Raw genomic sequence first — 71,295 nt, forward strand, 5'->3', positions numbered from 1 at the left:
GTACCCTCAACGTGCGTGAATATGTGAGGGCCCGATCAATGCTGCTTGCAGCTTTAATATAAAATTATATTCACACAAAAGTTTTGCATGTAACAATTCAACATTCAAATAACGAATCTCATATGAGAATATCAATAATATTACATTATAGCATGCACTTTTCTTAACAGAATCAAAGTGTTACAAGAGCAAATAAAAAATAATTGGTGAAAGGAAAAAATACATATATACATATATACATAAAACATAACAATATTATGTATTAATTCAGAATTAAACCAACCACCATGTAGACAAACGTGCCATTATACAAATACGTTCCTAATTAGCACTTAGCGTATGAAAAACAACAAAAAAATGGCTCGAGTGCTGTGTGGGCAAGGCCAGGGGCCGACTGTAAATGGGCTTAAAAGGTGAAAATGAAGGTGTGCATCAGCAGAGAGCGCCGTCATCTGTATGCGTGCACCTCACGGCAATGTCAGAGAAATATCAACTGTAGTGTAAATGCAGTGATTTATAATCGAAAAAAGGCCCACTTTGATTTTTGATTGGCTGTTAATATAATAGGGGTCTAAAAGGTGAACCAGACAAACTCCACTTTTAAAATGTCATGTGAACCAAGAAAATGGCCATAATAACAGACCATCAAGGAAGCACCTATTAAAAAAAAAAAACTTTCCTCAAGGTGACACACCGCTCCCTTAACAACACGACCACCTGCCACCCACACAGTGAGTCAACCTGCTCTGATTCAAAGCTTCAAGGAGCACTGCTTTAATGATGATTGAGGCCATTTACTCGTACTAATGCAGCCCATCACCATTTGTTCCTTCAGAGTAATTTGGAACAGAGCGAACACAAAGCTGAAGCCTGACAGAAAAAGCCCAGAAGCTCCTGGAACATCTGCTGTTAAGACCTAAATCCTGAAAAGTTTGACATTTAATGAAGACGATGGTGACGGGTTGGAAGAGGTTGTTATAAAGTTACACAGCGATTAGCTGTCATCTCCACAGGCTTGAACAGACAGAGATTGTACTCTTCATACAAGCTTTTGAGTTCACCCATCTTAACATATATAACATGTGTTTTCCACAATGCAGAGAGATTCACTGTCTGTCTAATAAGGGCAATTAAGATACATGATCAAGTGTTGTCTGGTGTTTTTTTATTTGTTCATTTTAAATGTATTTCACCGTTACACAAAAAAAGGAGACTAAAAAAACAAACATGGAAATGCATTTAAATTTTTTGGGATTACATTTTTTCATTAAAATAAGATTTTCTCATTTTTATAAGAAGTTATCACATTTTTTATGAGAAAAGACTCACAAGGCCATGACTGTTTTCAGATGTAGTCCAGCTTTAGCCTTTTACGCTGGAATGCTTTAGCTGAACAAGAGACAAGTGTATGCAGGCTGATATACCTACAACAGAGTCCTCTGAGGTTTTAAAGGAAAAACAAAATCAAATGAATTAGAAATAGTGATCCACTGAACATCATTGTGTGATTGAACCACAGCCTTACCAAACAAGGCTGATTGAAATGATGAGATCCCTGCAGATACACAGTAGCAGCTCTGGGTCATATGTTGTGGTCTGTGTAACTAAAAATGGATTTTCATTTCAAGTTATTGCTCGGTTTGTGTTTGGACAGTTTTGGTCCCGTTCCACCCATCTGCTTTCCTGTTCAGTAGATATAGGGGAAGATCCTGTAGGGCACACGTCGACAGTAAGTGTCCCAAGCTAGCCCGTATTTGGCCCGACACAGTCTCTCATCACGGGCCTCTCGGTGAATCAGCAAGACAGCGAAATATACGACGTAGAAGTAAGGCAGGAGATGTGAGAATCCTGCAGAAAAGACACAAATGCATAGACTATAAGCAGGAGGAAACACGACATAATGACAAAGAAAACTATAACATATGTATGAATCACACACGAAATTATCATCATAGCAGAGAAACTATATTGACCTCATTGTGAATAATGTAAATGACATCAAACAAAGCTGTAATCAAGTGTACACCCTCCTCTGCATATAGCTGAACATTATCTTTTCAATCTGCATTATACAAGAGCCCTGCATTGAATACCAGTTTGATTAAATGCTTCAGTTGTTGATTCACCTCGATGGTATTTTTTTCGAATATTGCGTGCATAATTTAGCCGTTTCCGACGCTATGAAGACAAAATGTCTTCATAGCACAGAGTATCTGAAAGCGAAAGATTGGCAGCTTTGTAACTTTGTTCGCCTTGCTGTGGTCACGTACTTCCTGATTTAAATGAATATTTTCATAGCAACAATGGATCACATTATTACTTGTGTATGGAGGGGGACAAACTCAAAGATCATTATGACGTGACAGTCCCCCTCAGCTCTACTGAGCTTTTAAGCGTCTTTCAGTTCATTGTTTTCATTTTCCAGCCTGCAGCTTCATTGTTTTGGTTCAATCTCACGGCTCTGATCATGTTTTCAGCCGCATAATGCATCCGTTTTCAGTGAAAAGCTCTAGAAATCCACGGCATACTATTTGCTCAACACCGAACAACAGACAGAGACAGTAAGCGTAAGCTAAGAGTGGAGCATTTAGTATCTGGTTATTAAGACATTCAGCCCTAAAACAAAATGAAATAACTTGTGCTGAACAAAGACACACACTTAACATTTGAACTCGACATGTCGATTAATCAACACGTCTGACAATCGCTTCACCGAGCTTTTCTGGATTGTATTGTAAGGTGTTTCTGTTATTTTGTCCACCTTCTGTACAGATCGTATGATCCACCCAGAGGTGCATGTACAATTTTAAAAAAAACAGTTTTTTGATTGCGTCATTGAAACACCAACTCATCGATTTTTGTTTCTAATGATAAATATCGCTGCACACGATAACCACTCTCACATTGAATCTCCTATCTATGACATCATCCACATTTTCCAATGATGACTTTCGGTGGATTGTGTTACGTCAGAGTGGCCTGCGTGCAATACGAGCCTTGCAGAGGCTTGTAAGCTGTCTTACCACACGGCAGGGACCACGCCAGGGCCATGAGGAGGTCACCGAGGTAATTGGGATGACGGACGAGCCCCCACCAGCCAGACACCAGCAGACGTTTCCCTGTTGCTGTGGCGATGGTCTCCAGACCTGCAAGAGGAGAACGTAGATATTTCTGAGTGCAAGAAGTGCAAGTCACTGACGAGATCAACACCTACTTCACTCTGTTATACACAGCATGGGCTGAGACACATAATTATAAATAATATGTGAAAGACCACAAGTGGGAGTGTTTGTCTTGATTTCAGAGAACACAAAAAAATGACTGACTTGCAACACTTGGATGTGTCGGGTCTCGTCTGAACTGGTTCTTCTGTGAGTTGGATTTTCTGAAAACATAATATCCAATACCTGATGGCAAAGAGACAAATGTTAACGTGGCCCATCTTTAACCATGACACACGACATATCACAGCCTGATGCACATGATTACCGTTCAGGGCTATTATAGTCGCTGCTCCGAATGAACTTAGGGTTTGTGGGTGCACAACCAGGAAGGACGCCTGCAGGCCGTATGTGAAGGGGACCCAGGCCAGGTCCCCAAAGACCAACATGAAGCCAAAACCATCATGCACAATGTCCATGGTTGTCAGAACAGCCTCCTGTTTTAACACAAAAGTGCAGGGGATCAAATAACAACAGTTACAAAGATCTCTCTGAAGTCATCTTTTGCTGTGCCCCTTATTAAAGGTCTGCAAGGACTGAAGTGGTAATTCATGTATGACATAAGGATCTACAGTACTTAGTCTAATCTTTATGGTTGACTTTGTTGACCCCTCACCTCATTCCACAGAGCATCTGCCACATACAGCAGCTGGAAACTGTTGACCAGTATCATGGCGAGTGAGGGGGAACCGCGAAGCTCCACCTCCTTCATCAACATGCCAAGGTTTATGACCACCTGAGAGAGCAACAGGTGACGTGAATACTGATTAACAGCACTAGTTTGGCAACATTTTTCAGCTGCACTCGCCAAGTATTGGATGACAAATTCATTATGTGATTAATTGGATCAGAACAACAAAATGTTGGAATTATCAATCAACGCACTGCTCGTCACGATTAGCTCACAAATAATATCAGTTGAGTTGGATCATCTCTACTTCACTGTAATGTGAAATATAGTTTCACATTTCCTTTGACGAAAGACAAGTTGTTTTCTCTCGCTGCATTTATTGACTTATCTTTCCGTATCGGTGCTACTGGAAGGGTCTAATATCACACAAGCGTGGATAATAAATGTAATGTGACTGAACATTTCATACTCTATTTATAAAGAGGCATGCCACTCTTAATGGGCTCAACAAGACTATGAACTTGATTGATATAACAAAATAAATCCCTTAGCCCTTAAAATGTCATTTGTTTAGCAATTGTAAAATGTTCAAAGTTAAAAGTACACAGTTTAAACATTCAACAGGAAACAAACATCTCCCACACACTGTCTGCAAGCCAGCATCTTGTGGAAGATCAGGGGAGAGCAACATCTCCACCTGTTGGTCTTGTTGGGCTCTCTAACAGAGATCGCCATCAGCATTTGAAAATATTCATACCAACAAATAAAGGGAAATATTACAACAAAAGTGTTAAGTTTTAAACAGTTGGTCAAAAAGGTCAGATTTGTGTTTTAGTAAACATTTAATTATGTCACATTTGCTTTAATCTTTGTACTTTTAAGGTCTTCTGCTTTTAAATTGAATTATATTGTTTTAACTCCGTTACTTTCTCTTTGTATGAGAGCAAGGGCTCATTATAATTTCTAAAATTTTAAAATTCTATGAAGTGAAATTTAATATTAAACACTTCTTCAGACTTGGTTAGGGGCAGCGTCCCAATTTGTTTTACCTCAAAATAGCATAAGTATGTATAATAATTTGTATACAACAACCTTTGTAACAGAAATGTTCATCAGTGTCTGGATTAAAAAGAAAATGGGTATTTTTGAGAGTGGATTTATCGTCCCCCCCTGCAGGTTAACTCACCCAGCCAATCAGACCCGGTCTGAGCTCACAGAAATATTTAAGGTCAAAGTTTCCAATCCGGGGGTTTAGCTCCCGTCCAATGAAGAAGTCGTACAGGGGATTTCCTAGACGGGGCAGAGGGATGGATGCGACAATTAATCCACAGGAGAACTGGACACATCAAGTAATGATGTGCTTTTAGTGTGTACAGCTGCTGTATATACAGTACATAAGAAAAGTGAATTAAAATCAGACTGTCTTTTCATTAATCTATTAGAAGTCAATCAATTAGCAAGTAGCTGGAACCTGTTTGCAGGGTGGATGTGTGAGAAAAACTCTCAGATGACACCATTCTTGGCTTATTGCCCAGAGATCAAGACACATCACTTTATCACCTTATTGAGAATGTGAAGACAAACTCAGGAGATGATTCATTTACATATAAATATCTTGGTGTCCACACTGACACACTGTAGTTATCATCCGGTGTGATTAAACCTGTCTATACCATTTGAAACTACTGTCAGTTTTGACCTTTTATTACTTTAAAGAACTGCTGCCTCACGTGAGTGTATGTATGTATGACTTATGTTATGTGCGTGTATGTGCATGCAGGACAATTAGAGTATATCTTCAGTCAAAAGCTCTTTAGGTCTATTAGCTTGATAAATCCGCTATCATGTTAATGTGCATTTTTCATCACACTACCATATCACAGTAGGAAAAGCACAGCTGTAATCAACAACGTTAATTGATGGCTGCATTCCATTTAGATGCAAGAGTTCAAAGGTCCAGGTAAATGTTCAGTAACGAGGTGATGTGAAGTGTTCTACCTGCCCGTCTCTGCTTTTTTTCAGTTACTTTCAGCAATCTTCTACAATTGACCTGAACTTGTTGCTTTAGGCTGTTTGTAAGCACACAGAGGAACAGTAATGGTGGACTGAGAGCATCTGTGGTTGGTTCTACAGGTCAACTGAAGCTACTGTGTTTTCCATTTTGTTTCATCTTACAAAAACAAGACGAGTGCACAGCCATGCTAGCAGCTCCGTGAGGCTGTACTTAGGTACAGCGGCGCTTTGAGCTAAATGCTAACGTCGTCGTTATATTAGTATGCTCACAATGACAATGCAAAAATGCTGATGTTTAACCACCATTTGTTTAGGGCGTTATCATGCTGACTTATTTAGCTAATGATCACTAAATACTGTGTACACTGGAGGGAGTTAAGGACGCAGGGATTCGTTCTGCAGGGATTTTTGCAGATACAAATCAACATAGCATATTGTTGCCATTCATCGATTTAGCCAATGACTGATTACATTTTTTCTCCCACCAACATTCTGTTAAAATCATACATTCACGTGCCTATTTAACATGTAAACTTAATTAATTTCATGTGAACTGAATCACCACGAGGTTATAGCGTGGCACTGGAACCAACATGTTGTTGTAGCCTTGCTCTTTTTGTCTTTTCAAAAACTGGGATGAACATAACCATCTGACTCGCAACACCGGCTGGTCTCAGGTTTCTGCCTCCGGATGCAGCAGAGCACACAGCGTAGCTGGTGTAGCAGGGTCAGCTCACTCAAAAGTGTTCACTTGATGCCTGCAGGCTCCTGAAGAGCTTTGCACACTATATATCAGCAGTAACTATTTAAAAATAGTGTTTTAAGGTGGACGCTTCCGTTAGCGGTGAACCTCCACTCTCACCTGTGTTGCCCCCCAAAGCGAGAGCATGAGACGGAACCCAAAAGGAGCGGATGTAGAGGTAGACGGAGAACAGGAATGACACCGCTATTGCACACACTGCTAGAGGCAACAGCAGCTCAAACAGATACCCCAGAGGAGCCCCGAGCCCCAGTAATAACATCAGCAACACGCTGCTGACGCACAGGCCATGAAAACCTGAGGGAGAGAAACAAACAAAGCTGTAGCCAGGGGGAAAGAGACAAACAGACTGACACAGGCTGGTTCAATCAAAACAAGTTCGAAGAGATGGAACTTTAGATTGCGTAAGTTAAGTAAACTTCAGCTCAACGTCAAGAGGTTAAAATAATACATAAAGAAACAAGACTTTTGGATCCTCCTTGAAATGAAATGCCACAGCAGGTGAATTGTACTAAAATACTAAATATTATATTAATAGCTATAAATATGAATCGCTATCTTAATATAAATGTATAGTACTTTAGTACAATGTATGTATGATAGACAATAATGTTCAAAAGCATAATTATCCTCCATTACTCACGGTACAAAGCTAGTTGTTGCTCAACAACATTGCAGAAAATCACACGATATGACAAATACAAACTGTGCCTTTAACGCATATTACATCCTAAAAATAAATAATCCTAAAAACAACACATATGATGTGTTTTTTTTAATGATCAGTAATATAGATACCATTTATGGGATACTTGAGGCGCGCTCCATCCCTCAGCACTAATCCTTCAGACACCTGCCGGTAAAAACACTCATTTTGAATTTGAACACATACATATTCTGTGTATTCATTCATTGTTGGAACAGCGCCACAGGCTCAGTCAGAGCATGAGATTGTTCTCTATGGGGATCAATAAAGTCTGAGAACACAATATTTGGCTTGAAAGTCAACTCATCACAATATTGCAATTCATGTAGCCGATATATTGTGCATATAATATATGGTCACGCTAAGGTTGGGTGACATGGCTGAAATGAATCACAATATTAGTTTGAACAGTCATCCCCTATCAGTATATGTCATAGTATGGAAAATAAATAAATATATATATATATATATATATATATATATATATATATATACACGCAAGTGTCCCACTTTTAAGCATTACACATAAAAACCTCTTCAAGTGTGTAGAGACAAAAACTTTAAAGTGGGCCTATGTAACCATTGAAGGAAGAATCAACATATCCCTCCGCTAACAAATGAAAAGTTAAAATCATAAACAAATAAATGGACCATTGCTCAATGAATGCTGCTCAGCTACAGTCTCTCTGGATCTAGTATTACCTATGGGGGCTAATGTGAGCAAAATTGAAATCGACGTTGTCTTTATGATAATCTCTTTTTTTTCCAGCTTGTGCTCACACTATATTTTAACATGGCACAGATAACCATGAATATGTCTTTAAAGTCATAGTTTTACATTTTGATGCTTATTCGCTTTCTTGCAGAGTCATGACGATCTATATCACATGCTCGTTAAATATGAGGCCCAGTGATTGCCCTATATGATCATATTCACAATTTCATTGAAGGTTGATTATTGTTATTAATTATCACCTAGCCCTACATCCTTCCTTCATAAATCAATGTTTATCATTGCGTATAAATAGATTTACTTTAACACAAAACAGGAGCTTCTCTCGTTGGTTGTTTCATCAAAGCCACCAGATGCCCTAAAACATTTTTTTGAGCATCTTATGGTTGTGTTCATCCCCACAGCCTGTTTCAATGTAAGTTTAACCTCCAGCAGGCCGATGAACGAGTCATACCTTTCCTAAAGGCATCACGTAGAGGAGGGCATGCAGAGCGATCCAGCCCAGCATAAGTACGAGGGCCAGAGGGTCCCATAGCTGGTCAGTGGAGGGAAGGGGAGGGGGCCACTGGAGCACACTGGCATCAGGGGATCGACTCACACCGACCAGGAACAGCACCGTCAACGGGAGAAAGACGGGTATGCATAAAGCACCTGAGAGAGATTACAGATAAAAGTGAGATGACAACCTGACTGACATCACTGAGCTGAACTAGTCAGACGCAATGCAGCGACATCACTGGGCAAACTCAATAATGGAGCAGAGTGAGACTATGTAATGTACCAGATTGATACAGCAAATGTGTGATTTCTTTAAATAATCAATCATGTTGAATAACTGCATAGTAGCAAAACAATTAGTTCAGCTGTCCAACACGCGTGGTTCACTTCCTTATTGTCACATCTGTAGTCTGCATGGAGCTCAACTATCACGTTCAAAGCTTGACTTCACTTTAAAAACAAGTGGAGAGCAAATTGGATGTGATGCTCAATATAAGAAACGCAGCGGGAGAAGCACCACTAATGTGCTAACACACACACACACACACACACACACACACACACACACAAAGTAGATGTGATGTGTTTGTTCTCTCCTTTCATATCATGTCTACAATGACTAATCTGACTTGGGTGGTTGTGTTGATTCTTAATTAGAGCTGTATTGAACAGTCGAAGTTCATGCTGTGATCTTTACTGCAGGGAGTTTCGTAATATTTCTATTATGGCAGAAGTTTTATGATTTTATAAAACAACAAATATCATGACAGTGTATATATACCAAACACAGTAAATTAATATCAACACTCTTTTGTAGACCTAACTTTCTAAAATCTGCTTTTGTTCACTCAGAAATACGTGCAGCATTTAACATGTTTCACTTGAGGTTCACCATCGATGTAAAATAGTACAGAAAAGCAGCTTTTATGTGTGAGCAACACAGTGTCATGAAAAATTTGTAATTCCACATTCACGAGAGAAGGAGTGTGAACAAGTGACACACCAGCGACCGGAGTACATGAATAAAATGAAAGAATTATTTTAGGCTTAGCTGCAGCAGTTGTAACGATAAGAGTGGAGGTCATGGTTATGTAGGGGGCGAGATGTCTTCAATAAAATGATGGTGGATGTGTTGTGATGGTGCCTGGAAGAGAAGGTCAGGTCTGCTGTGACTCACCCAGGGTTCCTCCGAATTCCCTCTCCGTGTCATGTGAGGATCTGTGTTTGAGCGCTTGACTGTTTGGCCTCATTATTGGTCTCCTGTGAAAATAATTAAGTAGTTCAGTCAAGATAAAGACATTTGGGGGACAAGTAAATGGTAATTAGATGGCAATGGCAATTAGTACAAATGACAAGAGCAGCAGAGACTTCTGATGAAGGTGAACTTTGACTAAAAGCTAAACATCCTTGTTCATAGCAGTATTTACTGAAGTTCTGTACATGTATGTAACTATGTACTACTTAACTCCACTACATGTATTAACAGATGTATTAACCAGTGACTATGCTAGGATGTACATGAAGTTGCCAAACTGTACAAGAAAGTTTTATCAGGACAGTGTGACCGATGTCAACTAGCCAACAGGTTATAAATTGGTTCAAAGCATTATCACTCAACCTGCTACATTAAAATGCCACCTACCTTATAACGCATCAATAATGATAGTAATAATAATAGACTAATATATATTAAATGTAACACTATGAAAGGAGCATTTCTGCCACTTTCAGGGGCTTGTACCTTTGATACTTTAAGTGCATTTGCTTGTTATACTTCAACACTTAAATTTGAATAGAGGACTTAAACTTTATAGATATATAAGAATAGAGTACTTTTACACAAGTGTATTTGTACTTTAAGTTTTATAACCACTGGTCAGAGTGAGACAATTACTGCCATAGACTTTTCACACAGAGGACATCTGTGGACGCCTATAAGAGCCACAATAATAAATAATAAATAAATAAGGACAAGACAATCAACGATCGCGTCAGAAAAAAGTATATAAAAACACTCTAATTTAAGCAACTTTTCAAATTCTGTTACATAATTTAGATGAGCTGTTATTTTGTATTCTAGTGTTGTAATATTGCACCTGGAGTCGTAAACCACCGAGACAAAGTTCAGCTCGTTTCTTGTGTGTCCACTCAGCTACACTTCTATTATGAAACATGACACGAGGCCGTTTTTACCTCAGTTGCTGTCCCACTACCTGCGGATGCTAGAATGATCTGAGCGCGAGAGAAACAATGGCTTTGCAGTAAAATAGAGCGTAACACAAAGAACAAATAGCCGTGTGTCTTGTAACACATGGAATACAGTGTCTTACCGGTGTAATGCATGGAGGTGTAGATGGAACTGACAAGATATTCCAATCAATGCGCCCTATCCACCAGCCTGCAGATGGAAACGCCCCCGACACACGTTGAAGATCACGAAACGGCCTCTAAGCCAATCAGATCCTTCCGCGGCCATCAGAAGAGGGTGGGTAGGAGTGGGTTAGACCAATCAAATGAGCGCCTCAGGTGGCGACAGTGCGTCCTAGAGAGAGAGGAATGGCTACAGACGTTGTGAAATCTTTGTTTTTTTTCACATTGTATAAGAAAGACTTATTTGTCTGGCAGGAAAACACATTCCTTACTTACTTATTGTATTCGTATTAGTTTGTTGCACTTATTGTATTCGTATTGGTTTGTTTCTGTACTTATGCTCTTAGATGCTTGTTTAAAAAAGGAGATGCACTTATGACTTCTGGTGACTAGTAGTTCTGTTGAATGCCTATGTTGAATACACTTATTGTAAGTCACTTTGGATAAAAGCGTCTGCTAAATGACTGTGATGTAATGTAATGGACTGGTTAATATTATTCTACAGACCTAACAGGGTGGAAAACTTTGAACAAAGTCAGCCATAGCTCTTCTAACCTTCTACACAGACAGAACTTTTATAACTAATAATTCTAAAATGTAATTACAATATGATTTCTACTATAGAACAGCGGTGGCACCGTGTGGCTGGTATATAGTAGGAATTATATTGTAATTCAGTTTCGTCAATGTTCCGCAGAAGCGGTTTTCAGCACTTAACCAGGTGTCGATATGACTGGGCAGATTTTTCAACGCAACAGCATTCACCACCGTGCAAGATCCACGAAAGTCACTCAACTCTATCGATGTGTAGTTGACATCAAAATGAAGGTTGAACTCAAAGATCGGTGTGTTCTGAGCAGGAGCACTGGGGGTAGGGAGTAGGGAGTAAGGAGCCACTGGCCCCCCAAACGGCTGGTGTGATCCCACCACAAGATAGTCTCTAGGTTTAAATGTGCCTGCTTCAATTCGTTTCGACAAGGAAGAACAGCTTTTTTGAATCTCACATTCATACACTTTTATTGTAGACATACACATTTAAACCATTCCTAACGTACTGTTTATCTGTGAAAGACATGCACAGAAAAAAGAGAATCAACTAACCTCAAGGCAAGAGCTACAGTACATCTGCTGTAGTTACTTTAATGCTAGACATGCATTAAATAATCAGATGGCAAATTATTCAGCAAAAAAAACCCGAACTGAATTTAATAATACAGGAGAACATTTCTCTTTAGTCATTCATATTATTCACATTAAACACATTTCCTTCAAGGAGAACATGTGCTGCAAGGTTCTGCTTTTATCATGGATAATTCATTTATTTCCATTTTTGTAGATAAGTCAGATGAGAAGAGTTTATTTTCTCATATTCTATAGTTTGTAAATTACTATTGTAATATTAAACCCAAGTACTCGAGGCTCATGTGCACGTTGTACAGCAAGTGCCTGGAATGTAATGTTGATCTATCTCAAATTCACTGAATCAGTTTGACAACTCAACAGCCCAATGTTTGCTTTCTTTAGTGTTGGAAGATTCCTTGGTATTCTTACAGTAGTTAAAGTGCTATCCCTACACCATTTATACAGTATCGTATGAATCTGGATCAATAAATTGAACATTTAACAGTAATGATATAAGAGAGAGTCTTTAAATTCGGATGCACGATTCCAGTGTATATTGTAGTTCTGTCTGTAGTAGTGATCTGGTGTTTGGAGAAGACTAGCTGGCTGTGGTGCACTTTGAGCTTCAGCCCCGTTCGCAGATCACTTCGATCACACTCTGCTCCATCGGGGCAGGATCCAGGCAGCGGTGGGCGGAGCTCCCCACTATCTCATCCAGCAGGAAGTGTACAAGGTTCTCGTCGGAGACGAACCGCCACAGGTACATCTGCAGGTAGTGGCAGTCGACCTGGATCTGCTGCAGCCCGAAACGGCCAAAGGTGCGCAGGCGAACACACTCCAGGAATGTCTTTAAACTGATTTTGATGATTCCTGTGATCACGGAGACCTGCGACAGTGAAGGGCTGTGTGAGTGTGTGTGTGTGTGGGTGAGAGATGTTTTGCTCTGAAGAGTACACTACCGTGTAACGAAGACCTGCACTCACCTTGTTGAACTCCACCGAGCTGAAGATGTCAATCCTCTCAGAAAACAGCTTGTGTATGTTGCTCAGTAGATTGGTATCCATGGGAGCACTGCAGGCAGACACAGAACAATGACCTTATTCTCCTGATTAACAACTACTCAGTAACAATTGTCCCCCCCTGCAGTAAAAGTGAAGGACGTAATACAGATTGGCTGTCTGTGTCTGCTTGTCTGCCTTCACACATATACACAGTATCTTACCAAGCATATAGGGACAGAAAAATGCACAATAATTAATGTACATATGTAACTGGTGACGGTGACAAAACTGAGTAGGGATGTATCTTGGCTTTAGAATTATTCTTACACATAGGAGAAATGGAAAAAAGACTCCTAAGTCCGAGAGTTCATTCTTACAGAGTCTGATAACGTTGTGAATGTATTAGAATGCCGCCATTAAGCTCAACAAACCCCAAACCGCTAGAGGACTGCACTTCTTTGCAGCCCGTTTACCTCGGAGTGTAGCTGGAAGCGTAGCGGGTTTGCTGCCTCGAGCTGCTGTAGACAGAGAAAGTCCTTTTGCTGGAGTCACTGCTGTGTGCCTTCCTCACACCTTCCTCATACAAAAGACCGACCTGTGGTAGAGCAGAGACGGTTCATAAGACGGCCTAAGCGTACGCGATGATGAAAGCATAATGAGTGGACTTTAAGCACATGATGCAGATGGCGAGATTGTGTGCTGTGTGCTGTGACCTGCACGTCAATGGAGGTGGTGTCCTCTACTACTCTCTTCATCACAGCACGGACATTTCGTGGCTCGATGGTGTTCACCCAGTCTCGTGTTTCGACGCTCTTCCGTAACATTTGGGAGATAATCAGGCCCTGAACCTGCAAAAACACACAAAACATGCAACATTGTAAGAAAGAGAACATTTGTAGCACTATTTTCTTGCATGGATGCGTCTCTTTTCCCTCAGTAAGAAAGGTAACCCAGTGAATGTTGAAGATGAAAACCTTTACCTACCTTTACATAATGGTTCAACAGTTTCTGTGCTGCCTCCCTGGCTTCTGCACATAAAGCTGTGACGGGTGTGACGGGACTGTGGTGCTGAGGAAGTACAAGAAGAAGACGACCCGGGTTTAGTAAAATAAGCTACCCGTTGGGAGTGAAATAGGTCACGGAATTTCCTACGTTACGGAAAAACAAAAATGACATTTTAGTCACATTCATCAGTGCTGATGCACTAAAATACAACTTCCAAGAAAAGAATGCTGTTAAATAATGTATTTCTACAGTGTAATACGGCCTGAGGCTGCATTCATAGAGGTGACAGGCCATTTACCTGCACAAGGAACTGTTCATCTGTGAGAGTGAGGATGTAGGAGATAGTAGAGGTCTCGTAGTCCAAGCAGAGGCGAGACAGCAGCAACAGAAGGGCCGGAGGAGTCGAACCTCCCTTGTCTCCCGCACTGTCGCAAAACTGCAGAGAAGACTGGCACACAAACTTTATGAAGCTCACCACCAGGCTCTCACGTACACCCTGGCTGCAGAACTCACCCTATGAGGAGAAGACAGACAGGAACAGCTGTGACTCTCTGTTCGGGGTAGAGTGGAAAACGATTTTCTGGGACAAGCTGTTAACCGGCAAATAAACAAGACAAACTATTCACCTTAAAGTACGGCTTGTTGGAGAATGCAATGTCCTTGGCTGTGAAGAGATGCACCGACGCCAACACTGACTTAATCTGATTGAGGATCGAGGCTGACAGGGAGGAGAGCAGCTCCGGCAGGCTGGTCGGAGCATCTCTGCCGGAGGCCGGTCCCCCGAGAAGAGCTCCGCCTCCGGCCAATGAGGCGCCGGCCATAGAGAGCCGCGGTGTCGCCAGGGCCTGCCGCACGTCCGTCAAGCTGTCCATGTAGAAGCTCTGCAGGGCGGACAGGTACTGCTTGACTCGCTCTGTTGCGGCCCGTATCACAATCTCAGTCCCCTGGTTAGGCACGGCAGAGCCCGGCAGCAGTTTGGTTACAGCCTGAAGTCTGCGGTGGAAGCGGTCGAGTGCGCGGACCAGGAGGGAGTTATCTCCGACCCCTTTCTCCTCCTGAATCCTCCGCTCCACGAGTGAGAAATAGCGAGCAGCCAGATCATCCACAAAGGCATTCAACTTACCATTCGCCATCTGGGGAATGTTTTTGGATGCAAGCTCGCCTGTCTGAGCGCGGTTGATGAACAGTTCTTGATAGGACGTTATTACTAAACACAAGCTGCTGACAAATTCATTGCAGCCCCTGTCAATGAATTCCAGGATGTCAGTGTTTGAGGTGGGAGAAGGGAATGCTCTCGTTTTAGGGGTGTTATCAGCAGAGGACGACGCCAACCTGCGTGCAGAAGCATCTTTCACTGCTGAGGCGGACGGGTACGGTCTTATCTCTGCCTCCAGACCCTGGAGGTCCGACTCTAGCCGAGACCGCGCATGGCTCAGGAATTTATCACAGAGCTCCTCGGCCGGCTCGTCCAACTGTAGCAGCAGCTCCACACACTCGGATAAATCTTTAGCGCTTGACCCTCCATCCCTGTGAGACAACAACAAAGCGGTGGAAATGGTTGATCGACGAGGAAATATATTTATCTTCAAACATTTTGAAATTCAATATGGAAAAAATTATTCAATAATGACAAAACATCTGAAATAGTTTCTTTTTACTTGAGCAGCATGAATGTCTGCCACATACAAACTAACAAATTAGGAATGTTAGTTTGAGTGAAATCAGGGCAAAATAATGGAAACAGTCTAAAAGAAGTTTGAACAAAAGAGGATGTCATTTTGATGGTTCATAAAATCACATTTGTTGTGAGCAATGAGCGTGACTCTTTAGTGTTACGTTTCCTGAGAGTGGAGTCCATATTGTGAATGCAGGTTTAGAGATTCCCACCTGAACTTCTGTCGGAGCTCCTGTGCCAGTTTATCCATGATGGCGTGACAGTCGTCCTGAATCCCCTTGAAGGAGGGCAGGTGGCTGTACTGCTGCAGCACACAGCGGGCACGGCGGTGGGATCTCACCGCCTGAGCGTAGGCCTGCAGCTCCAGACACTTATTTAATCTGGCAGGCAGTTCAAACAGAAACTGCAGCTTCCTTAACAGAGTGTGAACCCCTAGGGTGGAAAATGACAAGACAAAAATATGGAAATAAATCACCTTGAAGTCACCAAGATCGACACAAAACAAACTCCCAGTTTAGGTCTCACCTGAGAGTTTTGTTATCTGCGCGTGCTGGTCCTGCAGAGTACCACTGATGCAAGCACTGAACTCTGTGATTGCCGCCATGTTAGCAGACAAGCCATCCATTTCATCCTCCATCTTTTTGAAATCATTCTTCATCTTTCTTATGGTGTCTGAAAAAAACAAAAAAACACGCAAAGATGGTTCGGCGTTTCACGTGGACAATGCAACTAAATCCAACAACGTTTCAACAGTTGCCTCACCTGTAGCAGATATGAACTTGTTGTAGTTTTCATACACCAGCGTCTGCATGTCACTGTCCAAAGAGCGGATCTGCTTGACCATGCAGGTCTCCTGGTCCATCAACTCCGCAAGGGAGCACTCCCTCCTAAGCTGCAGTTGGAGACAAAACCCACAATGGTCACAATTACACTTAACAGCATATATATGAAATACCAAGGAAGCAGTTTTTCTTCATAACTGATTTAACCAAATCAGAATTAAATGATCATCCACCATCTGTACATTCAATCGCTACCATTCAACCACAAGAACATACTGCAGTCTGTGTACACAACTTCAGTCACAGTGTGTTTACTGGTTATTAGGTGTATTATGTGATGAAAACGTCCAGTCCAATTCTTTCTGTGCCGTTTCTATGAGACGTAAAGTTGAATGAGCATTGCATGCATTGTTTGGTCATTAATTATATTCCCGCTTAGCTTTGTAGTTCTTAATAAAATAACTGTCAGCATTTTATACAGCTGTCCGTATTCCCTGGCACACCAAAGTAGACTTTGTAGCGTGTCATTTCTTTAAACGGACTGCTGGGGATAGTCATATGCATCCCAGACACTCAAATGTCCTTTCATTCAAATATTATCATAATACATCCCTACCACATTAAAGCAAATGGCATTATGGGTATGTGACTAATGATAGTTTATATAATTTAACAACAGTATCTAGAAAGGTTACTAGGCCTATTGCATAACATAGAAGCTTCAGCTACCGCTAATGTTGGCAAGACATTAGTAGCATACAGCGCTGCAGAGGCTAGTATGTGAGTTGTGTCACACTGGAAACAGGTCACATGACAGCAGTGGTCACCTTGTTAAGGAAAACTTCGTGGTCAAAATGCGGCCCGTTGATGTCGCAGGGATCCAAAGACTTCGCCTGCTCCGCGGCCTTTCCTTCCTCGTCCAGCCCGTAGTAGAGCTTCAGCATACCGTGCACCCTGCGCTTCCTGCCGGACTCATCCGACTCCATGCCGTCCGCCTCACCGTCCATACTGTACGCTGGCCAGCTGAGAAATGTACAAACGACAGTAAACAAATATGACGAGGACGTCCAGCTGGAAGGATAAGACGAACAACTACTGCCTTAAAACGTTAACTTCGTGCTCCTAAGTGACTGATATTCGTGTGGTTTAGCTGTCTGCTCTTAATAAGAGGGCTTTTCCAAATAAGTAATTGGAGAATGGCATATTTCTCCTGATACACAAGCAGCTAGCTTGAAAACGTCACCCCTTCCGGGTTTGTAGCCTATCCGGTGTTACGTCGTCAAAGAGTAAGTGTAGTCAAGATAATAGCCTATTAACTCAATTGTGTTGACAATGTACTTCTGGTTTGACAGTGCACTACTGCGCATGTCAAGTTGTACACAGCAATCAATCGAATCACGAGAATAAATATATAAGGTTTAATAAATAGAAACTGATATTGATTTTTTTCTAGATTGTCAGAAGTGATACTAAATCAATCAAATGTATGAACGTAATTTATTGTGTGTGCATGATGTGACACAAAATATAAATGATAAAAGCTTTATTTCATTTGCATGAAGATTAAAAATAAATATGAATTAAACAAAATCCAGCCATATTAAGCCCATTTCTTTCCTGCTGAATGGGCTACACTACATGGTCAATGCTGCCATAAACAAAAGTAAATTAATTTAGAAATGAAAGAAGAAAAAAACACACCGAAAACTGTTGAAACAAGAAGTTTAGTAGTCTGGTCTTCTCATCAATCATAAATTCCGAATGCTAAATTGTGTCTGTTATAAAACAAAGACGTATTCTTGCCTTATAAGAGAAAAACATGAGGCGAAATGCTTACGAGGAATCAAGAAAAGAAGAAACAAAAACCATACAAAAAAAATACAGCTTTACAGGTTTAATCTTAAGAGAAAACAAGTTTATTTTATTATTAAATTGATTGGTCAAAGATTCAAAATATAACAAAAGACTATATATTGCATCATGGACAATTCATTAACAGGGGAATATCCTCCGATTCACTTCAGGCATTTGTTATCAGTAACTATTTAAAGCCAGTTCAACACTTTTTAGGTGGATGTTAAACCATTTCAGAATGAACAGTGTTACATCACACTTACATCCTTGCACAATATACAACCAACATCCAAATTTAACACTAGAATGCTTTTCCAAGCCCACCGGAGCAAGTTGTTGCTTTCATTGTAAAATAAAGAGAAGAGAGGATCTGATCAGAACACATGGCAATGTAAAGGGTTACAGGAGAAAGTCATTGGCTAAAGGGGAAGAAAAGACAAAGTCTCCTTTCATTGACTGGCTCAATATTACCGTCTTGATAGGTTGGGGAGTCATCACTATGGGGGGGGGGGGGGGGGGGGGGGTACAAAAGATCCAGACTGAAAACTCTGAAAATCACCTGGCCAGGTAAAGCACCAAGTTCATTTCAGACAAGACTAAGCAACTGAACATTTTGGGTAGAAACTGAGCTATCATCACACTCACTTATTAAGGTTCACGCAGGAAAATATGTTGCGACAGAATCTGTGTTTTAAAGAGAGGTCAAGCCTTCTTCAGTGCCTCAAATAATCAGAGGATGACTTTCTCTCCCCATCAACAGCCGTTTACAGCACAACGGGTCAAAATGAATAGATATACAAAACACATTGCCTCAATAAAATCACAAAAAGTAACAAGTTAGTGGTTAGTTAAAGAAGTATGGCGTCAGTACATTTAGGCTGCAAGTATTAAACATACTTAACATATATTTTCAGAGAAATTAGGCCCACTTTGCATCAGTTTATTAAAAAAAAAAAGAAAAAAAAAAAGACATGCATATTTGAATAAAGGCAGACTGACCACTCCATTGAAAGGAACCACAATACACTGTTCAACAGCAGCCCAGTGTAGTTAGTTTATCAATACACGCACATCAGCTAGGGAGAATGAAATGAATGGTCTGAAAATGTGGGAAATATATTACAAAACACAAATACTTTTCTCAAACCACCGTAATAACAAAAACTGTCCATTCTTGGTTTCCAAGCCCCAAAACAGTCATTCAGATGCCACAGTACAAACAAAAAGGCACTTTGATGCTTCTGCAAAGTGATACCATGAGGAGATAATGCTTTCAATGACCTACGTCTTCATTTCATTGTTGTGTACATGGACACTAACGAGTATTTGAAAACGAAATAAAAAATAAACTGTGCGTTAGTATCAATAGTGCAGTATCACACGATGTGTAGTCTGATGTGGAATGCCTATTCTACATTGTGACATGCATAGTGTTAAGTTAGCAACAATATATTGGACGGCTGCAGTTAGGTTACAAACGGTAGCTGACGTATAACGAGTCCAAGTGTAGAAAAGTAAAAATATTCTGCAGTTTGCGTGTCTCAGGAGAATCAGGAAGAATAAACGACGCCGCCGTATCCCAAATCAGTGGAAGGCAGATTAATAAATGGCCATTAGTGAGGTGAACTTGTTTGTTAAATGTACAGCAAAGACGGGCACTCTTTGTCTGGAGCGTTATGGTAGCGTACTGTAATGCAGCACGTTTGAGAGGCTTGCTTTGGTGTACAGACTGAGATTTGAACAGTGTAGACAAAAGTTCTTGGTTGGCACATAGTCTTGTCCAGTCAAGCAGATATCTTCCTTAACGGTTGAGAAAAGGGTTCTATTATTATACCCCCGAAAAATACTGAAAACAGACGTCAACACTTTCATACAAAGACAGTGTTCCTTGTCCTTTTTTTTTTTTTTCAAATAAGGTCTACCACGATTGTGCGTGCAAGGAAAAAAATCATTTCAAATGGCTAACCAGAACTTGTAGGCTGCAGTTTGAGTTTGTCAAAGTTGTTTACGAGTCAATCGGTAAAAGTAGTGCTGATAACAGGAAGAATCTTTTTTTCTTCTTCTTCTATCGCTCGTGTTAGAAGTTGCACAAGGACTGTATTGCATCAGTTTTACTTTGCTGATCAGGTCTGACCAAGCAAGTTAAAGTCAAGTCCTGTGCATGGAATTTTTCTAATTGGAAGTTACACTTTGCATATGAAATGCTGACCTTTCAGTGGTAGAAATAAGCTTGGTATGATCTATGAATTGCTAGACGATCTTACTAATTGTACTGTATGGTTTGGGTGGTTCTTGACTCTAATTTGACTATTTTATTGGTGCAAATAAATTCATGCTCCGACTTGACGACTTGAACCCTGTTTAACAAATGTAAATCCCAGCAGAATTCATTTTTGTGCGACGTCCTAACTGCACTTCCTTGGAAGCATACGGGGTTAATAGATCATTTTGTTTTTCACATTACTGTACTCTCTTAATATACACACACACACACAACGTCAAAAGATAAATATCGCGACTCACACTTGGATCGCTCGCTTGGTCCTTTGCATGTTCATATATTATCAGTTATGTGTCGAGTCCTTCTCTTTAAATCTCAGTGTACAGTGTTCAGGTTTGGTCTTCGAGAGGCACGGGGCAGAGCTGGTGAGCGAGTTTAACCCTGCTCCAGACTCTCCGTCACCTGCACGGCGGAGTATGCAGGCGCAGACGCCTGTCGGGTGAAGAAGGACGCGGCTCTTTTCGGCTTCAAGCGTTTGATTTCCTTTCCTGGAAGACAACAATGGAGGAATAGTGAAAAAACGACTACAACTGAAGTTGCTACGGGGAGATTGTCTCGGTATAGAGGTAGCTCACTCTCGAAAGATTATACCCGCAAGTAGGCTTGGGCTACAAAAGGTAACCCCTAGACTCACCATTGTCCACGTAGCTGATAGTGTTAAGTGAATGGACCCGACTGCACAGGACGCTGCTTTGCCTGCGCAGCATCCCGCGCTGTCGGCCGAGTCCGTTCTTGTTGCTGCCGTCCTGTCCAGCAGGCTGCTGAGACAGACTCCCCTCACCGGCCATTTCCACTGCAGCTCCTCCCTCAGTCGCAGACCTCAGCTCCACACAGAACTCAATGAATCCGCTCATCAGCTCTGCCTGGTTGACGAAAGAAAAAGGAAACGCTGATGAGCCTTTAGACGTGTATACATTAAAGGCTGTGATACTTTTCCGATGACAAAGGGGTCAGATTACCAGCCTTGGATTAGGGCCTGGAGGCATTACTGCCTCTAGCATTATACAACATCTCTTCACCATCTGTTGTTGGTCAAAGAGATCGTATGACATTCAATCTAATCTCAGACCATGTTGTGAATTCTGAATGTCACAAACGTGTTCCTACCTGTTTTGAGTAGATCTTCAGCAACTTGTTGACAGGAGTGCCGTCTTCATCGCCATCGAACTCCAGCCACAGAATGTGCGAGTCCCCCTGCTCCTCGGGGTAGCTGTGGTCCCAGGAAAGCTCGTTGAATTGCAGGCCGAGCAGCACATGCTGCGAGGAAAATGTGTTCCAACCGGAGAAATCAGGTTATAGTTCATGACGAGAAACAGAAAACTGCTCTCAACGTATCTGCGGTGTGCACGGGGATTATCCAAATATGCACACACACACACAAAGTGAGAAACCCGGCGTTGTGTTGTTGTTCCACAGAGCCGTCAACCAAAGACTCACCTTCTCTTTGACATCCATCACATGAACTCCCTCCAGGCAGATCCCGACGCTGACAGCTTTGCGTTTGGCCCTTTGGAGAATCCCTTGCACTGGTTTGTCGATCTCCCCAAAGAAGAAAGCGCACCTGTGTGCGTAGTTAAAGCCAATTAAAACCGAATAAATAGGAAGTGATTTGAGGGAAACCACATGAGTGTATGAATGGCTCATTGCACAAAGTCTTACCCGTAGTAAGGCAGAGAGTGACATGTGTTGAGGTACTGGTGCAGGAGCTGCGTGGGCTCAGGAGAGTTCCCAGCGGGTGTGCTGATCTTTTGGTACTCCGCCATTAGGTTCTGCTCCAGGCCCGTCTGACGGCTCGACTTCCCTCTCAGAGTGGAGAGCAAACCTCCACTCCCCATGGCAACATGAGCAGGCAGGAGAGAAGACAGCTTCTTCTTTCTGTGGAAAGCAGACGAGAGACAGAGTTTGCAATATGCATTGAGTGCATCTTAAATGTGCAAATCTAAAAGATTGTGCTAAATCCACAAATCATTGTTTAACATGTACTGTTTGATCCGTCTTTACGATCAACAGGCTGCTGGAACATCCGATTGAGTCAGTGCAGTATTTCCTTCGCTGCCCTACTGTGCCGTTATACATTTCTCCTTCACTCCTGCAGTTGCTATACAACTCGGCCCCCTCGTCAATCACTCAATTGACATTTTTTGTTCTTTCATGCCACCCATCCAAAGATCCTTCGTCAAACGTTTCATGACGGCCACAAAATCGAACGTGTTGGTCTCACAATAAAGTTCTTTACAGTACGAGTGTTGCTGCAATTTTGACCTCGTCGTCTCAAGTACTACCACTTCACATATCGACATGAAAACTCTCCTTAAGCGGGACAGCTTCTGTTCTTTGGCGTCATAAAAGACGTCAGCTGCTGATTACCGAGAGATCGTCTGAAAAAAAAAAAAACAGAACTCTTGATCTAAAATATAATCTGCAACTCGTGATTATGATACAAAGAATGAGCAGTATACGTCAAGATCGTCAAGCTGATAGTTGTGTTTTTCCTTCTCAACAATAGTCCAATCACGTCATAATTTGAGGATTTGATTCGACTGCATTGTTAATCATCATGTAATTTATGTGTAGAAGATGAACTCTGTGTCTTCTCTCATTTAAGAGGCTTTACATTTCCATGTCCATCCCGCTCCAATCAAAAATGTAATTTTGAGTTTGGTACTTAAAATCTAACAAGTAACTGAAAAACACAGCTGTGGCACGATAAGTGTGAAATATGAAAAAGTCAAAGCCCCCAAAAAACAAAAGAAGCTCTGTTGACCTTTTGTCCCGATGCCTGTTTTCATAAAATAACATATCGTGGCTGATTGTGCTGAAGTACTTAAAGCGGCGTAATCTACCAGCTGCTCTCTAGAACATGTGGGTTAATGGACACGAGTTCCGGCATTTATTTTTTTTCTTGGCTGAAGTGAAGCATCCTCTCATGATTTGACAAAGTTGACCGCAGGGGCCAGAACACACTTCTTCATTTTCTAAAAAAAGGCGAACCATTACAGAGTCGATGGTGAACGCCACGAAAACTGTCCATTTAAGCAGAACGTCTGGTTTGACCATGTGTTGAAAAAAATGCTGTGTGTGTTAATTATCTTACTAGAAAATGGCCCAAAGCTGGCTCACTTTCATGTGTTTACATGTTACACAACTCATGTCTGTCTGTGAAATAGGAAGCAGGAGCCAGGAGACGGCGAGTTTAGCTTAGCTTAGCATAAAGACTGGAAGCAGAGGGAAACAGCTAGACTTACCCGGGATCGGACGAAAAGATAAAGTTTCACAAAAAGATATTACAGGTAAAAAAAAAGAAAAAAGGTTAATGTACTTATTGGTCAGTGTGCACATGGGAGGGGTTTATAGAATGCTATTTTGAGGTCTCAAACATATTTAAAAAAGGCATTAAAAAGAGGTAAAGCTGAGCTGTTGTTATCACGTTTGACACAGCTGTTTCAGAGGTATGAGACCAGTGATGTGACTGGCTGAGAGAATATTTAATAATCCCCACACCCGCTGATCTATAGTCACCTTGACCCAGCATGTCACGCTGCTGCACATGCGCTACATGAACCAAAGTAGGTGCGCCTGGAGAGACTCCCACACAGTCCTACCAAACTTGCACTTGACATTCTTCAAATTTCAACTGAAGATGCAAAATATTAAACTGAGGGTGCATTGCATGCATTTTGAGAAAACAAGACAGCTTCAGCAGCCAGGATCTGAAACATTTTGAGAGATCTCGCAAAATGTACATTTTTATTCCCCCTTCTCGGGCTCTGTATAGACTGGCTCTGACAAGAAGGTAAAAAGACAAAAAAACAAACAAACATTGAGTGGAATCTATCCGTTTCATTTCAGCAAATAAGCATAGTTCCCAAAATGTCCAACTACTCCTTTAAGAGAACGTCAACAACATCTAGAAAACTCCAAAATACAAAAGCATTTTAAAACCCACATCCAGACTTTGTTTTTTTTCCAGCAACCTGTCTAACTTACCTTATAGTAGTGCTAAACTGTTGCCCGTCAAGACCAGTTCCCTCATCAAGAGCGAGCGACAAGGCTCCGAGACCCGCCCAGTGCTCGGGGTCACAGGGGTACCGGCCCGTGAGAATGTTGCCCCTGGCCTCCTCATACAGAAGCCTCAGCACTCCCTCGTCATCGATCTGCTCAGGAGTGGCAGGACGACAACGGCTATCCATCAGTCATCAGGACAACTAACGAGAACTACAACTTCAGACATCAACCAAAAATCTATATTAAAGCCCACTCAGCCCTTTTGGGAGTCAACAGATTTACTAAACTTACCAGTGATCGATTACAATGTCTTAGTAATTCACTCCTATGTAAGATTATTGAATGTTCTTGCACAGAATTAGGGTCAATAGTACCTGCAGCTCTTTAGATTTAGGATAGAAGACGTTCCGGCGGTACTGGAGACATGGTTCATCTGAGTAAAGAGTAGAGGACAACGATGGATTAGGGTTCAGGTGACCATCTGTATGTTATTGAAGTTTGTTCGTCACTGAGTGATATTGAGCCGCACGCCCAGAGTGGGAGAGTGAGGGTATAGTGTCAAACACTGTGGTGGAAACCTACTCCAAAAAATCAATTTATCGACAAACTGTTTCAGCGCTGCCTAAATGAGCTAACTTTAACATTTAAGAAAAAACAACTGATGGTCTGGTGACAATAATAATGCTACATGGCCACTTCTGTATGAGAGGATGGTAATTTATTTTAAAAACATACAACTTAACCATCGTACATGAAAAAACATTTAACGCTCAGACTTTCCCATTTGTCAGCATATCGTGGACACTGCTACGGTGGTCGCTGAACAACCCTCATCCTGAGCTTCAAAATAACATTTGTATGATGTGAATGATTTACGGCTTGAAATGTCAAAAAGAGCCAAAATATCTACTCTATACTGTATGAATATATCATGTGGCCTAAACTAATGTGGTAACTGTTTAGCTGTATTATTTGAATAGGAAATATTCACTAAAACGCAGCAAGTGTCATTTCGTCTCTTCCTCAGAGTGGTTTCTCTTCATGTTTTTTGACTTCCTACATGTTCCAGGTTTTATTCTGCTTGTTCAGCCACAGCTCATTTTTACTTGCCAACTTCTTCTCTTTTATTTCAAGCAAACCTGACAGAAATTTTACCCTAGGCGAGCTACTAAGCAACAACAATTTAGAAGTAAGCTACAAATCCACAGGGAACAGCTGCAGAGAAAGAAACTGGCTGTGCTTTGGCACGACCGCGTTTTGAAACCAGGTTACTGAGAGAAACAAGCCGAGGGCAGGGAGTGTACTGTACTGGCAATGGCAATAACTTTGTTACTCTTAAACTGACAATTCCATGCAGTTAGTAAGAAATCACATATTGTAAGTAGTTTAGTAGTTACAGTGTTATTCTGGTGCAGACTTTAGAGGATGTGGCCTTTTTAGGTAAGAGTTTTAAATTAAAAAGGCAAAGTGAGGAGACCGAGTAGTCACTGAGCCTTACTTTATCTTTTGGTCAACAATTTTTGCAAATAATCTGCTGTTCAGTGGCAGAAACCAACACACAGGAAAGAAACTTCTTCATTTCAATTTTATTTCTCCAGCAGAAATCGGACTCCTTACGTTACCCAGCTTCTTGTTCAGCTGACTTCGAATAAAATGTGAAGACACAGACCAAACTCTCACCTTGTGAGATGTCTTCCGCCGAGGCCTCAGTGAAGCGATACAGCAAGTCCTGCCACTGCCGACACAGTTTGTATGGTTGATGCCTTGCCTTTAACTGCAATTCTGGGGAGCAAAAAGGAGGCGAGTGTAACACAGTGAGATGTGTCCGATATACTGCTCTGGTTCTTGTGCCGCTTGCTATTGTGACTCTGGAGCTGCTAACATCGCCGTATCATTTAAAGAGAAAATATGCATGTGTGTAATATGTAACAGTTTGTATCCAGACTATGACATATTTTTAAAAACACAGAAGCACACAAAAAGTGTTACCGAGCAGTGGAGAACATAGCCAGAAGGCGAAAGCATCCTGTGCAGACTCAGGAATATGGAGAGTCTCGCGAACACTGCGGCCCAACTCCTGCACAGACACACTGCAGAGTCCTTCTACTGTTAAGTGTACTGCGCTGTCACCACAGATGTATACAAGCACATCTTGAGCTGTGTGGAAAAACACAAATAAACAAAAAATTAAAAAATGACAAAAGACAAGTAAGCCCAAGAGAAACAACACCACATGTGTTAGGAAACAGAGGAGTGATTTTATCCTCCATGGAGGAACAATAATATTTTCTGCACCGTACCACGGGAAAGTGTTGCGGAAGAAGCAACACTTCCTCTTTGCGAGTGATCATCCGATGAATCTGGAGGAAAATTGCAGTTGTCTCCATCCATCTCTACTCTGAAACACAATGACCAAACTCAGTCACAAATATGTACCCAGTAACATGACATTCATAACAATGAAACTCCACACGTGTGGTAGTTTTCAGGTGTGCAAATGTCACTTAAAGTATGAGGTCATACTCCTTTCATCCACATGTGTGATGGGACAAGTGTTGCATTTTGTTAACACAAAACTTCCTGATTTCTTAAAATCAAAGTTGTATATGCACAGCCGGCTAACCAGAGTGGACTGTAAAAGTTATATGTGGCGCACATACTGACATTAGTCTCGTATACCTTCAAATAAATACCTAGTATCTGCTTTAGAGGTGACTTCACTAAACAGATACAGTATTAGTGGGTGGATCTTCCTCCAGTCATGGTTTTAATGATCAAGTAATCACGCTAATTTAGTCAAAATTTAGTCAATGTTATGAAGCACCGTTTATATGGCATTTAATAGGGCTTCGAGCATTGATATACAATAGCCTAAATGCAGAGAGGAAGCGGCACAATCCCAAGGCCCGTGGAACAAGGGCTAGCTAGCTAACGTTACCCATGTCCTCTCGTTACATGCTCAAATAAACCCAAACAACATCCCATGGATTCAAGCCACGAGCTAAATGTATTTATTTAGCTAAAAGGGAAATAAACCGTGCTCGCTAATGTTACCGACGTGTTGAGACTGTCACTAAACATTATTGCGATACCTTTAGCTAGATACAGTACGCTTTAGGTATCAGTTGATCACAATCTTGTCACTTTGGTAGTTAACGTTAGTTAACTTAGCTCCCTTTAGGTGTTTTGTCCAAAAGTCTGACATACTGTAGAGCAAGTGAAGGAAAAATATGTCTCTATTGTCCACCTACCTGAGTAAATTCCCCTCCTCGTGCTGCTTATGCGCTGGCTAGGACAGCTAACTTTTAAAATACCGTAGCTAAATACATAAGCAAATCAACGGATCGCTGTTTACCGCTGGCTACGGCTAGTCAGTTGTCTAAAACTAGCTTTCCGGGCAGCTGCAACAGTTTAAGTGTGTTACTGGAGGACGGTTCGCTCATTCTGAACCTCCCTTTTAACGGGCGTGACAGTCACTCTGCAGGATTGGAAACACCGCGTTTACTGAGATATTCATGAATGAAGTAAACATTAAAACAGCCAAGAGCAAATACTTCAAAGTAGTGTTCTGGAAGTCATTGAACTGAACACTAGCCGAAAGACTGTACAGTTTGAACAATTGTACACGGGACAGGTTCAAAAATGTACGATCCCGTAAATGAGTTGAATAAGGAGTTGACGTAGAGAGCGCGTAGTTGCCCGTCACGCGATCAAAACGTCATCGCGTCTGTAACTACGCAGGCAGCAGTTTAATTATATGTATCTGTTCTCACGATTCTAGGTTGTTGCTGATATATTGATTCACAAACAACAGTTGTGAGCCAAAGTTAAATCGTGTTTTTATTAGAAACATTTTCAATAAGCAGACTCGTCTGCGGAAGTGCTCTCCAGTATACCTTTACTAAACTGTAATAGGGTCCTGTAATAATGTAGGCCCATTGTTCGAAGTCAATGGACAAGGTGTAGTTGTACCCTATACATGTTTGTTTTGTCCTGCATGTGGACAGAAATAGCATCTAGGCTTAACTCCCATGCAATAAATAATATCATCATGCAAAGGTCGTTGTAAGCTACAACCTCAAAAACGACTGAATCACTGAATCGAACTGTACACTGACCTTCACAAAAGTAATATTAATTTCATGGTGCTGACCTACAACAGGTTTGGCATTGCAACATTAGTGTTCTGGTATCATTATGTCAAGCTATTGACAGGTTTCTAACAAATAATATTAATAATAATAATGGACATTTTGTGTTCAATCAAGATACAATCAAGATGAACAGATTGGATCTTTTGCAATAACAATACATGGGAAGCCTCTGAGATCTGTATTGATGATTTGAAACCTAAATATGGTGTAATTGTTTTGAGTCATTGGAGGTCTGCCTAACCCCAGAAAGTCACTAAAGACATATGTTTTTAACAGGACCTTTAATAAAGCTATGTTGATATTAGAAACTGATTCAGAGATGAACTAATATGTTGTCTCTCTAAACACTGTAGAATATTTCTCTTTTATATCAAATGAGCTGCCATGGGAAATGGGTAAAGAACACACATTTGAAATAATTTTTCTTCAGTACAGTGTAAATGTTTTTTTGTCAGCAAAAAAAGTCTTGGCATAGTTCTCTGCTTCTTAAATCCACCTGACGCAGGTGTCTAATTGCAAGGGCAGCAGGTTGAGTGTTAACAAATGAGATTAAAAGCTTTATTAAAGGTGTCAGAACAGAGGACACACTTGACAGCTTTCACTGCATTACTGACATTGATGATATCAATCTTCATAATCCTATTCCTTTCACTGGAAGGGAGAACTTAGCAATGTGGAGGGTAACATCTGACATGTTAAGTATTTCTACGTCTGCATGCTGTTAGAAAAAATAAGCAGTAAGTGAATCCACAACATAAGGCATTTAATGACATCAAACTTTAATAAGACATCTGTTATATTATGTCCCATAGTCCTGTGGTTCAGCGGAGCATAGTGCCTCATGTCTATGGCCTTATCATTAAAATCAAAAAATAAAACTGGGAAATAATTTATTTTAAATGGATTGTATCGACTTATTTTATGATGTTGTACAGTATGTGGTTAGCAGTTCTGCATATGGAATGTGAAAGAACAGTTATATATTAAACATCCACTTCACATGTGATGGTGATCAGACAATAAAAAATACTATCAATAAGTCTTAAATAAATCTGTAGAAATTTGTGACGAATATTCTGCTTTCAAATGCAAATCATTAATTATCTATGCGTAAAAAATATTTACATGTGTGTACATCATTTGTGCGTTAGGGGACAGCTGGTTTTCCAGGAGTGCCCTCTTCCACCTGGTTTGTGAGCAGGAAGAACTTCATCACAGGTTCGATGTACTCCATGACGGTTTCTTTCACCGATTTCTCCAGCAAGTACCCTTCTGTCTCAATCTCTGTGTTCTCTTTCCCCGCCACTGCCTCCATGGAGGTCTGTAGGAACCGCAGGCTCACCAGCACAGAGCCCTGGCAGGGAGGAGGGTGGAGAGTTGGGAGGGGGGGGGGGGCAGGTTAGACGTAGAAGCAGATTCCATTAGAGAGCATCATCAGGGATCCACATACACTACCAAACGGCTTAGTGTATATACAGAATGGTGGGTTGTCGCTACACGTTTTTTTTTCATGCATGCTTACGAAGACATCGCACAATGTTAGTATGTGGTTTTATAAGACATTGGCAGCTGTACCAGTCCCCAAAAAGCCAATGTTACCCCTCGACCCATTCCAAATCAAAAGCTCACTTTAGCTCAAACAACTCTGCCTGAAATTGCTGTAAAACCACCGTGATTCTTCTCAAATACCTGTAAGATGAAGACTGACAGTACTCCAGCCCCAATGGTGTTCATCAGGCCCATGTAGTAGTTGACCAGGGCCTCTCTGCAGCCTCGGAGGTAGATATTGAGCTCCTCGGTTTGGTATTCATAATTATAGTGAGCCGAGTTGTTGGTGAGCTGAGACAGGATGCATGGCCGCGGGGAGGTGGGGTTGCAGCAACTGAACGGGACTCCATCTATCAAGTAACGGCCATCCACGTTGCTCTTAATGCGGCTAAGGAAACAAGTGATAAGATGTGTTTTTGCATTGCAGATACAGTACAATAATCAGATTGTTGTACATGTCCTCAGGATGGGAAACCCACTCCCCTCTATAATATTATGCACAACTTACTCTTTCACGTCCTTGGAGCTGAAATCAAGGTAGCGGTTGCTGATCCACTGGACCTCAAACCAGTCCCTGAAATCGTTGTTTCCACAGCACTGAAACTCCATCTGCAGGCGATCGATGTTCTGTTTCTGGTAGCAGCGGCCCGGGGTGTCTGTGTCCTTGTAGAAGCGGATGCCGTTCCTCAGGCCAACTTTCAGGGAAGACTCCAGGCTGCCCTTCATCACATAGCTCATGATGACAGCTAGCAGCATGAGGACGGTGAAGAAGCAGGAGACGGCAAAATAGGGCTTCAGCATTCTCTTCCAGCGAGGAAACCGCTCTGCATCCAGAGCATCCTGGCAGATCCTTGAAGCAAAGTAGTTGATACCCAAGGAGGCCAGGCCAACAATTATGAGGGTGTTGGGCACAACATGTACGTCTGAGTTATCCATTACCTGTAAGTGAGTCACACAATAATGTAATCAGTAAAAACTCTATTTGTTTGCTGTAAGGAAACATACATGAGGACATTCTTTGTTAAAGGGATGCATAATATTTCAACAACCGTGTGAACATACGCTGCATGTAAATCAAAGTACCCAACAGACGTAATGTGGCGATTTGCCTCAAATTACCAGAAAATTCACCTGGAAATACATTGTTGCACATCAACTGCCAAACACCCACAGTTATTCAAAAGCTACTGAAGCTATATGTTGCTGATGGTGGGGAAACATCCAGACCTGGTTGCATTCATAGATGTGTGGGTGTGACTGTATGTCTGACTTTACATCCTTGAATTTAAATTTAAAGTTCTGTGAGTTTTGACAACATGCGTGTTGATGAATGCTTGAATGTTCAAGAGAATTCAACCTTTATTTATGAAGCAGAGATCTCCTAAATGTATGTGTAATGATTTTCATCAGCAGCATTACAGTCGGTCACAGTTTAATCAGAGTTTAATGAGCACTGAGCAGCTCACTTCAAGCCGTTGAGGCTCAGCTGTGTTGCTCAAGGGCAACTACAGTAGTTGTCCTTCTCTCGCTGAGTCTAAATTTTGCTGGCAGGATTCATAAGTACACCGTTAAAAAACATGCAAATAGAGCAAATACAAAGCAAAAAAGATATGAATTATCTGTCCTTTGTTAAATGTAGTAATATATAGTAAGGTTATACACCATGAGACTATGTATTGAGAGCAAACGTTTTTGCTAAATTAGCATATTTTACTGGTTTTTGCAGAGGATCTTTGCACAAACCACGAGTCTGGGAATTCTCTTTTAGGAAAATGAGAAGACAAGAGTTGAATAAACTCACATAGTTAAGCATTTGTGACCGTTTAATCGTATGGAAGACACTCAAAGTACTGAACAGAATCTGGTGGCTTTTTAACATCTTACATTTGACTGATTTTAGTTCAGTGCAAAATGATGGGATGAAAATCAGTGGGGTGAGCTTCAGTGCAATATACAATCGGCGATGAAATGAGAACATTTCTGTGAGCCTCAGATTCTGTAATTTATCGTTTGCGTCTGTAATTTTCTTTTTTCTTTTCCTGTTCATAATAATCACCCTTACAATTTGTACAGCCATGCAAACAGAATACTGTCATGATCTCGGCTGCACAAAATTCTTACGATTAAAATAATTGTGGTACTTTATTTCAAAAACACTGAGATGGCGTGAACAACATAGCTGTAAATACATAGTTGTGCAAATAGTATGTTTTTGAGGGTGCAAATTATTTAATGATGCAAACTACTTAAATGTAGAAATAGAATACATTCAAATAAGCTAAAAACTATAGAGGTTTGTTGTCAATGCAAAGTTGACTGCCTTCAGGAGTAGGGATTAAGGTGATTAAGGCTGACGGAGCCTGGTTTATTAAATGATGAGCCAGGATCTAAAGTGGGTCACAGGTGTATTTGCCTCTTCTTGGTCTCTAACAAGGACATTTCTTTGTATCAGATTTCATTTGTCCTTTTTCTCCAAAATATATTGTACCAACAGTTTAAAAGTAAGACAGACATAGTTGTCATCTGTCAGGTGTGCATACTGTTATTCATGTAAATCAGTACATTGGTGTGTAATCAACGGTGTCAACTAACAACTACCAAAAACGCTGTCCCTCAATGTAGATATTTATTGGACAACTTAGTGTTTAGAGGTTCATGTGTTATCTGTTGGAAACAAGGCATGTTGTTATTTTTCTCCCAGTAGGCACACAGTTGGTCTACTCCCTTATAGTATACACAATATATCTATACACTGAGGAACATCATGTCACTCACTTCTGCAATCAAACTATAAGTTACTACACTATTGATTGTTGCAATGTGTCGATAACTTACAGTACATGTCATAAACTAAAAAGCTTTGGAATGAAATGAACTAAGCTTCAGTAAAACTTGAGTACCTCTGCCCTCCTGCGGAGCTCCGTCTTGAGGATGCAGCCCAGGCCGAAGGTGATAGCCCCGGCGACTGTGGCACACCAGGAGAGGAGCCACAGTCCCTGGGCTAGCTTCACCCTTTTCTGAAAGGGGAACTTCATCTTCATCACCACCATGGTTGCAGCGAGGGAAATCCAAGTCTTACCGGGGGAATAGGGGAAGGAGAGCGACGAGGTCACGAGAGCCGATGCTGGGCTTTTTCTGCCAGGAGGAAAGAGAGGTCAGAGGCAGGAGATGACGATGACAAAACGGAAATTCAACACTGAATTTGGAAAGTAAACCGGTGGCAACAAAGCGAGCACAATTAAAAACCCACTGATGATAGTTTTCTGCGAGCAAACTTTGACTTAAGAATTAAACCGAGAGGTTGGTGCAAAATCCTTGGAGAATAAGGTTTTACAGCTTCACAAGTTGCTCATTCCCAATGAAACAGATATTGGCATCAAAATTCACCTTATTTGTCTCCCCGAAAAGTCCAGAAAAAGTCCAGTTATCTCCACCGACCACTATGTACCATCCAGTGTGCCACACAGTGGATTTGGCACACTGGATGCTGCGAGCGTCTTAACACTAATGCCTACCTATCCCATTAAATTGGCCTGTGAATCCAGGCCATTGTCTGCTCAGCATCCATCACTCATCACACATGGACGACAAAACTAATTGAACCTGACAGGATATTATGATAAGCCACTAACTGTGAAACACTTGTCCTCAAATGCACACATAAACTGGAGTCAATATAAGATGAAAAGAATGAGATATGTATTCAGATGAATAAATTCCTATTTATATTTCATCATAATATCTTATCATGTTCTTTATTTCCTGCTTGGGTTGTCTGCAGAATTCAAGGATCATTTCAGGCTAAATCTAGACAGCATGATGAGGCTCTTGTTGCCCCCCTGACACTGGTTCAGGACTCACTGTTAAAAGAGTATGCATCTGTGCAGTCCTGAGGCTGCAGAAATCCCGACATCCTAACCAGCTATACAACCTCAATGACATCCTTTAATAAGGAGAGATGGGCTCACACTTTCCAATCTCTGTCAGTCCTGCCTGCTGAACAGGTGGTGTGTCTAGTCGCGTCATCTATATATATAAATATGTAGAAATAAATATATATATAATATATATAATCACATAAATGTCTTGATGTGACTAGACCCACCACTCTTTCGAACAATGTCCCTGGTCACTCACCTCAGCTTCCCAGAACTTTTCCTATGTAACTCATTTTAGAAAGATTCCTCCCTAGATCTATCTCCCTTTTCAAGGAAGGTTGATCAGAAGTAAAACAAATGTAGGCGGTTCAATTCATGTCTTTTTGCGTCTTCGTTTGGTTTATTAAATGTTACATGGACAGAGTTAAATAGATGACATTTACACAAGCTTGTGAAAAGTGTTCAATCGCAAGTATAGGTTCATTCGAGTAAATACATGTTTGGCACAAACACAATAGTTTTAATATGCACACATTTAAAGCTATTTCACAACTGTATTTGTAAGTATACGATAGTTTATATAGGACATGCTAAGACTACATTTTACGACAGGAAATTGATTAGCAGGAAAACACTGAAAAAAGATTTTGTTCTCCAATATTTTGGAATGTTTTTTAGATTGTGCTCAACACTTTGTGTATATAGCATTAAGCAATGTAATCAACAACGCTTGGCTACCTACACAATAAATACACTAAATATGAATAAATGATGTTATATGCAATAAAGCAAACAGAATAAAATGTAAGAACGAGGCAGGAAATGCCTGTATCTACGTATAGCTATGTATACAACAAAAATAACCATTTACATTTTCCATTAAACGACCAAATCTAAGATGTAGGGGATGTTTCAATGTACAGCAAAATATCGTTTATGTTTAAATACATTATGTGATCAAAGTAAACTCGGATTTCAGACACAGTGAACAGTGCACTCGTGTTTCTGTCACAGCTTTGTTCGCTCCCCTTTCAACAGCTCGTCTGGAATCCCTCCTGTCCTGCTGTGCACCTCGGCCCTGCCATGCCGCTGTCCTTCACTGGCCTGAGATCCACATATGAATTGACTGAGCATCCGCTCGGCTGACTCCAGGCCGGCCAGGCTGCTATCTGCCTCCGACGTCCTGCTTCCTATCGGCCGGTCGTTGCTTGATCTCCAGTGATGAATGATCTCATTATCTAAATCCTCCATACCTTCGTGCCCTTGGTGGTGGAGGTCCATCATGGCCTCCGTGCCTCGTAGCTCCTTCTGCATGTGATGGCGAGCCAGGGGGATTTCCTCCAGGCTAGCAGACCGGATCAGGATGGCAGAGCCGAGGTTCTGACTTGTGGTGATCCTGTATGTGCCCTCACCTGTCATGCCGTCAGACAGGTTCTTGTTGTGAATGGTGAACTGGAGATGAGGTATCTGCTGATGGCATGGAGCGTGTCCTCCGACAATTTCCTCACCCCCTGACTCGCTGTCTTTGTCCACGTCTGCTTCCCGGTGTCTCCATACTGGACCTCTGTTTGATCCTGTCAGTATATATTGTGGGGTCTCATCTCCCTTCTCTGACCAGTCAGATTCCTCCGCCTCTGGAACTGGCCCAAGCGATTGCTCCTGCCCGCCGGCTATGGCCGTTTCGTAGTTATTATGGCCGTCCATGAACTGTGCCGGAGGGGGAGCGATGTGAGGAACCTTCTGATCAATGGCATCATCTGACTGAAAATGGAGGTCAGTGTTGTGAGTCACTGATGTAACCTACATTAAGCAGAGGTTAGAAATTGACCGGTTTATTGATTGAATGACGCAAAGTCAAAGAATAAAAAAACGTTTTTTTGTATGAATAAACAAAAACATACTGATTGCCTTTGAATGCATTTGTGAAGCCACAAAAGTGTGTCTAGACCTTAAGAGGGAAGTAAAGATCTTACACTGGATGTTTCCACACTGCTGGTAAATGTTGCATCAGTGAGCTGCTCTGTCAGTGCTGAAATACGCTGGTTCAGCCTCCCACGTTCTCCTTCCAAACTCTGCGCCTGACACAGAAAGTACAGGAAGCACAGTTGTCACAGGTAAACCTTCTGTGAGTGGGGGAATTTACATCAGAATATCCCCTCCCAAGAGTTTTGAAAACTTTCACGACTCAGTCTTAGTAAATCAGTCGAAAAGGGTGTTTCTACAATCGTTTTCATGTTTCTGATAATTCAGGCTCACGCACAGGAAACACAGAGATGCTTCCAATCTCACCACTGAATGAAGCTTTTGCTCTAGAAGACTATTAGTCTGTTGTGTGGCGGAGCAGTTGTCGTGTAGTCTGAAATAAGACACAGGCAAAGAGAGAGAAGTTACAATTTATTGCAGTATACAGTACACGCACATTGTACGAGGTTAAATAAGATACCTCACCCTGGACACAAACTGTTCGTGCCCCTTCCATCTGGCAGGAGGCTGTGGTCCATCAGGACCAAGACCTCACGCCACACGAACAGGTTTTTTCCCATCTGCAGTTGGGCTCATCAACAAAGCCCGGGACCCCCACTGACTCTGACATCCCCAGGACAATTTCCTTCCGGTACACTCTCCTGCACGTCCCTTCTATGTTTATTTATTTAAATACACCTGACACTTTTAAATACACTTACATTATATACTTGTCTATAGTACTGTTATCTGTTTGTTTGTGCACTTTATTTGTTGTGCACCACCCGCCATGTCAAATTCCTGGTATGTGCAACACACCGTGGCAAATAAACGGTTCTGATTCTGATTCTGGTGTGTTCATTGCAGCTATTATCTTAGGTCTGAAACATGAGACGGATAGTTAAAAACAGAGGGGACAATAGATCAGTGCCGAGCCTTGTTCATATTAAGATTAGACTGATTACTCTTTCAGATCTCTTTCTATTTGTGACAAATAACATATTTTGCCTCAGGAAATATAAAGATGGCTTAAATTGTCTGTGTATAATTATGTATAGCAACAGGAGTCTACCAGAAGAACAGAAAGTGTTGTCTGTGCATTTGTTACCTCCTAAACCTCTCCGCGAGGTTGCTCAGCTCAATACGTGTCCTCTGAAGTTCTGCCTCCAAAAGCTTTTGGCTGCTCATGAACTCCTCTCCTAAACACTCCATCTTCACTGCTGTCTTCAGTAAGCTTTGATGCAGACCTTCATTCTGCCCCTGTAGGTTCCTATCAGATACAGATACACAACAGAGGAATTCAATTGAGTGAGAAAACGTACATGAGCATTTAATATTTCAATTCTTTTGTTTGCTGTCATTACTCTCATTTTACACACGAGGTCTAACATTACACGGGTCAGTGTTCTCTAAGATATTCACATCCAGAGTGTGTAACCAATTAATCTGTGTGCAATATCACAGTCATGGTTGTCACTTGGACTATGACCATTGCCAGTTAACAAACCCAAAATAATTAAATCACACTTACATGATTCTACCAAGTTCATGCGCCTTTTCCTGTATGAAAGAAAACAAAATTACTTTGACAAGAAAAATCTGAATATTATCTATGATGCCCAAAGAGTGAAGTGAAAAAAATGACCTGAAAATTGAAAGAAGAATAAAGACCATTACTGGGGAATGTCAATTTGATTTGCATGAGATTGGGCATGATAGCCAATCTATTGTTCTGTAATAACCAATCTAGCATCCACTGTGACATGCACACTGGTGCCCAAATCAATAGGTAAGCAAATGAGTGGAACATTATTACATAACCAGTTAATCAAGCGTGTATAGCAAGGGCAACTATTGACCTGTCAATAATTACTTTATGAGCGGCTTAACTCAAAGAGGAATGCCGTACTTTATGTAACGATGAGCCAGTGAAGCTTGTGTGTTCCTCGTCATGACCGGAGGGGCTGCTGGTGTTGCTCTGTGACTCCTTCCTGGAGAGAGAGTCCAGCTTCAGAGGAGGACCGAGGTCAAGGTCCAGGTCCAGGTCATTGCTGGAGTGAGGCTGGTTGAGACGTGATTCAGGTTTGTGTCCTTGGTGATGACTTTTGCTGTGGTGGTCTCCATGGTGATGGTGATGGTCTGGACTGTGGTGGTCTCCATGGTGATGCTTATGGTCTTGACTGTGGTGGTATCCATGGTGATGCTGATGGTCTGGACTGTGGTGGTCTCCATGGTGATGTGGTGTAGTCGGACCTTCAATGTTTGGCTGGTTGCTGTGGCGGCGGTGACCTGAACTGTGATGGTCTCCATGGTGATGTGTTGGGGTGTGGTGGTTGTCATGTTGGTGGTTTTGAGCCTGGCCTTGTTGGTCTCCATGGTGATGGGGAAGAGAAGGTCTATGATGGTTGCCATGGTGTTGATAAAGAGTTGCACTGTGATGATGCTCTTTGTGTTGGTGATTTGGGCTGCAATGGTCTCCATGGTGATGGTCTCCATGATGATGATCTCCATGATGATGGTCTCCATGATGATGGTCTCCATGATGATGATGGTCTCCATGATGATGGTCTACAGAGGAATGGTCTCCATGATGATGATGGTCTACAGAGGGATGGTCTCCATGATGATGGTCTCCATGATGATGGTCTCCATGGTGATGGTCTACAGAGGGATGGTCTCCATGATGATGGTCTCCATGGTGATGGTCTCCAGAGTGATGGCGATGGTGTGTGTCATCATGGTTTTTGTGGTGACGGTCACCATAGTGGGTAGTGGGGCTATGGTGATCCTTACGATGATGGACAGGACTGTGATGGTCTCCCTGGTGATGGTGGTGGTGGTGCTCATGAGACGGTGAATGGGAGTGATGCTGGGATGACCACGAGTGATGTCTTTTCAAACAGCTAACATCAGTGCAGCTGCTAGGCCCGTGATCCGTGCGATGAGGTGAGTCTGTAGAACGGTGATGGTGACAGTGGTGGAGAGATTGAGAGGGAGAAAGAGAAGACGAGTGCTTGCTGGTATGGGAGTTGTTGCTGGAGCTAGCTGAGTCTGCACTGGCATGCCGACTTCTCTGCTGTCTGTGTTTCTCTGTGCTGCTTACTCCTTTACTGGATCTAACAGAGACCTGCCCTGTACTGCAGGGACTTTGAGCATTTGTAACCCCAAGAGTGGTGAGTCTCATTGGGCTGAGGACCTGCCGAGTGATCTCATTAAGGAAGGCAGAGAACTTCATTTTTTCCTTTGTTAAATTCTTCCTGGCTCCACCTTTTCCCCTCTCTAGTTCAATTTCATCTTCATTTCCACGCTTTTCTCTTTCTTTGGGTCTAGCAAGAGCCGCCATTGATTTGGCTTTGCGGACGGTTCCATCATTTCCTGAGCCTTTAATAGTGCTCTGTGTGTTCTTCAGGGTGCCATGACTGGGGCCATTGTGAGAAGACTTGCCTTTCTCCTGTTTGGCAGTGTGCCTGTTTTGATGACCTCTTTTATCTATCAAAGGGGCTGTGTCGTTGTCTTCATCTTCAAAGTACTTGTGTTTCTTGGAAATGTCTGTACAAGACTGTGAATGCCCGGGCTTCTTAAGTGGATGTCTCTCCGAACACTTACTGCTGGTCTCAGAGGACAGCCTCGAGGAGGATGAAGCTGTTGAAGAGGAGGAAGAAGAAGAAGAAGAAGAGGAGGGAGTTGATGAAGTAGATGAAGAGGAGGAGGAAGGTTTTGATGGAGAAGAAGAAGAGGAGGAGGACGATAAAGAGGAACCAGTTGAGGAACTCAGGGGAGCTTCTGAACGAGAGACATGCCGATGGTTTTGCTTCTGATGGCAATGGCGAGGATGATGAGTCTTGTCATCATCCCACTGACTTTGATCGTCGGGTGGATGATCACCGGAAATCCTGTCCTCGGCTGTTGAATGGCTGCTATTTTAGAGAGAAAACCTGAGTGTTAAAGACACACTGGATACCAATACTGTAGCTAATTATGATGTTAATTATTTTTGCAATAGCAGGTCAAATGTATAAATCAAAACTCCTTAAGAAGGAAATAGATCTCTTCCACTTTAATCCTTCTAATGTGAAAACTAACACAAATTTAAAAAATCTGACGGCTTTAATATCTTATTATTAGGGGCGTAACAATACGCGTATTCGTATTGAACCGTTCGGTACGAGGCTCACGGTTCGGTACGCATGACGAACCGAATACGTTTGAAAAAAAATAAAAATAAAAAAACCTTTATTTAACCAGGTAGTCCCATTGAGATTAAAAATCTCTTTTGCAAGATGTAAGTAACAATACTACATAACATTAAGGAGCAGTTTTTGTTTTTTATGCTTATGTGTTGCTAAGAAGACACCCCAGAAGATGGGTCACTCAGGTATAGTTCCATCATTGTTCAAAGACAAAGAATAACTTTATGTTAGTTGTAATGAATAAATATATTTTCAAATCAAGTACATTTCTCTGGCATTTATAGTTTTCTACTGTACCGAAACATACCGAACCGTGGCTCCACTGTATCGTACCGAACCCAACCGTGGATTCTGTGAACCGTTACACCCCTGCTTATTATACCTAAGCACAGAATCTGTACATGGGGACAGGCAATACACAGTGGAACAAATGTCCAAACTTACTCATAGCTATCATTGTCATCTGACTGATGTAACTTTTGACGATGACCATGGCCTTGGTTTTGGTGACGGTGCTTCATTTGCTGAGATTTTGAGTTAGCACCCTTTCTGTGCTTGCAGTCTTTTTCTTGATGGTCGCTCATTTCAGTCTTATGATCTTTGACGCCTCTGGTGTCCGCATGAGGATGGAAAGGTGTGAAATAATTCTGCCGCTGAGAGCCGTCTGCAGAAACTGGCACGATATTGATCCCTGTGGAAATGGTACATAATTCAGTGTGCCGTGACTATCTTTCATACAGAAATAGAAACACGTCAATACTTACATTTTGATTCATACTATTATTGCTGTAAATTAGGTAAAACATGGTGATCACATAATATATAATATGATCAAGCTATCTAACTAATTTCTCACTTGTACCAAAGTATTAAAACCCCCATGGTAACACTTTCTATGAAGACCACATCTATAGTCCATTATGAGGGCATTCATAGTGAATTATAGTGCATTTATAGGGTTTCATGACTACTCTCACAAACACACATAATGCTCTCTATCGCACTATATCAACAGTCATGAAACAGTATAGATGAATTAGATGTGCAAGAATCTTATGGATTCTTGACTGATGGGTTTACAATACATTATGACGACCTACACACCTCAACAATCAACTGTAGTAAGCACTCATAGTATGCTATCATGGAAAACAAGTCATGCAGTATCATAAGTTATCATTGCATGTGTTAAGTAAAGTTAAGCACATAATGATGCATCTGTTGCAATGCATGAACTATCATAACGTTTCATTGTTGGTGGTAAGAAAAGAGTAAGAGTAAAATAATCTGCATCATAAGTGATGATTTCTATAATTACTTTGAATAAATCATATGGGTTTTACACCTTGAGGTTCCATTTCTAAAGCAGACCAATTGTATGTAGCATAGATTCTTATAAATGCATGAACCCTAACGGGGCTAAGTGGACAGCAGGGCCGTCCTTCAATCAGAGGATCGAAGGTTCGATCCCCGGCTCAGGCTCCGCTAGCCGCATGTCGATGTGTCCTTGAGCGAGTCACTTAACCCCAAAATTGCTCCCGTAGCTGTGATAGAATCTGAATTGTAAGTCGCTTTGGATAAAAGCGTCTGCTAAATGACTGTAATGTAATGTAACCCTAACAATGAAAGGTTATGATGAAGCATGCGTTATTATAGATGCATCAATATTTACTTTACTTTTCTCAGCACAGTGATAACGACCCAAACTATAATAGCACTTACTACAGTAGATTGCTGAGGTGTGTATACGTGGGTTAAGGTGGTCATAATGTATTATAAGCCCATCAGTCAACCTCTAGTTGCAGCATCCATTAGACAATTGCACTTATCATTTATTATAAGACACATCTATAATGCTTTATGACTGTTGATCAGATATAACATAACAGAAGTGTATTTTTGAGGTCAGTCATTATAAATGCATTATAACTTACTATGAATTTACTATGAATGAACCCACTATAGATGTGGTGGTCATAGAAAGTGTTACCAAAATATTTTTTCTCGTGAAAGCTAATTAAGTCAGCGCTACATGCCGTGATGAAGCAAATGTGAAAGGTAATCACATGCAGACTTTTGTGCAAAATGCAGCTCAAAATGCTGTGAAACATTTCATTCCAAAACAAGTTCTAAGTTTCTAAAGCAAGATAAGTCTTGTTCAGAAAGCAGCAGCTACAGAGAGCCAACATCTGTACTTACGTCCTCAAAGAAGCCTCGGGAACGAGACAGGCAGTGGTGTTCATTGAAATAACAATACCTCTCTCTCAGCGATGCACCGTCTAATTGAACTGGGAGGCCCATGTGAAGACCACACTCACGGACACATCAATATCTAGTCCTGTGCCATCCAATGACAGAGGGGACAGTTGCTGCACGTAGCTACAGTGACCTGTATCGAACTGCGCTGTATACTGTTCTGTACATGACGGCTTATGCGAGTATTTCAAAGATACCCGCATGAATGAGTAACATGCAGTACTGTACATGTATAGTATAACTCCAAATACAACAATCAGATGATCAACACAAACTGTACATTTGTATAAACTATACATATAAACATTAGTGCATTCACATTCACACTCTATTTCTTTTTAGACAATGGTAGCAAGATGAAAGATATCAAAGTCATCCCAAATATTTCATCAAATCCACTCAGGAATATTTTAGCTTTTTGTTTAATAAACCACTCAAACTGCCAAGCAGAATGTAATAAAACATGATGTTTACAGTTTGGCTTTCCAGAGAATCTCAGCATATCTCAACGAATTTTTTATATTTTAGATGTCCTGAACACATAATGAGATATGGACTTCTAAATACATAGACTCTGAGTGACTGTACCAGCCAAAGAACGCTGGCCTCAAGCATTCATTCCTCAGCTTGTACAGGGGTCCCTTTAGAGTGCTACATCCAAAGTAGCCAAACTCTTCTGTTGAAGTGAGCCTGTATACCCTGAGGCATGACAGTGGGTGGGTGTCAGACGTCACCTCCTCTTGTGTTACTTAAGTTTTAAATATTTACAGAATGCTTGTCGGAATATGATAGTGTTTGCTTTGTTCATGTGAAAATATTCTTGGGGAAAAGGCTGAGCTCAGAGCCAAAACACTTTGGAGTACAACAATTCACCACAAAGATATTGTTTTCCACTTATGGCTGTCATCATGAGAACAGAAGAACTGTGCTGCCTACAGTATGCACTACAGAGTGTCAGGTTATCGATCAGCATGTCCCTATTATGCCAGTGCAATGGGCAATCTAATAACTCAGAGTTCAGAAACACATTGAACTCCAATAGAGTGACAAGGGCAATTACACAATACAAGGCATGTGAGGTTATATTAGACCACTCACAGTTTAAAACCGCTTTCTTAATGTCAAGACATGTATCAGACAAGCGTAACCACAGAGTTGTGCCGGTGTACAAGTGCCAGATCTGTCATCCTCGTTGTAATTTTGCAGAACGTGTTGTCATTGCCGCAGGCAGATTTCCCAGCATCAATGTAGTACGGCTCAGACAGATGCACCGAGAATCAATGGCAAACCCACACTGCTGTGACTGTTTGGCAAACGCAAAGGAAAAGTTGGATGAGGCGACTGACTTTCACACGTAAACACGTGACGTATTGACGAGTATGTATAACACAGATGTGTACACTTGAAGGGGGTTATGACGAGGATTCCCAAGGACAGCATGTGACAACGTTACATCATGCAGGATGTCCAGTAATGCACATTACTGTCATACGTTCAGTTAAATAACTTCATATTCGTGAGGAGGAAATACTGTATGACCTTTGCATGCACTTGTCATATCAATATAATATAGACATATCAAATTTCCTGTTTCGAAAAATGATTGGGCTTGAGATATGTCTCTGTCCCACCAGGTGATGATGCATGTAAGATATTCTAAGGTGGCCGTAGCTCAGTGCATCAGAAATAAATCTATACTTTCACCTGCCACCGGTCTAAATAAGGTACAAACTGCATTAGCGTTGAAAGTAAACTTTGAATTATTTGAAGACAGATATATTAGCACTGAGATACTATAAAAGTGAGCGTCTACTTGGGTCTTTCCTCCAGTTCTTTGTTTTTTTAAGGTAATTATATATTAATGTTGTTGCTTTAGTGCAAAGGAGTGCAGCAATTTGCAGAATAGTAAACAGAGAGCCTACCACTGCATCTGTGTATCTTCATATCAATAGTCTGTGAGCAGCAGATAGATGCTACCACACACCACCATTTTTATTTGAGCTCCTGCACTTATAATAGTTTATGACAGAACATTATTCATCCTCATTGAAAATGCAAAACAACTGACATTTCAGCAATTCTTCACCCTGTTGCCTATGCACAGCAGTAGGTAATGGCCATGTTTCATGGAAAAAAACATTTCAACACTGACAGTCTGTAGTATTCCCATTTAATAGACAGAACAAAAAACCTCAGGAAAATGTACATACAGTATGTATCGCAAATCTAAAAGCAATGCACTCAATTTCAGGAGTAATGCAGACACCCATAAATAGTTATGCATTCATTTTCTGTGATTCCAGCTGTGAGGGCCACATCTTCTGTAAGGGAGAAAACACTCAACGGCCGCTCAAATCAAATCAGCGAGTGGAGTCAGTCTATAAACATGTCAACGTTACCGAACGTTTGGCTGTGGGTCACATACATTCAGCTAACGATGGTCTGTCCACATCAGAAGTGATTATTTAGTTTCTACTGAACTGAAAACAAAAAACAAAAAAATCAACTTACAAAGATCACTGACAACAGAGTTGGATTAGTGAATATAAATACAACCCCTCTTCAGCATTAGCTGTTCAGAGCAACAATAACCGGATCCTGCTTCTATATGCACCTGGTATTGGTCACCCTTGTCGTTTGCGGGTTGCTTTGCTTGGATCACAGGAAACGTAGTGAATGTTGTGAGATTTGTTATGGTCTGTGAAGGGCCGTGGCATGTTCCTACTGCGTAGAGATTGCATCCATTCTTAAACAAAATGCACGGTGTCTCTTTTCCACTCAAGTTTGGTAAACGGCTCCCTCTGCTGGGCTAACCACGTATTAGAAAGTCCCATTTCAGCTGGTTCTACACAGGCTTACATTGTGTAACACAGAAGGTAAAGAAGGAATCAATGCTTGTTATCAGTTTTTCCCCACACGAATGTGGGGGTTAAGAAGAGGATCTAAATTTGGGTCGGAGCCAGCGGAGGCACGTCCAAGTTTAGCCATGATGATTATCAACGTGAAGAATCCCAGAACAACAACCACGAGGATCATGAAGACCCGCTGTTTCCAGGACAGAGATGTCCGCTTTCCACCAGTGCGATTTCTGAAAGGACAACAAAAATGCCAAAAATTAGGGATCACAGTGACCTTTGCATAGTGATTTGTTCAAAGTGCAAAGCAGTAACGGAGCATTCCACAGCAGATCATGATACTAACTTGAGAATTTGAGCAAACCAACTTAACGCTGGCCGTCGTCGGTACTTGTCATCGTCAATGTCAATCTGTGTGACAGAGCTGTGATCTATGCCCCGCGTGTCGTAGATCTTTCTTGGCGACGATGCTGGAGAACAACAACGAGTTATTAGGATGGAAGGCAACACAGAATGTTAAATGTTCACTGGGTTCCACTATCATTTGAAACTTTTAGGGCTCTTAAGGAAAGACGGGCATTACTTTAAGAGTAGTAAGAGAGAGGTCCATTGCTTTACCTGTGTGTAGTGTAATTGTGTCACGGGTAGCGTCATTAGGGAAGTTGACCGCAGAGTGCTCCTGCATATTTGGGTCCCCATTTTTACGAGGACCGCCGAGGTCTTCCTGTGCCGGGGGTGGGACAGGATTTGTTGGTGGGTTGAGGCTGGTGTTGTAAGAGTGGCTGAGGTAAATGTTACTTTGTTCTTGTGCTGTGGAAAGTAAAAAAAAAAAGAAAAAAAAAGAGTTTGATTAAACCACTTAAATGATACTGTGTAATTAACGGCTGCAAAACATGTTGCAAGTTAGTAAAAAGTAAACACTAAGGCTCACCATCAAATGTTGACCAGTCAGTATAATCAGTGACATCATTAGCTGTGGTCTCCTCAAGGACCCCAACGGGCTCTTCAATCTGTCAGTCGAACGTGACATTTTATAAATATTTTACAAAAACACAGAGTTCTAAATGTGATTTGTTTTCTGGAAGACTATCTAATGGTTTAGAGATCATAATGTAACAATAACAGGCCCTTACCAGCGGCAGCCCTAAACCTGCTCTAGCCCAGTTAACAGACGACAGCTGTTCTTTCAGCACATCAGCAATTGGGCTGGCAAGGTTGGAAGGGGGAAACACTGGACTCTGACAGGTGGGGCACTGGTATCCCGCTGGCGCCGTATGGAGGGGCAGCCGAGAGGCCAAGTTATTAAGACAGGACCAGTGAAACACGTCTGTGGAAGGAAAAAAAAAAAAACACAGCTTCACGTCACAGCAACAATGGTGGCATGCCAATTCCATTCATCTCCATTGTTTATCATTTCTAGACAGAACTAACAATAAGTGGAAAATATGTTTATTGTAACGTTGTTGAACTTCCTTTAAAAACCAGTGGATTTGCTAAGTGAGCATGTATTCCCAATAAGTGTAATATAAACAGAAGGATGATAATCTTACCGTAGCAGACCAGCCTAACAGTGTCTTGAGCATTCAATGGACTATTACACAGAGTACAGTTGGGGTTGTAATCGCTGTCCTGGAGCCATTGCAAATATGACTGCACGATACACTGTGGGGCACCAAGTGGAAATACAGAACTGTAATTTGATGTTACACGTTTTATACAAGCATAAATTGCGTGATACTTATTCACTCACTGACCTTGTTGTGGTTGGATACCAGGCAATGCTCGCACACATTTACACGATGTTCAAAGCAGAACAAATTGGTCACCTTTCTCTTCGGACACTTGCAGAGACCCATAGCCACGTTCGCTGCGTTGCGTTAAAACAGAAAGAAATGCAGGTTTGTTATGAATGTAAACAACAAAAATACGTCAGACTGAGGATCCTTATTGTCATAATTCTGTAAATTACAGTCAGTCCTTGTGTTTAGTATATATATATATATATATTGGTGTGAATGTGCGAATGTTGTAGTTTTTGTGAAGTTGACATAAGTTATCGTATCGTAACGTTACACATTTCGAGAGGTCCACACTCCGTTTTTCTGGTCTAACGTCATGTTTGAACACCGACTAACACGTCTGGTCAGTGATGACACCTCTAGGAAGCTCATTCAAAAAACATGTATCCAAGCTAACATTAGCTGCTACCCTAGCAGGAAGTTATCAGGTGAAGTAACGTTAGCGAGCTAATCTAGCTAGCTGTTAGAGTTGAGGAAGTTCCAACGCAAATGATAAATAGCAACATGTTACCTGTCACACCGACTTTAATCAAGTCCCGTTCGCTTCAGGTAAAGGTGTACGACTTTCATTTAAGCTTCCTTGTCAAATTCACGCGGAAGGCGTCTCCAGAAGCTGTCATCAGTAAACTTAAGTGCAGCTACCTGGTTCCTTCCTCTCTCTGTTTATGTGCCACGTCTCTTCCGCTTCCGTTTCTTCTTCGTGTATTTCTGTGAGAGACCAACAGGCGCAATCTGCCATCTGCTGACCCGGAGTGCATATTTCTCCAGATTCTTTTTTTAAAATGTCGTTTTTTCAATTAGGTAATCATCAGTATGATTGTTATACAACTATAAAATGTAACTCTGTTTGACACACGACACGCGGTCCAGTTACATGTACAATGTAGGCACGTTTGTTTATCATCTTCACACCGCCATTTTCTTTTTTTCTTCTTCTCTTGATGACTGCATGTTCTTAATCAGTATGAAAAAGCGTTTCACGTCATACTGCACTGGAGGAGGCTCTGCTTCATTTTCCATGCACAGGTGCTTTATAGCATCCAAACTGACATACACGGACACTGTGAATTATATGAATTAAGGTCATTTTTGTGACCGTGTATATGTTGTGCTCTAGTTTCTCACAGTCTTCTGTCTGAGAGATGTATGACTGACAGGTAGCCTGTTTACGAGGAATTATTCATTATCAACACCATGTGTCTCTCTGCAGATTCTCACGACTCTAGTGGACGCTATGATTTATACACATTTAAATGTGCACAAAAACAGGGTTAATATCATTTAAATGTGGAGGAGAGCCATCGATGTGATGAAACGGTGTCATATTTTTTAGTTTTTCATTCACATTCAGTTTCTCATTTGTTTCTTGCTGCTTGTGTTGTTGTTCTCTTGCCTTTTTATACTTGGCAGGTTTGTGTCAGATTGCAGTTAGTGTGTTTAGACACCAGATGGTGTACAAACTGACAGCCAATAAAGTATTGGCTTAATTAAAAGTAGCGAAGACAAGAACAGATGTTATGAAGGAGCAGTGTAGCTTTCTTGCTATATAGGCAGCAGATCACTTAGATGATTTAATTGCTGCAAAATGTGTCTTCAATAGATCTGATGGTGTTGTCTTAATGTGCACATTTCGAGTTGGTCTGGCGGAGACTGTCTTCCAAATGTCATAAAAGTAAATCAAAATGGACGTAAAAAGATAATAAAAGACTGCAAATGTGGGCAATGACGTGTCATAAATAAAAAATAGGCCATCAATGATACGTCAACAGTGTTCAGAGTCGTGGCTTTAAAAAGTTGAGACCATGTAAATTCTCAATCCAGCTAAGACAAAACAAAACGCTGCCCTTTCATGCATGATGAAGACTTTTTGTCTTTACAGTATGCATGTTGTGTGTGTAAATGGCCATGCATGTATTTGAGAAGGAGTGTACTTTTTTTTTTGTTTGTCCCTTCACAGTTCACTGCACATGCGAATTGCCTGTAGGGGGAAGTGATGGAAGTAAAATGGGAAAATGAAAAAGCCAAAGAAAAACAGTCACAGTCCCAGAAGTGCAACGGAAGGAGGCAGAGATTTTCTGTCCTGTACATCTTACAAGGTCTAAGGCACCAATTATGCTGCATGAAATAAAAAAGATTGTTTGATGGAGCATTGAGTGAAAAATCCTTCTTAAAATGTTTGCAAGGCAGTAAAATAGAACTATTTTCAAATTAGTTAACTTGTTTTTATTCTTTTAATCAAGTTAAATTGAACAATTAAGTAGATTCAATCAGTGCGGGAGCAAATCAGTCTCATCCACCCCTTTTACAAGACATTTCTGTAATGGCAACTCTTGCAGCATGCTTTAACAACTCTGGATTCATGTGCAAATTCTTTAACTTCTTTGAAGAAAAAAATGACTATGAGACTACATGACTTTGTGCTAATGAGCATGAACTTGTAGTGTCCTCAGTGATGACCAGACACACATATAAATCACTGACGGGGGGGTAAGGACACGAGGGAAGGGCATTTGAAAAGCACTGAAGCTATCAGATGGAAGGGAAATCTAAAGACAAATGACAGAGGCACCGGAGGACAAATCAGCCCTGGAGCTGAGGCAGCTGGGTCTGAAGAGGGGGGGGGGGGGGGGGGGGGGGGGGCATTGATTGATTGAGTCTGGCAACTATTGATCAGCTATCAGCTCTATCTGTGAAGGCAAGCGTAAAGATTCAGGCATGGCTTGTTTAATGAATCCGTTCCCTGATGTGACTGTGAAAGGGATTGGCCATAAATCAGTTCGGTTCTGAAAATCCAAATGGTCCCTGGTGGCTGTTGCCTTCTGGAATTATGACATTTTTATGTGTCATACCTTATATGTTGCATTTACAAAACTGAAAAAGAAGACGGTAAGAACTATAAACATTGCATCTACAACCGTTTCATTTGCTTTATTTTGTCAGAGTGTGCATTGAGGATTCAGGACTGTCTCTAAAGACAGTGAGAAAAACATTTTCTATAAATTGTGTCATCTCGTGTTTACAAATGTAAATTCAAATACAAGCATAGGATTTGCTCAATACTGAGGGTTAAGTTAGATTTGTTTCATCATAAAATAACAATTGTTTCCAAACCTTTTATGACTGCTGTAAGTAAATGTCATGCATAAACACGATGTTGAGGAATGAATATTTGATAAATGATAGCATTGAAAATAGAAGAAAATAAACCGGTCACCCAATATCAGACTTATCTGGGGTGCTGGAGCTGTAGACTATCTAACTGAATGAAAAAAAAGGCATCCGCACACTCAAATCTGTGCAAAAATCTTTAATATAAGCGAGCTATCGGTCAGAGACCTTCAAGGCAAGGACATTCAAATATTAAAAAGTGCACAGATCATGTTTTTCAATGAATTTTCCAATTCAAAACATAGCGGCACACCATCAGTTTATACACAACCTTTATGAGACCAGACCAAATCATGGATATACTAAAAATGAATATCATCCTTCCATTTGTTTTATAGATGGTCATGAGATTCAAGGTGGTCATTTCACAACTTTGTTTCTAGATCTCAAGGTGATGTTAATCACATGTTTTTGTGACAAATTATCACCGTAAACTGTCTACAAATTTCAAGGCTTTGGATTTGAGCTTATGCGCATCTATTTCTTAAAATGCAAAAGAATTGTGGAGTCACCACATTTGAATGAGCGGAATCCATTTAAGTGTCAAAGTAATAAAAAACTCATTCATTGTTCGGTCCGGGTAAAGTCCTGTTGTGTTAATGTAACACACAAGTGAAAACAATCAGCATTTAACTGAGGAAAAATCTGAAAAAAACCCACAATCCATCTATTTGGTAGAAATGTGTTTTATTTGTGTCCCATAATCGTCTGGAGTACCTGAAACAATCTAGCGCCCCTCTGGGGGTCCCTGTCTCCAAAGATGAAAATGACTGCGTTTACCCCATTTCACAGTGAGCTTGAGCCATGAAACGCTTCTCTCTCTGGTTGCTGTGTATTTGTTTGTGCGTGTTTCGTTGTTCCTCTTGTGCGTATGTGCGTGAAAATCCGAAAATGAAGCAAAATCAAATCCATGGTCATAACCACATCGTTTAATTTCTAATGTAATGACACTGTGGATACTGTTACTTTATGGGGACGGGGGCTCAGAGGCAAATCCATCAGGCTTTGCTCTGAATGAAATTGGATTGAGTGATTGATTTATGTATGTCAAGTGAAGGGCAAAGAGACGGACAAAAAGAAACCGCAGAGTGTTTGAGCGGGTCAGGGGAGGGGAGTCGCAGATCTATGGATGAAGCATGGCCCCCTGATGGGGGAAGGAGAGCATTGAATCAGACAGAGATAAATGGAGTGTGAGAGACAGCGAGAAAGAAATTCAGACATATGCCTGCTGACCTCAACCCTTTTTCCCCCAACTAATCAATACAGGGAAATGTGTGTGTGTGTGTGTGTGTGTGTGTGTGTGTGTGTGTGTGTGTGTGTGTGTGTGTGTGTGTGTGTGTGTGTGTGTGTGTGTGTGTGTGTGTGTGTGTGTGGGTGTGTGTTTGTAAACTGTCATGGCCCCTCTCGTGGTTCATAACCGGATCTGTTAGCATACCATTTAACGCCAAGTTGTGATTTGTTTCTTGATCTTGTGGTTCGATGAGGTTGAATATTTGTCAACAATAACTGATATGGGACAAAACACAGAATATATATATACATGACAACAGATTGAAAGATGAATGGGCCAAAAAAGGCGAGTGAATAAAAAGGTGTCTTTAGTCTTGCAAACTATACCAGCCCTGCTTTACTGCTGTTATTAACGAGCTAACGCTAACTTGTCATGCTTGTCAAGCTGGATAACGAGTAAACACCAGCACCAGAAGAGCTGCTGGAGGGACGTTAGGTTCCTCACTTCAAAACGGAACTAAAGTAGGATTCTGTAGCGATTTACCCTGCTGTTGAAGAGGGCATGTCTCGTCTCCAGGCCAAAGGCCCGAGTCTGGTCCCTCAGTGCCAGCAGAGCCCGTGGGCAGACTGGAACCGTGGCCACCGTAGAGCACGTCAGGGTACCTGCAACCACAGTGTTGACACACAATCAGACATGTAATAGTCTGGTAATTGGTCCCCATGAGCACCCCACCCCCCTCCTCCTGGTCCCTTTGTTAGATCCCCCTCTTTCTTCTTCCGTCTCATCTTATTTTATTTTTTTCCCTCACTGTTTATCCTGTTACTTGTCTTCATTTAAATGCTGACAACAATGCTACGAATAGCAACGTATGTGTCATGAAGACCATGTTCCCCCGGGGCAATGGGACAAACTAGATGCGGCATAAAAATACCTGAATGCAGTAGTGCTGTACTGAAGAGCTCGAAGCTTGAATGGACCAGACGGCCGGACGGCCGGACGGACAGACAACCCAGAAACATAATGCTTAAAGAGGCATAAAAAAGCACGAGCCTCTAACCTGGAGCTTGCGTCGTCTTTCCTTTTTGCTCTGGATCTTTGGTCATCTCATAGAAGGCCCCGTACAGTTCTGACCTAAACACAAACACAAGCAAACAATGTATACTGTATGCACTACTTCACATGCTTACTTTAAATATCTTACATTTCAATGACCACAGATGCATCTCTTTCCACAAGTACACATACATAGTTTCTACATCAGCCCTCTAGTGGCATGTGTACCACGCAGCAGGCTTCATCTCTACAGAGCACAGGGCATGGCGCTGAGGCTCTGTGCTGCTGCTTCTTGCAGCTGCAGAGCGCTCTCGGTGCAGCGCAGCACCAAGCTGTGGTCCTTGGCATGGTGGCAGCAGGCAGCCAGCTGGCACCACACCTGCAACTCCACCACGGCGTCAGTCCAGCTGCAGTCAGACGCCATGCTCAGCAGCTTTCAGGCGAGGAGAGAGGGGAGAGCGGAGGATGAGGGGAGGGTGAAAGTGATAGTGAAATATGAAAACATAGTTATTGACGTTGTAGTCCATTACTGCACACTGTACCTTTAACAATACATTGGTGAACAATGTTGCTATAATGAGAGACTACAGTAATTGCAAATCAACCACAGCTAATTGCTTTTTTCCTTTAAGCACGTAGTTTCAATTTTGGTTAATTTAAGGCTCTATATTTATGTTACATGTCAGCTGTGTACTTTTTATGGATAGCTAGCTTTGTTACAGGATAAAGCAGGTAAAACATTAAAAACATTGGCACTGACTTAGACCTTGTGCCACAACCGAAAAAAAGTTGATCTCATGTCCTGGGAGTACAAAAATGTTTGCGTCAAAACTGGGACAACTGGCATAAAATGATATATTGATATTACATTTAAAGTTAAATGTTTTTAACAAACTTCAGTCCTGATCATCACCACCAAATACTCAATATACTCAATATTCATTTTCAAAATGTTAGCCCTTCGAATGCCAGTTTGTTTACACGATGCCACTGTTGCTTTTATGAAAACAGGAAATGTATTTATTTTCTCATTTATTTTAAATAGCGTATCAATAGATAAGACACCTCAGACTGCATGGTCTTATTCCTCCCATCAGGAAACCTGTTCTTACAGGATCTTTGCCACATTTTAAACATTCATACGTCTTCTTTCATAATAAGTCATATCTTTTGGTTTCATTCCTGTTCTTTCGTTGTGGTCCACCAGTTCAACACTTTGTTGTTTCTTATACTTAACTTTACCCGTCACGTCTACGTCACAATATCTGGCCTGCAATATGAAGCAGAAATCTACGGCTGAAGAAAGAATCGTATTTATTGCTACTCTATTACTTCATGATACCAACAACATAAAAATGATAAAGTACCTTTGTCTGGTTCCTCTCTGTTCAGGCGACTGTGGAGGAGCTGGAGGGAGAAGTCTCGAGACACAGAAGTCAGGCCGTGGTCCTGCAGGATGGACAACACTTCCAGAGGCAACTCCAGCAACTTCCTTGTCTGCCAGCAACACCACACACGTCCCTGGCTCTGCTGCTAATTTAGCTGCACACACACACACACACACACGCACACACAAGTACACACATTTTCTCAGAACTCATTTATTTTAATCTTTAAGATGTTGCTGCACAACAACCTTTAACCTCTGGACTATGTTATGAACCAGACATGACGGCGTTTAGTTTCCCGGGATATCTGTCACTTCCACAACACGTACTAAGCAGAAATAGAGGTTCTTTTTTTGCTCCGCTCTTTTTTATTTTTTTTACTCAAACATCTCCGCGACTTATTGAGTGGCATAATAATCGCGCGACACAACAAATCGATTATGAAATTCGATAATCGATAATGAAAACTATTTTAATAATCGATTATTATCGATTTAATCGATTCGTTGTTGCAGCCCTAGTCAATTTTCTAAGTTTGCATACTTGTGTTAACATTATTGATAACTGTTTTAACTTGTCATCATTTTGTCATGTGATCAGGATCATTTTGGAGAAGATGTGCCTGCAGGGGAAGGTGAGTCCCTTGCAGGCAAAAACAAAATGGGACAACCTCAGGAAAAAGTATGAAGTATGTGCAACTACAAGTTAATTAACACGTTTGCCGACATTCATTTTGCTGCTGTTGTTTTTGTTAACTGTCTTGATTGTCCTCTCCTTTAGGATTGCAGGGCCGAACCGGGCAGGGCCAATCCAGCCAGGGCCAATCCAGTCAGGGCCAATCCAGCCAGGGCCAATCCAGCCAGGGCCAATCCAGTCAGGGCCAATCCAGCCAGGGCCAATCCAGCCAGGGCCAATCCAGCCAGGGCCAATCCAGGCAGGGCCGAGCCAGCCAGGGCCAATCCAGCCAGGGCCAATCCAGCCAGGGCCAATCCAGCCAGGGCCAATCCAGGCAGGGCCAATCCAGCCAGGGCCGAGCGAGGCAGGAAAAGGAAAGAGAAAGAGAGAGGATGAGCTGATGGAGCTGATGAGGGAGGACATGAGGTTTCAGAGGGAGTCAGGAGAGCAGGGACAGAATGGACAGGCTCTTCTCTCTACTGGAGAAAATGATAAATAAATGATTGATAAATAATGTAAATAAATGTAAATAAAATAAAGTTTTTTTGTTCAATACATTGTTTTATTTATTTCCCTGTTCCAATATAGAACAGTCTTACAGAGCATCGCTATAAAAGACATCAACATCCAAAAAAACAAAAACATTAACTGATTAATTATAAAAAAAACTATTAATTAAGAAAAGTAACTATAAATGAATATTGGAACATCAAAAACAACATTATGAACTGTGTGTGAGTATACACAATTAACGTGCACATATAAAATAACTAAACTCCTGATGGGGGGCCACAATAAAGGCCCTGGTGTTGTGGTACATCTGGGCGGTCTCCAGAGTGTTTGGGATGCATCTCCGCTGTCCACCGCATCGTCTGCCAACTGGGTTTGCAGGGCTGGCTCATCGACGGCTGCCGTGTCACTAACAATTGTTTTCAGAAATAAGGAAGTATAAAAGACTGCACACTAAATACTTCACACACACGCTTATTTTGAAAGAATCAGTCCTAACACAATGTTTCAACAGTGCTACAAAACATTTTTAGAAGATAGGTATAGTGGAAAATCCCACTCTTTCCTGGGAATCTCTCTTTTTTTCTCCTACCTTCTCCCGTCTCTCTCAGCTCTGCTGACTGTTTTTAATGCTCATCTAAAGCTGGTACCTCCTTCAGGTTCATGCGTCACTCACACATGAGTCCTCCTGCTTTTTGGTCGATGTAACTGGTTGTAACTGCTTTGATCCTGTTCAGAAGAGGAAGGATTATATAAGTTTTGAGTGACTATTTTATCTCAGGCATCGATGCAGTTCATATGGTTAATCACGTCTATCATAAAATAAAATGAAATTGTGTTTATGTTTCATCATTTATATCATGAATTAAAACTGTTTATAGGTTTAATGGTTATACTTTGAAATCAAAAAGCTGACAGGTTATAATAGTTGTACTTTTAAGCTTTCATACTTTTCTATGATCTCTTAACAATGGTTAACTAGCTTAAAGCTAGATCCTAAAAAGCTTCTCGCAAATACTGTCGCAACTTCTACAGACACTCGTAACTCCCAGAAATCTTCTTGCTGCATCTATATTCATGTAGATCTTCTCAGACAACGTTCAGACGAATCAGACTGGGCATGTGCGCATATAGTGCTGATCTCAGAGGCAATGCATAATGGAATAAAATGACTTCACCCCATTGTAGCATCATGTAGATCTGTGCTGTTTGGGCACAATACACTTATTTTTTTGGTTTATTTTTTTGCACAGTGGTATCCAAGAATAGCAATGTTTTTTTCCCCTCAATTTTTCATCCTTCAATGTTTTTTGTTTAATGATCATCACATCTTTACTGCCAGCATATATATTTCACTAACAAGGACCACGGCAATAACAGTATGAGTTTCGAGAGGTTTATTGCATCGTGGAATGATTGTTAGATTCAAGAAGCGGAAGGGGTCGAGGTATGAATATATATAGGGTAGGGGTAGAGGGATGTGGGGTAGGGATGAAGAGATGTGGGGTAGGGGTCAAGGGATGAACAGATATAGGGTAGAGGGATGAAGGGTAGGGATGAAGAGATGTAAGGAAGAAGAAACGAGGAGGGTTTGTAGAAAGGAGGTTAGGCGATCGATGGGGGACCGTTGATGTCCGGCGGCTGGCGGGAATGGAGACTGTAGGGTGGGGGCCGTCTCTTCGGAAGCTCCGGCGGTGCTGAGTCCCCTGTATTCCTGCAAAAGAAAGAGCGAGAAGAGTTTGTTGTGCTTAAATACTCTGTGCAGAGGAAATGAGCAGTGTTCTGGGCGTGGCCCTGTTCCTGAACTAAGATTATAAAACTACATATAAGTATATATGCTCATACTCATCTTTTAGTCCAGCGTGAAAGGTAGCGGCTCAGGAGGTGGAGTGAGAGAGAGGAAAATAAAAACAACGGTAAGACAAATAATATTGTATTCATTGAATCAAAGACACTAAATTATTCATATAGTAAGTAAGACGGACAAATAAACTTTGAATGACTGATAATGAATGAAATGAATTATGAACAAATAGACGTACATACAGTTTGTAGGTATGTTACACAGTATTACTTTGTTTTTATATTGTAGACTATTCTAGGTCACTTTCTCAACAAAACAGAAGCTCCTACTTACTTCCCGCCAAAGGGAACACACTGTCAGCCAGTCCCATCGTAGAGTCAATCCGAGTCGCTCTCTTCGGACCACCTCGGCCTCTTCGCAGCAGCCTCCTCCTCCTCCTCCTCGTCTCTCTCTTCCCTTCGTCGTTTTGTGGAGCAGTCCTCAAGTCCAACGACATCGATCTCAGGGTCCTCCTCCTCTTCAGGTAGCCCACCTGTACCTGTCAATAATACACTCAAAAGCAGCATTAAAAGCATCACCATCATATGGGTCAGCGTTAGGGAAATCAGGGTCAGCGTGAATCAAAGATAGTAAATGATGAATATATTTTGACGCTCATACCAACCTTTTTTGTCCACGGTGAACAGCAGCAGCTCAGGTGGTGGAGTATTGTAAAAGTTAATTATGAGACAGAATGGTTAATAAAACAATATTTCAATTATAAAACAAACATACTAAAGGCATAAACAGATTAACATTATAATACATTGAGCTATTTCTAACTTTGCCTTTACATTGTAGATTGTTCTAAATCAGAAGCTCTGACTCACCTTTTCTGTCCACGGTGATGGAGTAAGAGAGGGAACAATAAATCATCGTAAGTAAGACGGACAAATAATCTTTGAATGACCAAATAAGAAATGAATTATGAACAAATAGACGTAGCATACACTTTGTAGGTATGTTACAAAATATGACTTTGTTTATATATTGTAGACTATTCTAGGTCACTTTCTCAACAAAACAGAAGCTCCTACTTACTTTTTCCGGCCAAAGGGAACACAAACATGGTTAGTAACAGAAATGATCTTTGAATTATTGAATTAAGAATTTAATATATTTTAAATGTTACTGTACCTTTTTGGGCAATATTATTAAGGCAATTTTAACCTGCAGACTTTAACCAAACTGTCTTTGGGGAGTTTCCCTGGTCCCGTTTTCATGAGGTTTGCTGGAGGTTGGATGTTCTGTATAGGTGCTGTGACAAGAAATATTGTGCTCATTGGAACACCGATCAAGCTAAAGGTTCCTTGTCAGACACAAAGGCCGGCCCTCAAGAATAAAGAAAGGTTGAGCTGTGAAAAAATGGAGAGACTACAGAAAAGCCCCAGTGCAAGACGCTACATGGGTTTTCTCCAGCCTTGAAGACGCAAAGACCAGCACTCTGGATGAAATAAAGGTTGATTGATCCAGTGTGCAGATATGAGGCCCTCTGGGTTAAAGTGGGTCAATCCAACGGCCCCAGTGCAAGGCGCTACATGGGGTGTCATCAGCCCTGCCAGAGGCAAAGGCTACCATGAGAACCACTGGTCCTGCTTCGATGTGGACTCAGTGGTTGCTCCGATGACGTTTCCGGGAGGATTGATCCATCCAGCGTGCATAAACGAGTAGATACTATAGAAAAGCCCCAGTGCAAGGCACTACATGGGGTGTCACTAGCTCAGCCAGAGGCAAAGGCCGGCCCTCAAGAATAAAGACAGGTTGATCTGTGAAAAAATGAAGAGATACTCCAGAAAAGCCCCAGTGCAAGTCGCTACATGGGTTTTCTCCAGCCTTGAAGACGCAAAGGCCAGCACTCTGGATGAAATAAAGGTTGATTGATCCAGTGTGCAGATATGAGGCCCTCTGGGTTAAAGTGGGTCAATCCAACGGCCCCAGTGCAAGGCGCTACATGGGGTGTCATCAGCTCTGCCAGATGCAAAGGCTACCATGAGAACCACTGGTCCAGCTTCAATGTGGACTCAGTGGTTGCTCCGATGACGTTTCTGGGAGGATTGTCAGCCCGTCCCATCGTCGACTCAATCCAAGTCGCTGTCTTAGGACCGCCTCGGTCTCTTCATAGCAGCCTCCTGCTCGTCGTCGCGCTCTTCTCTGCGTCGTTTCGTGGACGAGCCGAGGCCAGAAGTTAAGGAAACGGCTGCATCCGTGACCTCTTCTGAAGAATCTTCCAAGACGTCTTCAACAACACAATACAAATACCCGTACCTCTCCAAATTACGATCAAAAGAAGCTTCGAAAGCATCATAATGAAAATAACGACCGTAAACAGGATAGAAAACAGCAGTGTTGGGAACAGGGTAGTGAACAAGGTAGTGAGAAAGGTAGCAACGAACAAAGCCTTGTTGTTGTCCCTCCATCACAAAGTGTGATGGTGGGAATTGCAGCTCACCCTCAGCCTCCTGAAGCCCGTCCACATGATCCGCACCAACGCCAACCTATTTTTTCTTGCAAGACAAAAGCAGAAGAAGACAAGAACAAAGACTGCAGACAAGTTAACTTCATTCAGTCAGTGGATGAGAGAACAGGTTCATGTTGATTTGTGTGTTTCATTTCCTGCCACAGCAAAGAGCCTCTGCGTGTGTGTGTGCGTGTGTGTGTGTGTGTGTGTGTGTGTGTGTGTGTGTGTGTGTGTGTGTGTGTGTGTGTGTGTGTGTGTGTGTTGGTGCAGGTACTTGTTTAGAGGGAGGGAGGTTCTGTCTGTGTCGCCCCCACTACCACATTATTGTTCTCTAAGCCACTGCCTTTTGTCCTTTTTTTTTTTCAAGTTCAAGAGAATCTTTATTCAAACCATCTTCACCGCGAAACCGACCATAACTAGAGCGACTCTGGAAAGCTACTGGGCTAGAAGTGCATCGTTTATATCTGAAAGACCTCAGAGTTTCTTTTAATACCACAGTAAAGGAAGCTAGAACTGCTTATTTTGCCAACCTAATCTCTTCTTCAAAGAAAAATCCCAAGATTCTGTTTGACACAATTAGAGGAATTGTTTCACCACCTGTCTCCACTGTACCATGCTATTCTGTTGACGATTGCAACAAATTCCTGATCTATTTTAATGATAAGGTAACAGGTATTAGGTCTGGCATTCGGCCTGGGATCTGTTCGGCTACTTGTAGCTCCTCGCAATCTCCTGCTGTTATGGGCTCTTTCCAGCCTATCAGCCTTCAAGACCTGATGGACTTAATTAACAATACAAAGCCATCAACTTGCCCTCTGGATATAATTCCATCCTCTCTATTTAAGAACGTTCTGTTAACTATTGGCCCTGCAGTAACATCTATTGTCAATTCCTCATTGTCTACAGGAATTGTCCCTTCCTATTTCAAACATGCCACTATCCAGCCCATATTAAAGAAACCTAACTTAGATCCAGCTTTGCCCATGAACTACAGGCCCATATCAAAACTGCCTTTCCTGTCCAAACTTTTAGAGAAAGTGGTGGCCAAACAACTTACTGCTGCACTGGAGAGGCACAACATGTATGACAAGTTCCAGTCTGGGTTTCGTAAGCAACACTCTACTGAAACCGCTCTCCTGAGGGTTTCAAATGACATTCTCATGTGTGCTGATGCAGGTGACTGCTCTGTGTTAGTTCTTCTGGATCTCAGTTCTGCATTTGACACTGTAGACCATGACATCCTGATTAAGAGGCTACGTGATTGGGTGGGCATAACTGGCATAGCGTTAGACTGGTTTACATCTTACCTCAGTGACAGAAGTTTCAATGTCTCTGTGGGTGCTTTTGTGTCTGTTACCTCTCCACTGTCTTGTGGTGTACCGCAGGGCTCGGTTCTGGGGCCTCTGTTATTTTCACTTTATCTGTTACCTTTGGGACCGATCATAAAAAGCTATAATGTGTCCTATCACTTATATGCAGACGACATCCAACTTCATCTGTCATTCAAACCCAGCGAGGCATTCACATTAACTAGGCTCCTGGACTGTGTCAATGCCATCAGAGACTGGACGGCAGAAAACTGCCTGCAACTCAACGACTCTAAGACGGAGGTCCTAGTTATTGCTCCAGAGGAGTTTGTCCCCATGATCAGGCAGATTATTAGTCCTCTCTCCTCTGCTTCCCATTGCAACCTGCGCAATCTTGGGATTTTCTTTGATCGCTCCATGTCATTTGACCCTCATGTTAAGCAGCTGTCCAGGTCATGTTTCTTCCATCTAAGAAATATCAGTAAACTGAGATCTGTATTATCAACGCCTGAATTAGAAATGATCATACACACATTTATCTCCTCTCGCATTGACTACTGCAACTCACTTTTTACATCACTCAGTGTATCTGCTCTTAACCGTCTGCAGGTCATCCAAAATGCTGCCGCCAGATTACTCACCAGGACAAACCGACGGTCTCACATCACCCCCGTACTCCGATCTCTCCACTGGCTTCCTGTAGCATCTCGGATACACTTCAAAATTCTCACCATCACTTACAGAGCACTTCACGGTCAGGCTCCGACTTATGTAGCTGATCTACTTCGCCCCTATTCACCCGCCCGCACTCTCAGGTCAAATGCTCTAGGTCTTCTGTCAGTCCCACGCACACGATTTAAGACCCGTGGTGACCGAGCCTTTGAGGCAGTGGCCCCGAGGCTCTGGAATGCTCTGCCTGCAACTCTACGCCTCGCCGATACTGTGGATACTTTTAAAAGCCAGCTAAAAACCCACCTGTTTAGGCTGGCGTTTGTGTAAAAGTAAACCCATGTCCTAGACCTGCTCTTAACATTTGTTTTACATTTTTATTTTATTTTTATTTTATTCTTTAACATTTTTTATTCACTCTGTGTATGTAATTTATTGACCGTAGGGTCACATTGTGTTTTTTATGCTTTTAAATGTCTGCTCTGTTAAGCACTTTGTGATAGTACTGTCTGTGAAAAGCGCTATATAAATAAAATTCATTCAAAATTCATTCATTCATTCATTCATTCAATTCATTCATTCATTCACTAAAGATCAGCAACACGGTGACATTACCTCGGCCCTGTCTGACTCCTCCCTGGCCCTCCAACCTTTGCACATGCCTCTATTTAATTTTGGAGCCTGTAATCTTGTCAAGGACTGAGAGGTCTGGAGCACTTAGACTGTGCTGGTCACTGAGCTCGGCGAGGGAAGCGGGAGATAAAACATACAAGATCACTGCTGCACAAATGACACATGCGTCCTCAGCTCGTGCATATAATGCATGCATTATATGCATTATATGCATGATATGCATCATATGCATTATATTATTATGCATGCATACGCTCTTTACATATATGTAAAGAGCGTTTGTGTGTCTGCTTCCCTTGTGTCTCATTTGGCTTAATAAATAGAAAAAGCTGCATTTTTCACACAAAATAATAAAAAGCAGAGAATAAAATATGAATGATTGAATATTAGGTGGCTTTTGTGTGACTGCCAGACTCTCTCCCACTCACTCGCTTATAAACACACACAGACACATTGGCTGAAACAGAAAAGACACAGGCGTTTTCTGAAGAATAATTTCTACGAAAGATGCCCGGTGCAACACATTTGCTCTAAGCAGCACATTTTTCCCAGGAGACAATTCTGCAAAGTTTCTTTCTATTAATCAGCTAAAATGTGTTATATTCCACCTAGTATCCACCCCCTATCAGCCTTTTTTACTGTAATTGGTTCCTCCTCCCGTTTAAGACTGAAACAATTTCCATACACATCTTCAGTCAATTAGGAAGAAGCCCCAGCATGGCTTTATTCAAATCCAAAGTGCATAACTACCAAATTGACCCAATTTTAAATTATACAGACTTCTTGAAATGACAGACAAAGAGTGAAGATGCCAGTTCTACAGGTAAAAAAAAAAAGGACGGTCCCCCTGTTCTTTCTTTGAAATCAAGACCTGAGACACCACACTAGCAGCACGAATCAGATGAAGCAGTGGCAGCAGTGGTGTTCCGTCCGAGAAGACCACATGCAGGCAAAGATAAAGTGCTCTGGCTGAGAGGGAGTGAAGGTGCTCAGCTGTCATTGGTTCTCTGGATGGCCTGCAATCACCGTTTAAGTCTCAAACTTGCCCGCTTTATCAGACAGTAAACTAAATTGATACTCCCTAATGTGAACTCCACAGTGGGGTTCACCCGACTGTGATTGACAGAAAAGACTGGGGTGACATTTGATCTGGTGAAGGGTATCATCGGCGAATTTCTCACCTCTGTCATCGAGACGGCTATTATGACAAGACTAAGAGTTGACAGCCACGCTGGCAACTGAGGCTGTAGACACAGTGATGCTGTGTGCTTAATGCTAACAACAGCATGTTAGCTGTGATGTTTACCAATCTTCACCATCTTGGTTCAGCGAGTTGCCATGCTACAGTGACATTTAGCTAATTAGCACTGTATAGCTGAGGCTAATAAGAATGTCATTATTGAAGGTAATCATTCATAATCAAACTGAAAATGTGACCATATGATGACGCTAGACTAGAGCAACAGTCAGGGGATCACCAAAGTCAGTGTGATTCATCCTCTGGGGACCATAAAGATCTGGTCTGATGTTTTTGTCCTTGAAACACTGTTTCAAACAGCGGTTTGAGCCCAGAATGGCAAATCCCTCACTACGATTGTTTCTTATGAGCGAAGGTGAAGAACAGTGGTAGAACCTATTGATCCATGGTTATTACATTGTTTGCTTTGTTGTGTCCCTTCCTGTACGGGGCAGGGGGAGAATGCAGGGCGTTGCAGACTATGATTTGTGAACTGTCTGGTTTGATATAATGTCCGGCAGCTGTCTGAGAGTCAGTGAGCCATCTGTGACTCTCCTCAACCATTGGCTCTGTTAGGCCCCGTTTAACCCAGCTTAAATTGCACTTGACCATTCAATGTCAAAGTACAAACATGACATCTGTGATGCTAAAACCCTGTTCATTTGTTTTACATACTGCTTGTCCACTACCACACCCTCTGCTCCTTCTCAAGAAGTGTAGCGAGAAAAGGATGGGAGCCGAAACCAAGAGGATAGTTGTTTTTAGCGCAGTTGACGGCAATGATTTGAACAGTGTTGGAGATATGTTCAGTCTGAGCGGAGGTAGATGAACCACGAAAGTGATGTGTCAGTACCACCTACCTTGGAGGCGTTTGATCACAATGGCTTTGTCGACAATATCAGAGCGCCGCTCAAGTCCCAAGTGATTAAATGTGAAAACTCCACGGGATCCGTCGCAGAGAGAGAATAACACTTGATACAAAGATGAGTAGTCACAGTGAATTTGTCATAACATTTTCTCTGACTCATGGCCTGGTTACAGTTTACACAGTGTGACAAAACTGTTGAAAGACAGACCTGAGGAAAAAGTGGGCCAGAAGGGTCAGTGCAAGTTGTGAGAGATGTTCACTCCTGGTCCAAATGTGAAAAGCTTAAAACCAGCACATTGCAGCTCGCTCTTCATCTTATCAGGCTGTTCTTCATTTTGCTGCCTGACAAACACATATTGCCAACATTTTTCAGCAGCCACTTCGTTCATTGTTAAGTTTGGCCTGGTTGGATAGTTATTTTGAATAAATGAGCAAATATCATAGATTTGTGTATGGAAATGTGTACAGCACATTGTATATGAAGGTCTATGAGAAGGGGGTATTTACATGCGAGTCTATAATGAGGTTATGGGAGTTAGAATAATGTCAACAGCTGGGATACTGTGTAAACATCCATCAGAGGGAAGGCAGTTGGGAGACAATAACAGTGGAAATCAATGGTTACTCTACACTAATCCACGGCGCTGCCAGAATTTCCTTTTCAGGAATCCATCGATGTAAATACGAAAGAAAACCGGAAACACATGGTACCACTGCATCCTGGGAGAACATAAGAAAATCCATCAATCCATCGATTATCTGTTACCGCTTTTGGTATCCAGAGTTGCAAGAGGGCTGAAGCCAATCGTAGCAGATATAGGGCGAAGAAAAGTACACCCTGGACAGACTATCAAAGGGCTGGCACATAAACACAGTCAGCCTTCACACCTCACATTAACACTCATCATTTAACGAGAAAACTCCACATAGAGGGCCCCAAGCCGGCCAGCGTGTTCAAAGCCGGAACCCTCCTGCTGTAAGGCGACAGTAACCCTACAGTCTATGTGCTAACCACTAGATGTGCAGGCCCCTACACAAGATAATGATGATAAAGCAATACTTACAAAACAACAGGTTTCTGTGTTGAGCATATATTAATGTACACTGATTAACTGAATGTAATATTCACCATTAAAGGAGCGATACATTCTGAACATAGTGGAGTGATGTCTGTCTGAGCAGAGAATGAAGTTGCTCTCTATTTTGTCCAAGCTTCTTCTTGCTTTGTTGACATGCATGCTTTTAGTGCATTTTAGTTTATATGCGCGTGCCTCACTGGTTAGCTCAGGGCCGCCACACTGCACTTTGCTCATATGGCGGTTACAGCTATTAATGCCATCCCGACCGACAGCGTCGTTGCGGAAGCGTAGCACCCATTGCTTTTTAGAGCTGAGGCTGATGGGAATGTTAATAGTTTTGGTCATAAAGTATAGAGACAGAGCGCAATTAAGTCCTGCAGCACACCGGAAGGGAAAACCAATTCCTCGCTCTCCATGGACTTTGTATTGTGTGAAGGTGCCTCCTTGCCACTTTCATCTGTTCGCAAACAGAAAAATGCCCTAAAAGCTGCTGTGTGGTGGGATGAACTCCCAACCGCGTAAAGACCCCCCAGACTAAGTTTTTATAAGCTGATGAACCAAAAAACTGAGGATACAGGAAATAAGACACGAGGCATTGGTGGGAAGAATGGGGAAAACTGGGATCCTGTGGGAGAGCATTACCTGTGCAGCAAGCCTTGTCCAAATGTCAGTTTTTGGCTCGAGGCTAAGTCTGTAGGTTAAGTTCAGCATTTTGATGGTATACAACTTGTTTTATGGAAGAATGTGGAGCGTCACATCCGACAGATATGAATGTTACATCGGACAGATATGCAGTATAATGTTCGCAAGTGCCTTCGCGAACAACTGTGACTTGCTAACACATAGCTAACATTAGCTCTGTAACTTGTCTCATCGCATTATCATTTTAATTATCAACTGTACCTCTGATTGACATGGGCTGCTAAAATAATTCTTTGACATGTTAAACTCTTAACATTATAGCAAGCTACAGGCATTTCAAAAGCGTCTCAGTCATTGCATATTGTGGCGCAGCTTGTTCTATCCAACAGCTCATTTAACCACATAGCAACAAGACATCCTTTCTACAAAAGATGTATTTTGCCCCTCACACACTGGCCACCACCACTTGTCCACATCTGTTAAGAGCTGCTCCAATCCCTGGGAATGTAAAAGTCTGCAGGAGTGCAGAAAAGCTAAGAGGGTCAAGTAGCCAAGTTGCATGAATTCTGCCGCCATGCACATCAGCTTTCCTTAGCAGTATCAGTTTTATTAAGTGACTGCTGCAGAGTCTTTTTACTATCTGAGCCCATCCAGAACAACTGCATCAGTAATATCCCCCTGATCTAATTGGAAAACAGCTCGGCTAAATTGGTTTACAAAATGTAATTGTATTCCAGTCTGGAGCCCTACGTCAGTCATTTGAGCCACATCATAGTGGTTACTACCACTTCACGATAAATAACACACTTCATAGACATGCCGGTTTACCCACAGCAGATAAGTGCAGCAACTAATTTGTATTTGATAATCCTCTGCTTCAAGTCACTCTTAGAGAAAATCTCTCACACCTAAACAAACATTCTGTCTCCATTTCTCTTCTAAATGAACTAATTACAAAAAAATTGCAAGCTTAATAGTAACAAAACAAGAAAACAATCCAACATGTCTGCAGGATAAACCTGTACGCTGAGACCGTGGATATAATAGGTGTGGGCTGGTATAGTATTACTCGAGGATGATTGTGCAGTCATAAAATGTCTGAAGGCAAGAAATCCAGACCAATAAACATACAAATTAAAGATGCACAACACAAGATTGGGAGCATTTCAACCGTCTCTCAACAGCTCTCAACATGGCGACACCTGAGCCGCAGCAGTTCGTAGCGAACGGTGCTAACCCAGACAAGAGATCATTTAAAACAAATGCCTTAATATGATTTTAAGAAAGGAGTTGCAGCTACTAGTCTCCCTGCTATGAGCAATGTTGTGAATGTAGCCAATGCAGTCTCCTCAGGATCATAAAGGCCCAGACCAGGCATTCCTTCCTAAATCCATGCAGTATTATATTATTCTTATCCAAGACAATCAGACTGCCAGCTAATAAACCCTTAACTGTTGAAATCTGGGAGAAACATTCTGAAACCATCTGCGTTAGGAACCAAGCAAACCCATCTGCTGTGAGACTCAACAACTTCCATCGCCAACATCGTCACGATCTCTTTCTCTGCAATATCCCCTCTTATGGCCTCATTGCCAATATCGTATTTCTCATTTCCCTCCGCTTATTTTCTTTGCTGCACCATGAGATTTACAGGGGACGGTCTTAAATTGTCCAGGAGCGAGGCAGGAAATAGGTTACTGCCCAACCTTCAGGTCACAGTTATTTGAGTTGTGATCCAGCTGACCATGACAATAGGATACTCTTTAATCTCTGTGAGCACAAAAGGTGTTTCAGAGGGGAAGTGCGCTGTCCAAGACCAGCGGAGACATATGTACTGCTGGCACTGAAGCCTTCCACGATGACCATGAAGCCAGAGTGGGCAGAGTGGTCCTTTAGACAAAGGCTGAAATAGGCAAATAATAATGCTTTCTTAACCAACTTAGTTAATGCAGTAATAATGCAATAATTACATACTCCACATGTCTACACTGAACGTTGGCTGTAATGAAACTGACTTCTGATGAAAGCGCCTTCATCTCCAAGGTGCCGTTGCTCTACATAAGGCTGTTCTCAATGTTTTGAACTCACACGTTTACACTATGAATCAGTGTCTTTTAGTGAGGCAAGTATGAGTATCCTTTCTCAGGTTTTCTCAGGTATTCCTTAAAAGTCATAATACTAGTTTAGCACTGCATTCCTATAAGATTGCCGGACTTGCAATGGACAGTTAAAAAAAGCAGGATAAAAATTGATGACAATAAACCAGAAATACTGTCTGTTATTGTTCTTCTTTTTTGACGAATCTTCGTGCCTACATTACCCACAATACAACGTGTCCACCAACTGTTTTGGTTGGAGATTTGGTTTGTAACTTGTGGCAATTTATCAGACTTCACGCAGTGGAACAATAAGCTTTATAAGCTTCTTACATACGCAGCACTACTCCGTAAGATCTGTAAACATTTCGATGTATGTCGGTGGAGTTCCCCTTTAAACAGACCACATTGTTCATATAGGGAGTAAAACCTGCAGAAACCTACAGGAACTAAAATGCAGCCCAGGAATTTGAGATGGTGAGGTCTTTAATGCAAGCACACAGAGGACGTAACATATTTGTCAGTAATTCTTTTGTGGTATACAAAGAATCTGATGATGTTGAAGACCTTCAACACAATTCAAAAGTATGTAAAGTGAGCGCCCCTGATACCTGCAAACTGTAAATGCATTCATATGCTTTTTCATTCAAGCTAATTCTACCTTTACCATACTTGCCCATGCTTTTCAGATGTTTTGCTTCCTCTTGGCTGTTCATTCAGAGTCTGAGAGGTACACACTTTATATATTCATATCAACCTTGAAATTAATTAAGTTGTGTTGGATTGACTCACAGCTCCTGCATGTTGAGGAGGGGATAATCCAATCTGTTGCTCTGTATGGGGAATTCAACTGCCGTTACAAACTGTTCACAATGCTTTACAGCAGCAGTTACATTGTTGATCCATGGTGATTCTCAATACATCTCTCACAGACCTACCACACTCCCGTGGGCATAGACAGTAATAAATGGCAGGATGTGACGGCAAGTTACAGTAAATTAAACAAAATAAAACAATGGCAGTTTGTGCCACAGTTTGGATCACAGACGTTAGGAATAAGCCCAACACAACATGGCTGTGGGGACACAGAGGCCGCCAATGGATTTAAAATGTCTGCACCATCAATGTTCACTGTTTACAAGCAAAGGAGTTAAATGTGAGGCGTTGTTTGCAATAATAGAATTGACAGATTTTAGTTTTTTTGCCATGCATAACAACAGAAAATATATTGGGACAGAACCCTTTCACGACACATTCGTGGGTGTATGCTTTTCTCATTTCAATTCATAACGAGAGATTGAAATTTGCACAGGCAGGGTTTGCTTCAACACCCCATGAAAGTCTGTTTCAGTGTTGGGTGTGGTTAAATGCGCAAAATAGCACACCTCTGACCAAATGAATTTACTCTTAAATATCAGCATTGTTTAGCTTCTAATTAACTGATTTTTACTAACTTGAAAAGCAAATGAAACAACTTTTTCCTTTACTAAAATAGCAAGTGGCTGTGTCATAGGTGGAAGGAATTCAGAGGTAACAGAAGGGTACCAAGCTGATACACAGGCACAGTCGGTAGAGGCTAATTACTCAATTTCATCTGTTTTGATGAAGTCGTTCATTTAGAGTTGGGCTCATTCAGCCTCGTGGAGCCCCAGCCTGAATGTAAACCTAAAGTAACTAAGGGCGGCAGCCTTTTGACTCTTGTAAACTCCATCTTATAATCTCAGCTGGTTCCAAGTGTCTGGCCTCAGGCTGCAGTTGGCACTGTTTTATCCTAGAGCTATTCAGAGCCTTCATCAAATGAAAACAATATGGAGGTTTAGTTTTTGCACAAAGCCAGCTTCTTGGGATAGAATTTCATCCCCTACCAAAATCTCTGAGTCATAAACATATTCAGTTTCCTCAGGCATGAGGTGAAATGACAGGCTGCAGTAATAACAAGATTATAAAACTTTTTATTGATCCCCTCTGAAGATGAATTTATAAAGCAAATTCCACACATATCTCAGGTTCACTTAATTATTCTTTTTTTTTACGTAAAGTTATGGCACCATTACTTTCTATAATTTCACCAGAAAAAATATTTATGTGGCTGTGGCCATGGTTTTATTTATACAAATGATGAGGAAGTACGTGTCTTGAATTGACCCACTTTTAAAATAGCAATTACACTATATCAACATTTCCCAAAACAGAATGAGCCGGGGCCAGTAAGACGTTTAAGCCAGTGATTTCGGGTGCAAGTTAAAATATACATTCCACTGACAAATATCGTCTGACACCAATGTAAACCTCCGGCGGACAGAACAGTCAAGGAAGCACAATTGGTTTCCCCTTTGGAAGCAACACAGTGGTAAACAACTGATGGACAATGTTAAACCCAAGGGGAGAAGCTGAGTATGACAAACAGATTTATGCATGAGTGAACTCCACTGCGCCAGAGCCATCAATTCTCCATCTTTGTCAGTGCCTGGAGATGTTTCTTTCGCCTCCGTCTCACCGTGGCTGTCGTTACATTTATCCCTGTTCCTCTGCTAAGTGCTAATACATTTACATTTTTAGTGCTGCTCAGCAATAAAAGAGGTGGAATGAGTGGAGGCCTTTTTACCATTGCTAAAGCAAACATCAATGAACTCATCTCACTGAGAAGTCACCCCACCTTCAAACTACCCCGACAGTCCATGCACCCTCCCACAGCTTGGCCACTGCTCCACAGTGCAGGTCAACAGTGTTGCGGTTTGAATCTCCTCGGTTTCACCCACAGTTCTCGCCCTCATTTCGAGGTTCACTCACAAGAGTCTGCCTCACACGGGAAGCTCCGCATTAGTAATTTGTCCAGTCTGGATTCTCTGTGAACGCCTTTAAACACGTGGAGGAAGCATTTTGTCACCAGTATGTTCCAACTGAAGTCACAGGGCTAAGCACACAGGCACAAAATAGGAAAAGAGGGGTTGAGGGTTGGTCTCTACTGTCTCAGTGGACCAACATGCTAGTCTTTGGGAGGGGTCAAATTTTTCAAATGACATATTATAAACAGCCTCACTCAAGAATCCACTCTGCTTCATTTCAGAAAACATGAACCTGGAGGCAGCCTTCAGGATATTTTCTTCACTTTCCGTATATTGTTGTTTAGATGAAACAA

The 71,295-nt window shown here is 41.7% G+C and overlaps 6 protein-coding genes across 6 annotated transcripts; all 6 read right to left on the reverse strand.

The window, feature by feature from the left end:
• Positions 1-1,195: 1,195 nt before the first annotated feature.
• Positions 1,196-10,957, reverse strand: tm7sf2 (transmembrane 7 superfamily member 2). The gene is made up of 11 exons (XM_079283536.1): positions 10,893-10,957; positions 9,740-9,822; positions 8,519-8,715; positions 7,424-7,478; positions 6,728-6,922; positions 5,039-5,142; positions 3,838-3,957; positions 3,490-3,658; positions 3,327-3,407; positions 3,024-3,146; positions 1,196-1,848 (listed from the first exon to the last, which is right to left on the reverse strand). The coding sequence occupies exons 2-11, from the start codon at positions 9,810-9,812 to the stop codon at positions 1,688-1,690; spliced, it is 1,278 nt and encodes a 425-aa protein (XP_079139662.1). The 5' UTR covers positions 9,813-9,822; positions 10,893-10,957; the 3' UTR covers positions 1,196-1,687.
• Positions 10,958-11,930: 973 nt separating this feature from the next.
• Positions 11,931-17,721, reverse strand: vps51 (VPS51 subunit of GARP complex). The gene is made up of 11 exons (XM_079283099.1): positions 17,345-17,721; positions 16,498-16,627; positions 16,261-16,407; positions 15,948-16,167; positions 14,687-15,587; positions 14,359-14,574; positions 14,040-14,123; positions 13,769-13,903; positions 13,529-13,650; positions 13,038-13,125; positions 11,931-12,940 (listed from the first exon to the last, which is right to left on the reverse strand). Exons 1-11 carry the CDS (start codon positions 17,522-17,524, stop codon positions 12,680-12,682), a joined length of 2,484 nt encoding a protein of 827 aa, XP_079139225.1. The 5' UTR covers positions 17,525-17,721; the 3' UTR covers positions 11,931-12,679.
• Positions 17,722-19,215: 1,494 nt separating this feature from the next.
• frmd8 (FERM domain containing 8) lies at positions 19,216-28,018 on the reverse strand. Its single transcript, XM_079283531.1, has 11 exons — positions 27,909-28,018; positions 26,958-27,055; positions 26,647-26,814; positions 26,338-26,439; positions 25,032-25,090; positions 24,640-24,806; positions 22,312-22,527; positions 22,090-22,213; positions 21,760-21,909; positions 21,287-21,515; positions 19,216-21,140 (listed from the first exon to the last, which is right to left on the reverse strand). Exons 2-11 carry the CDS (start codon positions 27,046-27,048, stop codon positions 21,028-21,030), a joined length of 1,419 nt encoding a protein of 472 aa, XP_079139657.1. The 5' UTR covers positions 27,049-27,055; positions 27,909-28,018; the 3' UTR covers positions 19,216-21,027.
• A 1,940-nt stretch (positions 28,019-29,958) lies between these two features.
• Positions 29,959-33,409, reverse strand: rom1a (retinal outer segment membrane protein 1a; the record flags this gene model as incomplete). Its single annotated transcript, XM_079283375.1, has 4 exons — positions 29,959-30,165; positions 30,501-30,747; positions 30,868-31,298; positions 33,260-33,409. The coding sequence occupies 4 exons, from the start codon at positions 33,407-33,409 to the stop codon at positions 29,959-29,961; spliced, it is 1,035 nt and encodes a 344-aa protein (XP_079139501.1).
• A 1,836-nt stretch (positions 33,410-35,245) lies between these two features.
• On the reverse strand, positions 35,246-43,353 carry LOC306788048 (uncharacterized protein; the record flags this gene model as incomplete). The annotated part of the gene is made up of 8 exons (XM_079283376.1): positions 35,246-36,037; positions 36,211-36,315; positions 36,527-36,593; positions 37,308-37,469; positions 37,731-37,759; positions 38,109-40,116; positions 40,834-41,080; positions 43,344-43,353. 8 exons carry the CDS (start codon positions 43,351-43,353, stop codon positions 35,246-35,248), a joined length of 3,420 nt encoding a protein of 1,139 aa, XP_079139502.1.
• Positions 43,354-44,798: 1,445 nt separating this feature from the next.
• Positions 44,799-47,965, reverse strand: zfpl1 (zinc finger protein-like 1). Its single transcript, XM_079283014.1, has 8 exons — positions 47,811-47,965; positions 47,255-47,367; positions 47,051-47,162; positions 46,634-46,827; positions 46,432-46,510; positions 46,119-46,310; positions 45,847-45,970; positions 44,799-45,733 (listed from the first exon to the last, which is right to left on the reverse strand). The coding sequence occupies exons 2-8, from the start codon at positions 47,354-47,356 to the stop codon at positions 45,547-45,549; spliced, it is 990 nt and encodes a 329-aa protein (XP_079139140.1). The 5' UTR covers positions 47,357-47,367; positions 47,811-47,965; the 3' UTR covers positions 44,799-45,546.
• Between the last annotated feature and the right edge of the window lie 23,330 nt (positions 47,966-71,295).

Source organism: Melanostigma gelatinosum, assembly GCF_949748355.1.
Source record: "Melanostigma gelatinosum genome assembly, chromosome: 14".
NCBI classification, from domain to species: Eukaryota; Metazoa; Chordata; class Actinopteri; order Perciformes; family Zoarcidae; genus Melanostigma; species Melanostigma gelatinosum.

Bases quoted from the DNA above. Each gene is read 5' to 3' on its own strand.
- zfpl1 (XM_079283014.1), bottom strand. From the start codon at position 47,356: ATGGGTCTCTGCAAGTGTCCGAAGAGAAAGGTGACCAATTTGTTCTGC. The intron at 45,971-46,118 runs GTAAAGCAATGG...GTTGTTCTCCAG, and splicing joins CACAATTACACTACACACAG to CATCGTCGCCAAGAAAGATC. The intron at 45,734-45,846 runs GTTAGTATCATG...TTGTCCTTTCAG, and splicing joins TGGTTTGCTCAAATTCTCAA to AAATCGCACTGGTGGAAAGC.
- frmd8 (XM_079283531.1), bottom strand. From the start codon at position 27,048: ATGGATGGAGACAACTGCAATTTTCCTCCAGATTCATCGGATGATCAC. The intron at 24,807-25,031 runs GTACTATTGACC...ACTCCTGAGCAG, and splicing joins CTAAATCTAAAGAGCTGCAG to ATCGATGACGAGGGAGTGCT. The intron at 22,214-22,311 runs GTAAGACTTTGT...CTACGCACACAG, and splicing joins CACTCTCTGCCTTACTACGG to GTGCGCTTTCTTCTTTGGGG.
- vps51 (XM_079283099.1), bottom strand. From the start codon at position 17,524: ATGGACGGTGAGGCGGACGGCATGGAGTCGGATGAGTCCGGCAGGAAG. The intron at 16,628-17,344 runs GTGACCACTGCT...CTCCAACTGCAG, and splicing joins ACGAAGTTTTCCTTAACAAG to CTTAGGAGGGAGTGCTCCCT. The intron at 16,408-16,497 runs GTGAGGCAACTG...TGTTTTTTTCAG, and splicing joins CAAGTTCATATCTGCTACAG to ACACCATAAGAAAGATGAAG.
- tm7sf2 (XM_079283536.1), bottom strand. From the start codon at position 9,812: ATGAGGCCAAACAGTCAAGCGCTCAAACACAGATCCTCACATGACACG. The intron at 5,143-6,727 runs GTGAGAGTGGAG...TGCCCCGTCTAG, and splicing joins CGCTTTGGGGGGCAACACAG to GAAATCCCCTGTACGACTTC. The intron at 3,958-5,038 runs GTGAGTTAACCT...TTGCTCTCTCAG, and splicing joins GACCGGGTCTGATTGGCTGG to GTGGTCATAAACCTTGGCAT.